The sequence below is a fragment of the Bidens hawaiensis genome, unplaced genomic scaffold (assembly GCF_021521415.1).
Source record: "Bidens hawaiensis isolate Kalapana, Puna unplaced genomic scaffold, B.hawaiensis_p1.1 tig00032463_1, whole genome shotgun sequence".
NCBI lineage: Eukaryota > Viridiplantae > Streptophyta > Magnoliopsida > Asterales > Asteraceae > Bidens > Bidens hawaiensis.
Genome location: NW_027495539.1, coordinates 8,151 through 80,239, shown reverse-complemented (window position 1 = coordinate 80,239; position 72,089 = coordinate 8,151). Strand labels below are relative to the sequence as shown.

At 34.9% G+C, this 72,089-nt stretch overlaps 3 pseudogenes; all 3 read left to right on the top strand.

Annotated features, from left to right (window-relative positions):
• The first annotated feature begins 13,068 nt into the window (after window positions 1-13,068).
• LOC143583602 (uncharacterized) lies at window positions 13,069-15,854 on the top strand (annotated as a pseudogene).
• A 25,310-nt stretch (window positions 15,855-41,164) lies between these two features.
• Window positions 41,165-43,155, top strand: LOC143583600 (uncharacterized; annotated as a pseudogene).
• A 16,351-nt stretch (window positions 43,156-59,506) lies between these two features.
• On the top strand, window positions 59,507-61,501 carry LOC143583604 (uncharacterized; annotated as a pseudogene).
• Window positions 61,502-72,089: the final 10,588 nt, after the last annotated feature.

Below are 72,089 nucleotides of genomic sequence, written 5' to 3'. Positions count from 1 at the left end.
TTAGAAAGTGAAATCTTCTAGCGTTCTTTATCTCATAATGTTTTCCGCTCATTATGTTACATGTAAATTGTAAAACTTGGTGTTTCGATCTGTACACGTTCAAGTACTTTTACATTATAGTTCTTAAACTTTAAAAAAAAATCACGCAACAAAAAATCATTACAAATTTTCTTAAAAACATAAGAAAACACGCCAATTATCATAACATATAAAAACTAAACTCATGGAAAATGGATGCCGGTCTTCAAGCTTGGATAATCATTCATTTCTCATGCATGGTAACCTAATGTGCACAAAAGTCAGACTTGTGCGCACCGAGTGAGTTTTTGCTTATCATTACATAAGAGTTATTATATACAAATGCAACAACAACATACGTGTCGAAGCACAAAACATAACCTTTCCTTTACCGGGTCTAAAGCAAGTCATTATAATTAGTCAATCCATTTAACTTAGATGGTCGTGTTATGACAGAAACCACTAACATATGTAATTGCCATTACCGAAACACGTCACAAAGGCGCTTTCCAACATACCCATATAATGGCCTAAAATACGCTCATACAAGGGCCTAACGTACACCCATAAAAGTGCCTAGTGTAACTCCCCACCATGGCGGAATCGCAAGGCGTTCAGTTGTTGGATCCATGAACACATGATTTACAAACAAAACACATAATATTGTCAAAATACAATAACCAAATTATTTCATAGTTTAACATGCGGAGATAGTAATTAATAAACAAAAATCTCATAGCAAATCCACATAATCTCCTTGGATTCCAAAATATCAAGTAAGCACATAGTCCTTAGGCATCACCTAAAAAGTATGCTTGAAAACATCAACAAAAATTACTTGGGGAGTCGGTGGGTTTTGACATGGTAAACAAATTTATTTCTTTTATAAAAATAGCTCATCATGATGTTATGTTATATGAATTAGTACATCTCATTCTAGCATAAGCCCGTAACCTAACTGATTCGTCTCAGCCCCCTCCAACGCATTTCCAGGCCCGTTAGTTCTAACGTTTTATCGCGAAACTTTAGTAAATACACACATAATGACAAATAGCATTCACATTTACATAGTTGGCAATTCTTTGGGTGCTTCCAACACGATTCCTACATAATAATGGTTCCCCATTAAGACTTCTAAAAGCTTTTGTATAACACTACTATAGTGTCATATATACTTCTCACAATCTAGACCATACTAGTTGTAAGTAACATACTTCACTTTATGTGACAATACATTCCTCATAATTTAACCACTTGTAACTTCATATGATGTTAGGTTTTCCCTTAGAAGTTGCCCTAACTTATTATTATGGTTGAAAGTCCATTTCAAGTTACACACTTTATTCTTTAAAAACACTTTAAGCTAGTAAGAGTCGGGGTCCAGATTTGGACAACCCTAACTCTTACTTAACCATTTGGCTTTCTTGCTTTCAAAGGTCATATTATATTACACTTCTTAACTCTTCTTGAAAACGGTTATAGATACACTTGTTGGTCCTTCTTTTGACAAAACATGATATTTTCTTACAAAAATATTCTAGCAACTATTAGGCATCTTTAGGGCACAAAATTCAGCATGTGTTATAGTTTCTAACAATTCAATATGAGGTTTATCTACTCATAGGTTTAGTTCATCTATGCAAGACTTAGGTTTTCCCATATTTTAGTTTAAACATTATCATGAATAGATGCTATTAACAACATATAATATATGTAGGTAAGATTAAAGTTATAGCAATACACAAGACTTCCATCTTTCTCTCTCTAGAAGTGGTTTGATTAACCATCAACCTTAGGGTTTTGATTAACCTTTTCTAGGGTTACATGGCCATTAATCAACAAATGTTGTCATGCACTAACCATAAGATCATTAGCATGTAACATTTAAGTTGTTCCTTCTCATCCTTAATCAATAACCGAACCAGAACCATCCCTTAATTCGGTTACAACACGCTGGCTATATAACACTTTCTAGGCAAGTTTCTTACTCTAAGTGTGAGATTAAACTTATCTATAGACAAGGAACTAATAAGGGTTGAATAACTTCAGAAAATCCACACTCCCCAAGCTCCTCTATTTCTTGTTCCTTAGAGATTTCACTGTCGTAAGTGTAACCCTTCTTTATTCGGTTTTAAGTGTCAAAATGGTGTTAAGTGTTGTGGGTTTGGAGTGACTAAGGGCTGGTATTTATAGAGAGTCTTGATCCATGTAAACACTTCTTATTGATGGACCTATAACATGATCTAAGGGTCCAGAACTCAGCAACACATTTGTGTTTTTCTGCCCTCACAAAACCGTGGGTGGTCATGTGCATAAGTTTGCTTTCTTGACTCCTTAATTGTATATGGTGACTTATTATGGACTTATGGGGTAATATGAAGGTTTTGGGATATCTAAATTGAGTGTGTAAGACACTAATACCTCACTTAGGTTTAGTTTGTTTCTCAAATAGCTGAGAATCCGATTCAGCTTTGTATATTACTCTCATGTCTTGTTTTAGAATAGATTAAATACTCATTTTCTGATTTAGAAGATGCTGGTTAAGAAGGGTGTATTTCCATCTATTTTTTATATTGGTACTGTGAAGTCTCTATCATTGCTTTATGTGTATACTAGGGAAGTGTTCCTGGCAACCATCAGGTTACACGAAAAGGGATGTATTTCAGCTTATATAGTGCAACAAAAAGGTGTGGGAGACTTGTCCTAGAATAGTTTTTTTTATGATTCTTGCACTTACTAATCAGTTCTTGGGGGTTTAGGGGAACCGAGTACAATGGTTACCAGGTAATGTATATGGATAATTTCTTGTCGATTAGGCATTGTGTCTAACTCTCTACTTTCACTCCATAATAAACGTAAATATATTGTGTGCAATTATTTGGTTAATCATCTAGACACCACACCTATAATTGTATTCTCTATAAGTTACATTATATCATACCCTTAAAACTTGGTCTTTGGCTGGGAATTACTAAGGGATTGTCACAATACAAGTCTTATTTATTCTATTCGGCATATGTTGAGTAAGCTATAACACACTAACACAAGAGGTTGCTGGTCCTATCTTGCTTTATTCTTTTGACATAAATTTTATATTTTGTTAACTATTATAATAAATATATTAGAATCAATATAATTTCTAAATCATGAGATACTAGGATTTCATTAGCTAGTAGCTCAGGTTATCACTCTTGTTATCATACGCATTGCGTCACACGATATTATCCTCTCTAAGGCATTTATTGAAGCTTTCACGTATTCAAGTACTTTCTGGCACAGGTTCATGTATTCACTTCTTAATCTTTCAAGATCACAGTCTATTCCTTTTCCACATGATCATTCGACCAATGTGCATTATTCTGATATCAATAATCATAATAAGCATGCACATTAAACACATAATTAACTCTTAATTTCAAAACATTTCATTACATAAGATCAAATCATCACACAAGAGTTAATCATTAACATACTTAGTAGTTTCAGTTAAATTATAAAGTGAGGGTTATCACACCTAGACTAACTCATAGACTAATTGCTTTAACATATAAACATTTACACCTTAGTTTTACAGCTAACGCATACCCCTATGCATGCCGGACCAAAACATATAAAGAAAAGGTCTAGAACTCACATGATCGTTGGGACAAATGTCACATGTTTTGTATAAAAATTAAGACGCGAAAACTTGTTACAAAATGCTAGTGTCGTTGACACTGTCGTCGAGTAGTGTCACAAGAATTGTCGCCTAACTTTCATTAGGTATTAATGTTGTTGTGCCACTAATAGGGACACAAGGTAATGTCTCTATAAGCCTGACATGGACATTAGGTAGTGTCTTTACATGTATGACGTGGATACTAGCTAGTGTCGCTGCAAGTCTGATAAGGACATTTGGTCGTGTCATTGAAAGACTAACATGGACACTGGGTAGTGTCTCTCTAGGTGTCTCACCAGCTTTCTTTGGGTGAAAGTGTAGAGTTTCTATTCGAAGATGTAGTGTCACTATTTAAAGGTCTAATGTTGTTGGAAGAACATGGGTCTCCAAACAACATGTTTTTTTTAAACCAAAATTCAAACTTTTTACATCTAAATTGTTTGTTTATCAACCAAATGACTAGATTCATTATTAATGTTCGTAAATACACATAAAGTTTTGATTTTTAGATGAAACCCTAACATTTTATAGAACCGAAAATGAAGAGTATAAAATAGAGGACCCGGGAACGATTCTTACCCGATTCATGTTGTGTAAGCAGTAATAGTGCTCCTATCTTTGATCTTCAGCCCGTAACCAAGCTCGTTTTTAATATGTTGATGACTCTTGCTTTCTCTTTAAGATGAAGAAGATGATGAAATGATGGCTGGCTAATTTTGGTGTAGATTTATATGCTTAATTAACTTTGATTAATTAAACAATGATCCCTTGATTTCCATAAGTAACACTTGGATCTGAAACCATAAAAATATCCACTTTTATTATTGAACACTATTTATTATAAAATTTGGGTCGTTAAAGTTCATGTGTTTTGTTTGCCAATGTTTTCCTCGCCTACGACCATATAAACAATGGATTTGTGTTCAATGCCTTGTATCTTTATTGGAAGCTATGCCAACATCATAGTTATAGATGTCTTGATTGAATATCATATCAAATTCACATTTTCAGAGTTCCACTCCTTTAGTTCCTCCTTCAAATCCTGAATTCAATCCTTACACGTCTTTTTCCATTTGATGATATTTCAACTGTACAATGCCTCCTCTTACTCCTCTTCTTACACAACCCAACACTCCTCATACATCAACAATCACATGTCAATCTTCCCCAAACACTACTCACTCTACATTATATTTCAAAAATATACTTCTCCACCACCCCTTCTCGTCCTCGTCTTCAAATACTCTTCAAAATCAATAACTTTGTATTTTGTATAGTCATTTTGCCAATCTTGTTTTTATTCCTTCAAAAATAACAACTGAGATGACTGGCTTCACTAATTCCAATTTACATCTGTAGTGGTGTAAAGCCATGGCTAAGGAATTTTCAGCACCTGCAAAAATGGTACTTGAACACATGTCTCGTGCTCATAAACTAATGTTATTGATTGTAAGTGGGTATATGGAAGCATCACTCACTACATGGCTCGAACTGTAGCTAAATGAATTCACCAACAACCTAGCATTCACATTACTGAAGCATTCAACCTTGTCGTCAAGTCCAAAACCATTCGAGTGGATCTCTCACTTGTTGTTATAAAGCAATGGCCACTTCGTCAACTTGATTTCTACAAGGGGATCTTGTAAGAACACATGAGTTGAAAACAGTTAGAAGGCTTCATCGATCCCGAACACCCAGATCATGTCTGTTTGTTACACAAGTCACTTGGTGGCCTCAAACAAGCTCCACGCTCTCACCTTCAAGCCTTCATTTATGCTCACTCGCAGGGATCTTCATGTCTTCATGTCTTCTTGAATACTAACTTGGTTGGTTGCCCACACGACCGGTTATTATTTTAGTATTAATTAATAATTAATATTCGTAAATTAAAGTAAGATTACATTACAATTACGGCAAGTATTTTTAGTTTGACAGTCAGTTTTTTGAATATTAAAATGATAACATATTCTAATAAATGCCAAATCACAAAAATTATAATCAAATCTGTTCTAATTTTACTAATATAACTTATTAATTTAGAAATAATTACAAAAATGAAAATCAAATCGGTTAATTTGAAAACTTCAAAAAATTATGGAAAGATTTTGAAATGAGTTTAAAATTATGGAGAGTATGAAAACCTTTAAAACTTTGTTGAAAATTGGTCAAATTCCGAATTTAAAAGGAGTTCAAATATGTTAATTAAATTGTATTAAAACCATTAATACAATTTATTGAGTTTGACTATCCTTATTAGTTATTTAAACAAATAAGGATAGTCAAACTTAATAAATTGTATTAATGAGATACTTAAATGTGTAATTTATGTATACTAAGGTACGCCGGAAAAAAAAATATACATTAAGGTATCTACGATATTCATCAATATATTATTTTATCTACAAATAATGAATATAATTGAATATTCAAAAAAGAAATATACATCAATATTAAAAAAATAAATCTTATAAAGTAATGCTCAATCCATGAAAATTAGCTTGTATCAGTCGGGGCATTAACCTGAAATTATAAAGTAGAATAATAATGTTTATATTATGGAAAATTTGATATTTAATTTATAATCGGGAAAATTGAATGTCTTACCGGAAAAAACAATATAATGATAATAACCATGGTATCTCAAATTTAGATTTAGAAGGTAAACTGAAATATTCCGTAAATCAATCGGGTAAATAATCTGAAATAATAAAGTTTTGTTATAACATTGATATTATAGAAGATTATAATTATAATTTATAACCGGATAATTTAAATGTGTTTTACCAGAAAAACGAAATAATGATATTGTCCATGGTTGAAGGTGATTTTTATTTAGAACCTAGAAGAACAACATGTAAAACAAAAAAAAAAAAACAGGAAAGAAAAATATAAAACTTCAGATAAATAAAACAACCATTGTTATAGGTATAACACATAACCGGAAAAACTTAACGGAAAAACTTACCTGAAACACGTAAATATATCCACATATTAGCTTCATTGCCGTTTATTATTTACAACCTAAACTGATTTTAATAAAATCAGATAACAATGAAAATAAAGATAAAAATGTTAGAGGAAACAATAACCGAAAGAAAATATAACGTTGTCGGAAATACATATATCAAAAATCAGAAATTTATTATTAAATATAAACTTACCGGAAAACAATTAATACAAATCTAGATCTATATTAGCCGGAATATATGAGAGGAAAGAAAATATAAAACTTCAAATAAATATAAAACAACCATTGTTATAGGTATAACACATAACCGGAAAAACTTAACGGAAAAACTAACCGGAAAAACTTATCGAAAAAACGTAAATACGTCCATATATTAGCTTCATTGCCGTTTTTGATTTACAACTTAAACTGATTTTAATAAAATCAGTTAACAATGAAAATAAAGATAAAAAGTTTAGAGGAAACAATAACCGGAATAAAATATAATGTTCCCGGAAATACATATATCAACAATCGGAAGTTTATTATAAAATATAAACTTACCGGAGAACGATTAATACAAATCTAGATCTAGAGTAGTCGGAATATATGAGAGGGTGAAAGGAGATCCGGCTAATAGAGAAAGAGAGAAAAATATGTTTAGGATAAAAAATATGAATTGTTAATGTTTAAATATAAGGTGATTGTATTAAGAGGACACGTGGCAGCATAATAGACAATCTGAAAATGGAAACTTAGTGACTGGGATGTATATGTGGACAGACTAGTAGAAGGACATGTGAACAATTGGTTTTGCTTTAATAGTATTTAAAGATTATTATTAGTTTTGCATATTATAATATAACTATTATTATATTAGAATTACTATTATATTTAAATTTTGAAAAGTTAACATTTCAAAACGTACCTGTGTAATTCAACGTTTTTAAGAGTATGTTTGTTTGGTTATATAATCTAGTTGTAAGGCGTGGGTCTTAAAAAACTAGTTATTGTGAATAATAATATTATTAATTATTATTATTCAACGTTTTTACGAGTATGTTTATTAGTATTATTTACTAATAATAATATTCACTAATGATAACAATTATTATCTTTGATGAATAATTATAATAATAATAAAAAAGTAAAGAATCATGTCATTTTTATATGGTAACCAAACATGACAATGAAATGGTATTATTTATTTTATTCATTTGTCCGTTCCATTATCACGTTCATTCCATTCCTTTATTTATTTTATTAACTCATACCAAACAGACTCTTAGTATTTCATATGCGAATTTAATAAAAACTTTTAAGTAAACCAACTTCTTTTATATTTCTTGGGTACCATGCAAATGTGTGTTAAAAATATTATATATATTTTTAGAGTTGCTCAAAACGCAGGAGTGTGACATGAGACATTCAACTTTAATACATATATTTGCTATCCCACCAGCTAATTTCCCACCAATTTAATTAATTTCTTTTCCAAGTCACCACACACCTTACTCCACAATTAAATATGCCAGTCAAATTATCGAAACATATATGTGATTCAAGCCACTATGTGTGATGACGGATTCAAACAACGGATATGATTGGCCTTAAATATACTTCTTGATTCAAACAACGGATTCAAACAACGGATTTGATTGGCCTTAAATATACTTCAGAAATTTATTATTAAATATAAACTTACCGGAAAACGATTAATACAAATCTAGATCTATATTAGCCGGAATATATGAGAGGAAAGAAAATATAAAACTTCAAATAAATATAAAACAACCATTGTTATAGGTATAACACATAACCGGAAAAACTTAACGGAAAAACTAACCGGAAAAACTTAACGGAAAAACTAACCGGAAAAACTTATCGAAAAAACGTAAATACGTCCACATATTAGCTTCATTGCCGTTTATTATTTACAACTTAAACTGATTTTAATAAAATCAGTTAACAATGAAAATAAAGATAAAAAGTTTAGAGGAAACAATAACCGGAAGAAAATATAATGTTGCCGGAAATACATATATCAACAATCGGAAGTTTATTATAAAATATAAACTTACCGGAAAACGATTAATACAAATCTAGATCTAGAGTAGTCGGAATATATGAGAGGGTGAAAGGAGATCCGGCTAATAGAGAAAGAGAGAAAAATATGTTTAGGGTAAAAAATATGAATTGTTAATGTTTAAATATAAGGTGATTGTATTAAGAGGACACGTGGCAGCATAATAGACAATCTGAAAATGGAAACTTAGTGACTGGGATGTATATGTGGACAGACTAGTAGAAGGACATGTGAACAATTGGTTTTGCTTTAATAGTATTTAAAGATTATTATTAGTTTGCATATTATAATATAACTATTATTATATTAGAATTACTATTATATTTAAATTTTGAAAAGTTAACATTTCACAACGTACATGTGTGATTCAACGTTTTTAAGAGTATGTTTGTTTGGTTATATAATCTAGTTGTAAGGCGTGGGTCTTAAAAAACTAGTTATTGTGAATAATAATATTATTAATTATTATTATTCAACGTTTTTACGAGTATGTTTATTAGTATTATTTACTAATAATAATATTCACTAATGATAATAATTATTATCATTGGTGGATATGTAACATCCCGAAATTTCAAAGGTAATATTAATTATATTACTTATTAATAGATGGGAAGTTTACTCGGGTTATCAGGAAATAAATAAAAGAATAGGAGTTGGTATGGGTCGGGCTAGTGTCGGGTAATGGAAGTGGGTTATGGACTTGGGTTAATTGAGATAGGTTAAATGAGAAAGGGATTTCAGGGATATAAATACCCCCAAAATCCCAAAATATCTCATTTCTCACCAAACTCCCTAACACACACTCCTTACACCCTCAAAACACACACATCCTAACCGATCAAGATTCGGAGCCGAGACCCGAGGTTTTGTTGATAGATCTGCGTTGGTAAGGTAAGAACATATCCAACAAAGCTAATATTACTGAAAATGGTTAGGATTGGATGGGTTAACCGGACCCGAAACCCAACTGCCCAAATCGGACCCCTAAAACGTCGATTTTAGGCCGATTTGATGGTTGGGGTTTGTAGGCGCCGATCATACGGTTCCGTGGGTACCAAAATCGAGTTATTTGGCTAAGAAACGAAGGAGTTATGGGCAAACAGATCTGCAGCGCGACAACTTCGCCTTCATCTGGGCAACTTCGCCTTCAAGCGATGAACTTCGCCTGCAAGCTAAGTTCGCCTGATGAACTTCGCCTGCAAGCCAAGTTCGCCTGATGATAAGTTCGCCTGAAGCCAAGTTCGCCTGATGGCAACTTCGCTGAAAAGCTAAGTTCGCCTAAATGGTAACTTCGCCTAAAAGCCAAGTTCGCCTGAGGTTTAACTTCGCCTAAAAGCCAAGTTCGCCTGAGGTTTAACTTCGCCTAAAAGCCAAGTTCGCCTGAGGTTTAACTTCGCCTAAAAGCCAAGTTCGCCTAAGGTTTAACTTCGTCTGAAGCCAAGTTCGCCTAAGGTTTAACTTCGCCTAAAGTGAAGTTCGCTTAGAAAATAAATTAAAAACCTAATGGAAAATGTGTTAAGGCAGTTATCGAAAATAAAATTTTTCCAAGCTGACCTGACAGCTTAACCCCAGCCAGGGGCTCTGCCCCTTGGACCCCGCTAGGGGCTGCCGCCCCTAGAACCCCGCTGCCAGGGGCGCTGCCCCCGGACCCCCGTTCGTTGTGGGTCATATAAAGATAGAAATACAAAACGAGTAGTAGTAGTTAATTGATATGTGTAAATATTATACAGTTAGCCGAGCCCAGTTAAAGAAAGGAATTACGATCAACGGCGAGCGTAACAGGATCCAGGTGAGTTTCTAGCCCCATTTATGTGTTATGTTTTCGGGGCTGTGTGCATACTCGATATGTTTGTCAATACGCTTATCCTAAGAGATAAGTGTATGCCTTATGTGAATGATATGATATGTATGAATGATTGCTTGATGGTACGTGAACGATCTTCGGATATTGCACGTACTGTCAGGTTGTAACGCTAAGTATAAGGTAAGTATGATATGTATGCTTATGTGTATGAATGTGATAAGTTAATTAAAGAAGGAAATGACGGTTGCATGATTGTATGGTTACGAAAAGGGTACCGAGCCCTAATAATACTCGAGGTATAATGTATGGTTGTATTGTAACAAAGAGGGAATCGAACCCTACTAATATTCGAGAACTAGGGAACCGAACCCTACTAATATTCGAGGAAAGAGGGAAACCGAGCCCTAATAATACTCGTGGAAAGAGGGAAACCGAGCCCTAATAATACTCGTGGAAGGAGGGTACCGAGCCCTAATAATACTCGAGGAAGGAGGGTACCGAGCCCTAATAATACTCGTGGAAGGAGGGTACCGAGCCCTAATAATACTCGAGGAAGGAGGGTACCGAGCCCTAATAATACTCGAGGAATGTAGGGTGTAATGCTCTTTATAACGTAAGATATGAAGGTAAGTTAATACAAAAGAAAGAATGAAAGTATGAAAGAATGAAAGTATGAAAGTAAGAAAGTATGAATGAAGGAATATAAGTTTATGTGTATGGTATAGTGTATGATTAACTAGAACTCACTCAGCGTAGCTGACTTTTAGTATGCACGCAGGTGAGCTGATTATAGAGTTAGCATGAGGATGACACACGGCATGGATTGAACGGCTGGCATCTGAAGAAAGAAGTAAAGATGTTTTAAATATAAAGTTTTGTGTTATGGTATCAAAGAAAAGATTTAATGTTTTGTAACAAATGATTGATGTTTTATATTCCGCGAAAAGTTTTAATAAACTCTGATTTGAAGAACTGTGTTTATGAGTAAATCCGACGCTAAAGTGGGGCTACCGGGTTCGGGGCCTTACAGGATAATTATAATAATAATAAAAAAGTAAAGAATCATGTCATTTTTATATGGTAACCAAACATGACAATGAAATGGTATTATTTATTTTATTCATTTGTCCGTTCCATTATCACGTTCATTCCATTCCTTTATTTATTTTATTAACTCATACCAAACAGACTCTTAGTATTTCATATGCGAATTTAATAAAAACTTTTTAGTAAACCAACTTCTTTTATATTTCTTGGGTACCATGCAAATGTGTGTTAAAAATATTATATATATTTTTAGAGTTGCTCAAAACGTAGGAGTGTGACATGAGACATTCAACTTTAATACATATATTTGCTATCCCACCAGCTAATTTCCCACCAATTTAATTAATTTCTTTTCCAAGTCACCACACACCTTACTCCACAATTAAATATGCCAGTCAAATTATCGAAACATATATGTGATTCAAGCCACTATGTATGATGACGGATTCAAACAACGGATTTGATTGGCCTTAAATATACTTCTTAGATACTTAATTTAATTTTATATTATGTTTATATTAATACTTTTATAACTCGGAGCAATTTTTCATTTTCCTTCTCTTTATTTAGTGACGCTTCCAAAGTTTTAAACTCTTACCTTTTTAGTTTCTCAACTCATCATAAGTTTTGTAATAAAATAAAAGGATTCAATTACAATAGAGAGATAGATAATTGAGCAACAAGTTGTGCCGTTATCTCTTTTTTAATACCAAAACCGATCATACTGAAAATAAAGTAATCATTCTTCGGCGTAGATGAGTTATTGTGAACGACTCGTTGAATTCTTTTCAGAAACGTAACATCATCGGGAGCAAGAGACCCAAATGTATTAAAAGCAAAATGAATGAAGGCTTGTTGATTCTTGATACAAGTCTTCTCGTGCTTAGCAATTTTCTTGATTATGTCTTTAACATGGTCTGCCTAGCAACAAATTCGGTGTCCCTAAGCCCAACAAGAAGGGTCTCTCCAGTAAGGTCCCCACAAACATGCTTTCTCCACCCATCCAAACTCAAGAATGTCCACTCGTCAGAAAGTAGATCGTTGGTAAAACCCAACCGTTATCGATCCCGGTCGTTGATGTGGTCAGTCCACGTGAATTCGGTTGGTTTTCAGAACGTTCGTTACTATACCGGAACTAATAAAATTCTGCATTTGGTTGGTTTTCGTTTACGTTTGCTATGGTACTAGAGCTTAAACAAAACGCAGTGAGTTTACGCGAATCTGATCGGTTTCTGTCATTTTGTTACGATACGATAACCAAAACAAAACATACACAAAATTAGTTTTTGATCGATTTTTGTTACGTATGTTACGGACTTGAACTAAAACAAGTAAAACAAAACAAATACCACCAATAAGGTGCCGCAAAATGGCACAATAGGAACTTTACGACACCAAAGTTCCAAATTATTATGTATCTACATTTCATGAATGTTAATTAGAAACTCTTTTACTTACCGCATGAGTTTTTATGAAAATTTTAGAATGTAAACACCTAAGACCAAAGCTGTGACATGCATGGCAAAAACAAAATGAAATTCAAATTTAAATATGTTGGCATTTAAATATACTTATGACCAAAGTAATAACATTCGAACGAACCAAAAATGAAGATGCCTTTTTAGTGCTTTTAAGAACAAGCAAACTGAAAAAAGTGTATTCTTGTTGATTAATAATCCCCATGAAAAGATAAACTTGCTTTGTAAGTAAGCTCAATTTTCTTATCACTATATATAAACATCACAATATCTCTAGCCTTTCATTAACCCTAGAAACACACCATGAATCAAAGAACTTCCCTGGAGAGCCAAGGAAGTGTTCATCTCCCAATACATGAACTTTCACCCCAAAGATTCACTAAATTCCACAGAAAAAACACTACCATTTTTGAACCACAAACTAGTACCCAAACAACACATAGCAGCAACACAATACCATTTTCAAGGCAAAAGCAACTAGCCACAAGAGCACCAGAAAAGAAACTAACCCTCTTCGCTCTAAGGCTCGCTATTCGTGAAAATACAGCAACCGGGCTAGGAACCCTAGGGTTTATCTGGGCCACGGTGGTTCTGTTAGGCGGGTTCGCTATAAGCATTGACAAAATAGACTTCTGGTTAGTAACTATTATTCTTTTGGTGGAAAGTACCCGGATTTTTAGCAGGAGTCATGAGCTGGAATGGCAACACCAGGCTACATGGTCACTCACCGACGTTGGAGTCAGTAGTTTTCACCCTATAACGTCGAGCTCATTGTTTCATCTTCCAACCGATGGTGGAGTTAACAGAAAGACACCATCACGAACATGGATAAGTTCCGATGTTCCTCTTCTGCCATACGGTATTATATATATATTATTAATCAATAATTAATATATATATATAGGTGTACATTCATAGCTAGAAATTATTTTTTGAAATAAAGTGTTGGTGTTTAATTAGAAAAGAGTTCAAATAAAAATAAATAGATTTCTAGTGTTGCTTTAACCGGCATTAGTAAAAAGCAAAACGCACATCGCGTCGCAGGAATCCCAGGAGCTATGGAATCAATATCATCATTATTACATGTCAATCCGAACTCCGGTGACAAAACTGAACTCATAAGAGATCATGGAGACTATGATTTTTGGGCGTTTAATCAACTAGCACTTCTAATCCTCAAGAAATTAGCTCGTGATCATGATAATTGTGGAAAGATTGGCAACACAAGAGGGTTGTTACGCAAAATCATCGATTTCATGCATGCAGATGAACGGTTGTTAAAAGATAAACGCGCCACGCAATCCCAAATCTCCACTGTTAAACGATCGTTACAAGTTGTGAAAATGCTAGTAAGCTCCACTGGCGTTACTGGCACACAACTTAGAACAGAAGTTTCGGAATTGGTGTTCACAATAAGTTACATTCGGGTGAGAATTATCCTAGGTTACAAAAACTTGGGATCGATATTTTAACGTGTTTAGCGTTGGAACATGACGCGACTGAACGAATTGGTGGGACTGGAGGTGTATTAAAAGAATTGTTTAATATTTTCTTTAGAGAAGAAGTTCTTGAAACTCAAAATGATGTGAGAATTGCAGCTGGTGAGGCACTTGGGATGCTGGCATTCGAAAGCAATCGAAACTGTGAACGTATGCTGAAACTGAATGTCGTGCATAGGCTTTGTTACGCGTTAGAAAGCACGTTGTTACGAGTAAATGCTGCTAGGATTTTGAGGAATTTGTGCATTTATTGTGGGAATGATTTTTTTGAAGAACTGAGATGTATAATAACATCTGCACAGTAAGTAATCTATGAAATATCACCAAGTAGTACCACCCATACATTTTTGTCAAGACACCATAACTAAACCGGACAAATTTAATCTTATTTAACCTTGCCAAAAATGATTCATGTAATCCATTTATCAAAACGAGCTAAAAATATATGTGGGTTATAAACTGTTCGTAAGCAAACTTGAAATCATATAAAAGACTATAACAAAATACTAGAATCCAACATTTACAATTGAAATTTTAAATTTCAATAATCATAACAATTATTGCTTAGATATATTTAGGTTACACTTCATATTTATAATGTTCTCTTTTTAAATGACCTCTAGAGTCAATAATTTTATTGTTATGTATCTGGGGCATTGTTTTCATCAAGTATATCATAAATCATATAAATATCTATTGTATAGATATATAGGCTAGTCATGTACTCATGTGTAATGGTTAATGCCCCTTAAGAGGTATTTTGCATCACATACTATCACTCATTTCTAGTCAAAAATATGTATAATAGATAATACAGCTCGTTAACTAGTTGTAGTAGTGGACTCATTAATATACACGCAGGTACTTGGAGAAATTATGATCTCCGACGAAATTAAGTTACAAGAAGTGATGGTGGGATTAGCAGCACGTATGTTCAACTTCATGACATATGAAGAAACCAATGCCATGTTCAAAGAAAGCCGAATACATGATGAGGAATTAGCAATTACACTAGTTCAGATTTTAAGGAAATACCCGAACCCGAATGCTAAAACTCCACGAATTCGAAGATATGTCATTGAACTCGCGATCTGGATGATGAAGGACAACGTTACAAATATTCGGACATTCAAGAATTTGGGGATGATGGCAGAACTTGAAGGTGTTACAGAAACAACATCTGAATTAGAAAGCTTCAATATTTTCTCTGGTGCAATTGGATTGAGTAGATGCAAGATTTCAATCCATTCATTAGTTGAAACAGCAACAAAGTTAATGATAGATCAAAGCTAACTAATTAGGTACTTAATGTAAATGGTTTGTGTAATATTGGAAAAATAAAAGCTTCCAAAGCTTGTAAATATTGTTATCATAAGTGCTTGTATTTTAAATTTATTATACTAAGAAAATGATAAGTTATTTGGAGGCCAATAGATCACAACATTGATGCCCTTTCTTGATACGATCGAGTAACCAAACAATTAATAGACATCAAAACTTCAAAGAACATTTAATTAAACAAACAATTTTGTATTATGATTCATCAAGAACTGATGTTTACAAATGATGGCTGGTGATGGTATTTATACCCATCGACGGTTAATTACTTACTAATTACAACGTTTGCCAAACTAATAATTATTATTTACAATTTTGGAGCTAACTTTACCAACAAAGTTTCTAACTAATATATACTAACTAAACTTTAACAAACTAACGAGATTTTTAATGAAATTGGGATTATAAAAAAAAACATTTATATAAGCCCACAATGTGTGACTCATTAGTTTACCATCTATAGGAGGATATGTAACGTTACAGAAATTCTTTTATTTATGAACACTTTAGATTTTACATGATCACTTATTAACAAAAGGCGTAACGGTATTTAATAGTGCAAATATTCATACACATTGTAAAGAGTTCGTGAGGGATCCATTTTGTCATTACCGAATATATAACTTGTAAATTTGTCCAGTTCTATCAATGAATATGATTCGTATTTTTAATTAGAAATAACAAAGTAATCTGATGTATAAATACATATTCTAATTAACCCTCATGGCCTAATAGTAGAAACTAGAGGTGGGCAAATAAAACGGTTAACCTAGCTAACTCGAAAGACGAACCGAAACCGAATCGATTTAAAACCGATTCTGTACAAACTGGTTTGGAACCGATTGAAACCGTAGGTTTGGAACTGGTTTGTAATTTTTTCCACCGAAACCGGTTAACCGAACCGAAACCAGTCAAAACCCGAACCGAAACCGATTGTAACATGATAAGAAACCGGTTTTAACCCGAACCAAAACCAATAATAAATTGGTTTTGACTTTTTTTGACCAAATCTAAACCGGTTTTAAGTTTTAAACCGGTTTATGCACCTCTTGTGTGAAAATGTGGACAATCCATAAACGCGTTTTGATGAAAAGGTTGTTTATAAGTCCATGCGTAGTGGGCGGCAATTAGGGGAGATTTCGCCATGGAACAACCCCCCCCCCCCGGACGATAATAAAGACAACAACCGGGGGGGGGGGGGGGGTTGTCGCCAGATGGTGTTTGTTTGTTTATTGTTATTACTATATTATATGTGTGTGTTTATTGTACGGTGTGTTTTATTATATCTAATCGTGAAAACATATTTTCTACACTTTATAGGAAAAATCTACTTTTTATTACAACATTGCTCTATATCTATATATCTATATATATACATATAAGAGCTACAACACCATTACACCATTAAACAAAAACCCATATTTTACCGATTAGACGCCACATATAAATCGTCCCATTTTATAATACTTCAGTACACCTTATCATTGTGAGAGATTATTAGAGATGGGGAGGATTGTGGGACCCATTGTTTGTGTATGGTCTGGATATTTTGCATTGACCATTTTCTATTATGGAATCTTCCGAAACATGCTTATTCTTAAAAGTGACAATATTGCCTGATTTAGTTAACGTATTAATATACACCTCATCATCACCTATGAACTACCATAAGTGCTGGGGTAGCTTTTACTTGACAGCAAAAAGTTTTTGGAGTGAGTAGTAACGAAGATAAGAATGAAGGGTATTTTGAGGACGAAGTAATCTACTACTAGTCTAGCTATTAGTCACATGGCTATATCTTAATGAACAAATTTCACTTCTTATTTATTCAAAATATATGGCTATTAGTGTAGCAAAAAATTTCCATATTTGTTTAAAGTTGAAGGTTTGAATATCTTCTTCTTTCCTATGAGCTTTATAACTTGCCGACCAATAAAGGAAAATTGTGTCGCAAGAGCTTATTTTGCAAATTACTAGTAGCCATTTGATCTTTTGAACGCTACCATACCACAATCGAAGTGCGACCTAAACTTGAAAACCCATCGAAAGAGGATAAACCGCCTCGATCGAAAGATAGCTCTTTTGAAGTGGTTTTCAAGTTAACTTCAAAAGAGGATTAGAGCGACCACAAACATCCACAAGCCGTCAAATCATTTTCACATAACTTAAAAAAAAACACAGTTTTCTTCTACAACAAACCTACACAAACTTAGTAAGATACCCGCGCAATGCAGGGGATTCTGGAAACAACTTGATATACAACAATATAAGGAAAACATAAAAACTATCCAATATGCATGTTTGAAAGTTTTGATATCTTTTTAAAATATAGAAATGAAGAAACACTAACCGGACCCCGGGCAGATTACTGGTAACCTGGGGGTTGGATAGCTGTTTCCCACGAGGGGTTAGACCCTTGGAAGATGGTTCTTCTGATAACCTGCAAAACAGACACCGTGAGCTCGTCACTGAGAAGGGGGGGGTTCCTCCTTGTGACCACCCTCCGGCGTGAGAATCAGACTAGATTGCTCTTTAAATATAAAAGTATATTAAGAGATTACTAGAGCAGATATCAGGTATAATATGATGATAATGTAATAAGATATGTTGTTGGATCATACCAGATGAGGTATTTATAGCCGAAGGTAGGTTTCCAAGGAGGTATGGCCGGCTGCAACAGTGTTCCTGTTCATCAACAGTAGCCTACACACGTGCCCTGCTGGTAGTTGGTGGGTAGGCAGCGGCTGATAGCGACCAAGCCTGCTGTATACTATTCCCTTTCCACCAACTGCCGGCTACGCACGTGGTATGACAGTAGTTGGTGAGTAGGCAGCGGCTTAATAGTGATACAGTACAGGAGCATGCTGCTCGCCATACTGTATCAGTGAGCTGTCGTATCCCTGATCAGATCTTTCGCCCATACCTCGTCAGGTACAGTGAAAGGTCCTTCAGTATGGACTGGCTTATTTGGGCGGGAGTATTCCCCCTCCCGCCTCTGTGCGGGATTGCTCCCGGCTTTGCTCATTCCTTCAGGTGACACTGAATGATCGAGAGCTAAGTACCTAGTGCGTGTAGCCATGCTGCGCGGGTGGCCTTCCCTCATGGCTTGTATCCGAGGCTGCGGGAACAGGCGGAGTCCTTCACCATGGGAGGCATTTCCTGCGGGACCAGCTTGCATACTGCGCGTAAGGACGTCACTTCTCTGAGCATGGTTGGTCCTGCGGATCCAGTTGGTCTCTGCGCAGACGTTCCTGTTTAAGGTGAGTCTTGCGGGTCCAACTGGGCTCTGCTGGGACCTACCTCTTCAAGTCCCCCCAGTCCAATGTTCTTCTCATGCGTGTTTAATAAAGTGAGGTGAACTTTTGGACTTAAGCAAAGGGTTTTGAAAAAGGGTTTTGTAAGGTTTTCCATGGGAAGTCCTTGTCACTTGCAGAAATGCCCGAGTTTCCTGCTTGGTCTTTGGGTATGATGCGGGTAGGTCTGTAACCTCCTCGCAAGTCAGGAGCATTGAGTCCCAGTTGTGTGGATTCTACATGAGGTTTTGGTAGTTTTGAACATAGTGATCAATTATGTTAAAACCACCAATTCCATTCTGGCGCTTCAAACAACGTAGTTCTCAACGTTCCCGCTATGCGGGGATGTTATTTCCATTTCCGCAAGCATTGCCCAGAAGATCCTTCCTGGTTTCAATTCCCAGCGGAGCGCTAGGTATGTGAAGGGTTTTGCCTTAACACTGTACCAGCGCTCGTCTTACGGTTACTTTACTTCCAAGGTTTACTTGGCTTCAATTCCCTGCGGGTGCTAGGTATGTGAAGGGTTTTGCCTTTACACTGTACCCGCATCTGTCTAACGGTTACTTGTTTGCCAAGGTTTACTTGGCTTCAATTCCCTGCGGGTGCTAGGTATGTGAAGGGTTTTGCCTTTACACTGTACCCGCATCCGTCTAACGGTTACTTGTTTGCCAAGGTTTACTTGGCTTCAATTCCCTGCGGGTGCTAGGTATGTGAAGGGTTTTGCCTTTACACTGTACCCGCATCCGTCTAACGGTTACTTGTTTGCCAAGGTTTACTTGGCTTCAATTCCCTGCGGGTGCTAGGTATGTGAAGGGTTTTGCCTTTACACTGTACCCGCATCCGTCTAACGGTTACTTGTTTGCCAAGGGGTAAGGGGTATTTTCCCGCTTACTTTTTAATATTTTTTAAATTTTGAATTTTGAAATTCGAAGAGTTGGTGGAAAGATAAGAACAGTCCAAACCTCTGAAACGTCGTGCGACGGTTTCTTCTGACTGTCAGGACGTGCAGGAAGTTATGGTGACGTGACAGAACATGGTCATTCCAGTCGCTTTTTCAGGCGCGTGGGCGTGATTTTTCGGGCGCGTGGCCGCGAAATTACTGGCACACGTCCTTTCAACAGCTGTTGCCAGCCTGCTTTTTGCCACGTGTCATAGTTTCATTGCACCTTTGATTTCTCTCTCCTCCGCATTAAATTCACCGCATTAATTGCGATTACTATATAAAGGGGAAGAGGGTTATTTGTAATTCACACTTTCACCTTTCTTCTTCTTCTTCTTAGTGATTTCCGGCAAATACTCCCCTTTTTCAGGCAAGCATTTTCCCGAAATCACTTCTCTTTCTGCAAAAATGTCTTCTCATGATGCCGACGATCAGAAGACTGCTGGCGAGTGCCAGTGTTCTCTTTCTGTCGATCTGTACCAGTATATCGTCAGGAAGTTCATGCTCGAGTCTCTCGAGCCTGAGTTTCCTGAACCCCACCATACTGTGTACGATGCCCCTAGTGGCAAGATCGGGGTTTATGCTGCATTCTTTATCTACGGGAACCTTAGGTTCCCGTTGACAAAGTTTGTGTACCGTGTTCTTGAGAGGCACAGCGTTCATTTGACCGAGCTGCACCCCATGGCGATCGCCAAGATTCGTCATTTTGAGTGGGTGTGCCGGATTCTGGGCATCGAGCCCCATGTGGACCGCCTGATGACCTTCTACACTTGGAGGTGCATCCAGGGGTGGTACAGTCTTACAACCCGGATTAAGGGTTTAAAGATTTGTACCACCGAGCGGAGTCTTCGCTCGTGGAGAAGAGAGTTCTTCTTCATATCCGCTCGCGCCATCCCCATTGCCATGAAGTTCAAGAACGGCCAGGCACTTCAGAGCCTTCACGCCCTCAACTACGAGGAGGCGGAATGGTTCTCGAAGATATCCCGGGTCCAATCCCCGGTTTTCCGTTTTCCGGAGTCAGCGATGGTAATGCTGGGGATGAGCCGAGTGTGGAAGGCGGCGAATGCGCAGAAGGTTCCAATTGTCCTTGAATATGGTTCGAACTCTGTCCCTTATGGTATGTCTTGTTTCTTTTTGTTGATTTTGACTTTTTTCTAACTTTCCTGTTTATTTCAGAGGGGAACGACCTACAGTCGCTCCTGAATCCGCGGGAGGAAGATGGTCCCGCACGGATGGGTACTCGTGCTCTGGACGAGAACGAGTTGCCCATCCTAGAGCAAACTGCGAGTCGGTTCGTGGAGGTTTACCCGCCGGGTCAAGAGATCCTGAGCCACCGACGGCCTGGTAAGCCTATCTTCTACCCTGAACCCCTCAATGCTGTGCCTGCTGCTGGAGTTCTTGACATTTCTTCTTCTGAGGAATCCGCAGAAGGTCCTCCGTTGGTGCGGAAGAAAAAGACTGCTGCCGGCGTGAAGGGGAAGGAGAAGGCCACAGCTGATCCAGTGGTTCTATCTGACACGGAGTCAGATAGTGAAGAGGTGGCGGGGAAGCCCGGTGGTGAGAAGACCACTGCTCCGGAGGCTACGACCGTTACCTCCGGAGAACCAACGAAGACGACGGTGACCGGTACCAAGAGGCCGGCTCCATCGGGTTCCTCCCCGCCCGTCCGTACGTTCAGGGTCAAGAAAACCCGTAAGTATAATCATAATGCCTTTGTAGATTTGTCAATAATTTTCTTTTTAACACTTTCTTCTTTGTGCAGGCGTGGATGTTGACGCAATCCTGGGTGAAACGCAGGGGAGTACTTCCTCGCCAATGATGGTAGGCTCGGTCAGCCTTCCTGAGGCGTCGACCCAGTCGCCTGCGCTTGCATCCGCTGGTCCAGTTGGTCGCTCCGTCGAACCAACTGTTCCGGCCGAGATGACTTCACCGCCGGCCGTGAGTGCGATTTTTACAGCATCCTTCACGGAACCGGCGGTTACTGCTGCTTTTAAGGAGGCGGCGACCGCGGCGGAGACAACGTCGGCGACCACGGCGGCTGCCACCATGCCCGCGCCACCGGCACCAATGGCCGGACCATCAGGTACGCGCAGGGCTTCACGCCGATCTTTGCCACCTTCCCGTCTGCCTGACCTGTTGGATGGATTTCCTTTAGGTTCAGGTGATGGGTTTGGCGGCTACCGGCCTGTCATTGACCCTACAGGTGCGTAGGGTTCCTTTCTTTTTCCCTTGTTTTTCATCATCTTTTCCTTACTGCTTTTGTTTCTTTTGCAGTGTCGGATTCCAATGAAGTGTATGTTCCTCGATGGAACATACGCCGAGGAACAACCCTTCGCACACCCGTGGAGTGCGTGGACTGGGCTCGCCACGCTGCTCCTCCGGGCGCGTTGGGGGAAGCCATGGTTAGCTACCAGGAGGGTAGGCTAACTAATGAGCTTCGGGTTCTCCAGGCCCGGATGCAGCCGCGCGTCGAGCTGCTTTGTCGTGAAAACGACAAGTTGAAAGCAGCTCACGCCAAGGACATATCTGAGGCGCGTGCTCTTCGGGAGGAGAACCAACAGCTGGCGGCAGCTGCCGCCGACAAGGAGAAGGCCTTCAAGGCCCTCGAGGTTGAAGTTCAGGCGCGACTCGAGGCCCGCTCCAAGGCTGCCCAAGCTGTGAATGAACAGCTTCGGTTGGCCAGGGAGACTGCGCGAAACGCAACCGAGAGGGCTGCCAAGGCTGAAGCCGTTGCTGAGCCTTTGCGTGTGGAGAATGAGCAGCTTAAATGCAAATTAAAGGCTCTTCAGCATGCTCATGACGCCTTGGCAATGGAAGATGCCAAGAAGCTGCAAGAGATTCTTGACCAGAGGGGGGTGCTTGACCAAATCGAGCGGAAGCTTAAGGGCGTCGAAGAGGCTGCCGCAAAGGAAGTATTACTTGCCAACCTTAACAAGAGCGAAGCCGAACGCGCCCATACCGAAGCTCAAGCTGCCCTCCGATGGCTTCTTCGAGAAGCGTTGCCTCAGGTATGTTTAGATTTATCTTTACGCATTTCTTTTGTAAGAAAAGGTTCTAATACTTGTGTTTTCTTTGTAGGTTGTGCGTCGGGTCTTTTCAGAGACCTCTTACGATGATGCTATGACCGCAGCCCTCAACGCTTCTCATGATGATGGGGAAAAGGCCGGCTTCATGCTTGGTCTAGGGTTTGTTGAGAAAGGCGTCCCGCCTTCCAACTTCCCTTTGTTCAATGTGGATACTGAAGCCATTTATGACCAAGCATTGAACCAATACGCCGCCTTCCCGCATCCAGTGGTGGAGAAAGTGGACGAAGTAGCTGCTGCTGATGATGGGTTAGCTGTCCTCAAAGCGTTCCTCGAACCACCCCGTTCTGACGGAGCGGGTCCAAGTGGTAGCGGCCCTGAGGCTTGATCCTGAAGATCCCTTCCCATTGCTAAGACTTGTATAGTTTTTTTTTTCTTTTAGGCGGGTAGTTACCCGGCCATTCTTGTAATATATTCTTGAAATATTAATCTTTTTGCGTATAAGATTGTTATTTCCTTCTTTGGGTTCCTTGCTTTATAAACTTATGACTTGCATACTTAGTTTAAATTAGCAATTTTCCAAGTGTTTAGAATAAGAACCTTTGAACGTGGTTGATAGTGGGTTAAAGTTTCGCTTCCTCCTTCGTGATTGTGCGGGTAGAACCGTCACTTGCACTTGGTAGGATGGCTAAACTTTAACTTTTATCTAACCTGCGTGCTGGTTTTTCTTACTTTTTGAGGATAAGTTAACCTTTGAACGTGGTTGATAATAGGTGTGAAGTTTTGCTTCCTCTTTCGTGATTGTGCGGGTAGAACCGTCACTTGCACTTAGTAGGATGGCAAAACTTTACCCTTATCTGACCTGCGTGTAGGTTTTTCTTACCTTTTGAGGACAAGTTAACCTTTGAACGTGGTTGATAATAGGTGTGAAGTTTTGCTTCCTCTTTCGTGATTGTGCGGGTAGAACCGTCACTTGCACTTAGTAGGATGGCAAAACTTTACCCTTATCTGACCTGCGTGTAGGTTTTTCTTTCCTTTATAAGAATTTTGTTCTGAACCGTTCGACGCGCGGTTGTCGATAGGTTAGTGTTCATTTTCCTTTCATGATTCATGCGGATAGACCGGCACTTTCATTTAATGGAATAATTGAACTTCAACTGACCTGCGTGAAGGTTTGTCACGTTATTGGGTTCGTGCGGGTAGGACCGCCTTCCCATGCAATGACTTATGCGGTGAAAACCAGCATATTAGTGTCCAGAAAAGTATTAAATGTAAAATCATCAGCTTCGATATTCTTAAGAGAATCATTTCCATTAGAAGTGGCTCTTGGCCTTTTCTTTACAGATTGGAATTGATTTACATGCAAAATGTGTAAATGAGCTCCCTTCCTTGTTGGGATGGGAGTGCCATCGAGCCGATACGCACCTGGTTCGGGATCTCGTTCTTTACGCAGCATGTAGTCTCGATTTTGAAGCTGGAATTGATTCGTGTTTTCCCCAGCTGGGGTTCTATACGCACCCGCCTGCTCAGCCTTTATTACGCCACGAGGTGCGCGAGCGTCCCATCTCTGACAAATGCTTCGACCATATCTTTTACATCTATGCATTCTTCAGTGTTGTGGCCCTTTGTCTTGTGAAAGTCACAGTATTTGCTCCGATCTGCATCGTGACGATGTCGGATTATTGGCGGTTTTGGCCATGGGAGCCCTTCAGTGGCGAATATCTCAGTGACGCTTTTGGTGAGTGGCGTCCATCTGGAGTTCCGGTGCGACTGTACGTTATCCCTTCCGCCCAACCGATTTTGCAAGCCGGATGAGGTGTCAAAGTTTACCCTTGACTGCCAGATGCCTAGCTTTCGTTTTTTATTTAATCGGGCGGTGAGGACGTTGTCTTCTCTCGTCCTCTGGGTGTAGAGGTTTGTGCTCTGTGGGAGATCTCTACCCAGTTGCTTCTCTGTTTCCGCATAGCGTTTTGCTGCTGTCATGATGCCATCCCATGTGGATGGCATGCCATCTTTACCCGTTAGGGTGCGGATGAGCTCCGGGTCATGTGCGCCCTGGATGAAGGCAGCGCGAACAAGATCTTCACTGATATTGCCCAAACTTAACTTCTTTGAGTTGAAGCGAGTGATGAAGTTTGGCAGAGATTCGTCTTCCTCTCGTATGCATTTGAGGATTGTCCATTGCTCCTCGGTATACTTCCGTTGCTGGCTGAAGTGTTGGCTAAACTTTTGTTGGAAGTCTGCCCAGTCGTAGATGTGGTTGACCGGTAGACGATCGAACCATGCTCTAGCAGCCCCAACCAGCGTCATTTGGAACATGTAACACCACGTGGGTTCCGTCCAATTGCTGACGGTTGCCCCTGCTATGAACCTGTTCAAATGATCGTCTGGATCAGATATACCGTCATATGTGCCTATGTTGGGCATTTGTTTGGCACTCTTTGGGGCGATTGCTTCAGCAATGTCCCTTGCAAATTTGGACGTTCCTGCATTTGCAACGTTTGGTCTGAACGTTTTAGAGAAGTCTCGTGGACTTCCTCCTGTGCTTTTTGGTTTGAAGGCTTGTCCAAAATGCCTTTTCGGTTGGGATTCCGTTTCCTTACGCTTCCCTTTTGCCCTATGGCGAGGGTTCGCGTCAGAGTCGGATTCCTCCGAGTCATCCTCCCAGTATTCGAATTCGTCGGCCTGTTGTACGGAACGCAAGCGTTCGTCCAACTCAGCCTGGAATTCCTTTTGTCGTGCCTCCGCCCATGCCTTAACTTCATCGAGAGTCTGGCGGGGGAGTCTTCGTTTCTCAACCTGGGTATCAGTGGATCCCAGTAGGCGCTCATTTACTGCACTTGCCCCAGCTTTGGTAAGTGGGGTAGTGTTCGTAAAATTTACTTCGCTTGTCCCGGCTTCGGTAGCCGGGGTAGTGTTCGTAAAAACTGTGTTGCCGGTATTCCCCCTAGTAGCAGGGGTTATGGTTACCGGAATTTCTCTAACCATCTTTGTAGAAGTTTGAAAAAACTGAGAAAAATAAAGTTCTAGCTTTTCCCACGGATGGCGCCAATGAAGAAACACTAACCGGACCCCGGGCAGATTACTGGTAACCTGGGGGTTGGATAGCTGTTTCCCACGAGGGGTTAGACCCTTGGAAGATGGTTCTTCTGATAACCTGCAAAACAGACACCGTGAGCTCGTCACTGAGAAGGGGGGGGTTCCTCCTTGTGACCACCCTCCGGCGTGAGAATCAGACTAGATTGCTCTTTAAATATAAAAGTATATTAAGAGATTACTAGAGCAGATATCAGGTATAATATGATGATAATGTAATAAGATATGTTGTTGGATCATACCAGATGAGGTATTTATAGCCGAAGGTAGGTTTCCAAGGAGGTATGGCCGGCTGCAACAGTGTTCATGTTCATCAACAGTAGCCTACACACGTGCCCTGCTGGTAGTTGGTGGGTAGGCAGCGGCTGATAGCGACCAAGCCTGCTGTATACTATTCCCTTTCCACCAACTGCCGGCTACGCACGAGGTATGACAGTAGTTGGTGAGTAGGCAGCGGCTTAATAGTGATACAGTACAGGAGCATGCTGCTCGCCATACTGTATCAGTGAGCTGTCGTATCCCTGATCAGATCTTTCGCCCATACCTCGTCAGGTACAGTGAAAGGTCCTTCAGTATGGACTGGCTTATTTGGGCGGGAGTATTCCCCCTCCCGCCTCTGTGCGGGATTGCTCCCGGCTTTGCTCATTCCTTCAGGTGACACTGAATGATCGAGAGCTAAGTACCTAGTGCGTGTAGCCATGCTGCGCGGGTGGCCTTCCCTCATGGCTTGTATCCGAGGCTGCGGGAACAGGCGGAGTCCTTCACCATGGGAGGCATTTCCTGCGGGACCAGCTTGCATACTGCGCGTAAGGACGTCACTTCTCTGAGCATGGTTGGTCCTGCGGATCCAGTTGGTCTCTGCGCAGACGTTCCTGTTTAAGGTGAGTCTTGCGGGTCCAACTGGGCTCTGCTGGGACCTACCTCTTCAAGAAAGAACACATCCATTTAATTAATTCTTCATCCTCAATGTCATAAACCTTAAAAAGAGAGTCAACCATCTCAAGTTTTGAAGACGGGGTACGAATAGCAAGCCAATCCCTTTTTGCACCATCACTCTTCAGGTCAAGTTTTAGACCATTTTCGGTTATTACATGGAGATTTTCAAGGCGAATCATTTTTAGTATTCCCAAAAGAAAAAACTTTTAAAGTAACCGAAGTATAATGGTTCTCGTTACAAAATTAAAAATATAATTCAACAAAATTATAAAAATTATGGCAACACATATATGCTTATGTATTTCTCTTTATAAAACATCAAAAAAATTATGATTTTTGAAAATATCAGATAAGTCAAATGACATAACATAATTTTTTAAAGATCATAGACTAAGAATCAACGCAACAACAGTCAACAAGACTGCAATACATCAATAAAGACTCAAAATCCAAAAGTTTACTCACAACAAACGTAAAACTCAATAGATCCCAATTAGCGTAAAACTTCCTACCATTTGGGCACCAAAATATGATGCAAAACTCTTAACAAATTAATGAACCATTGATTGTGGAACCTTTAGATTTGGTAGCGACTGTTGAAAAAGATGAGGAAGTTAAAGGTAAACTTGATTTGTCTGTTGGGGATGATTATGAGGATCTGGATGATGATGATGACACTGGTGGTGGAACTGGTTTGTTGATAAGTTCCAAAGGTAGCAAAACTCGTGGTGACGATGTTCGAGAAAGTCAAAAGTCTGGTGACCATATACCACATGATAGTACTGGTGTCAAGTGTGCTGAAAATACTGAGGTCTATGTTGTTGATCCGATTGGAACAACAATGTTTCAAATGAAAGGGGTGCGGTTTATGATGCTGAAGAGGGAGATATTATTCTGACTAGAGCTGATCTGGAAAAAATGTTTGATGTAACTAAGGATGAATTTAATTTTAATTTGAACGTGATATGGGTGGAGTTTATGATGATAAACATGATTTCATGCCTTCTGAAGATTATGTATTGGAAGAGGTGTTGGAAAAATAACTTGTTAGATATGTTACACCATATAATCGGGAGTTTGGAGAAATCAGTGAAGATTTTGATGAAGAGATTGAAATGATAAGTCAGGAATTTGACGAATCTAGTAAAACCAATTGAAGATGATGTTACAAGTAAGAGAAAGAATGATTGGTTCAAAGATCATCAAGTTGAACCAGAGAAGCAATGTCTCAGACCAGTCAAGTACTACAAAAACACAAAAAAAAACACTGCTTTGGGAAAGTGTATAAGTATTGCTTATTTGAAGAAGATCCGAAAGATTGCTGTGAAGAGGCAGTTTGGGATGCAGTACTTTGAAAGTTTGATCGAATTGAAGTCGTTACCATGGCATGATGTGTTCGACATATGTCAAAAGAATTTGTTATACACTCCGAAGAAAGGGTATATTACAGAGATATGGACTTTATAGTTCGTCAATCCAAGTGTGGATTCAAGAGTTGGACTCCATAGAAACCTAAGCTTCATCTTTCTCGAGTTAAGAAGGATACTGAAATAGGGGATTTTGTCTAAACTTTGAGATATTCGAGACCTGATTCTTTGAAGGTCAAACCGTTGTATCCAGTGGAGCAGAATTTTCATAAATACTTTTTATGATGGTACTACGATGAATCAACGGGGGATGCTGTGATCAACCTGGACAAAGGAAACAAGAGATACGATGTTATTGTTGTTCTAGATCCAATGTGGTTGATAAATTGTTGTGAGAAAGATATTGAAGTGCTTCAGACTCACAAAATTCAAGTGTATTATGATAAGGGTGAGGTGCAGGCTGAACAATTCCAGCGCGTTGTAAATGTTTGTTATGTTAACAAAGTTCATTGTGGAAGAGTCTGGGAAAAAAGTTTGGATTACTGTTGGGAAGGAATAAGATAGGAAGGAAGTTGAGCTCGAAGCAAAACGTAAAGATAATTTGACAAGAGCTTTGTGGAACAGGTTTAATTTTATGCATGTCGGTGTTTCAAGGCCTACACGTCAAGGAGGTTCTACAAAACCTTCATTTGAAGAAGCACGTAAAGAATACAGGGCAAGAGTTTTTGCAGTTTATGACTAAAGAAAATCAAGATCTAGCTATATTCAGGGGTGGGGTTGTTAATACATAATGTCTAGTGCTAGGATCTTATACTTTGTATATGAAATAGGCTGAAAATGTAAAGTGGACGTATATGTTATATCCTAGCTGATATGTACTTATACGGCGGATATGACATATCTGCCGGATAAGTCATTTACGCCCGGATAACTATGTCTATAAATATAGGACATATCCGTCCAATCTTAGTTAGTAGTTCATTCTTGTACTGATCTTGATCTGATATATCATTGTACTGATTTATTTGAAGTGAATATAAAGTATATTAGAAAGTGAAATCTTCTAGCGTTCTTTATCTCATAATGTTTTCCGCTCATTATGTTACATGTAAATTGTAAAACTTGGTGTTTCGATCTGTACACGTTCAAGTACTTTTACATTATAGTTCTTAAACTTTAAAAAAAATCACGCAACAAAAAATCATTACAAATTTTCTTAAAGACATAAGAAAACACGCCAATTATCATAACATATAAAAACTAAACTCATGGAAAATGGATGCCGGTCTTCAAGCTTGGATAATCATTCATTTCTCATGCATGGTAACCTAATGTGCACAAAAGTCAGACTTGTGCGCACCGAGTGAGTTTTTGCTTATCATTACATAAGAGTTATTATATACAAATGCAACAACAACATATGTGTCGAAGCACAAAACATAACCTTTCCTTTACCGGGTCTAAAGCAAGTCATTATAATTAGTCAATCCATTTAACTTAGATGGTCGTGTTATGACAGAAACCACTCACATATGTAATTGCCATTACCGAAACACGTCACAAAGGCGCTTTCCAACATACCCATATAATGGCCTAAAATACGCTCATACAAGGGCCTAACGTACACCCATAAAAGTGCCTAGTGTAACTCCCCACCATGGCGGAATCGCAAGGCGTTCAGTTGTTGGATCCATGAACACATGATTTACAAACAAAACACATAATATTGTCAAAATACAATAACCAAATTATTTCATAGTTTAACATGCGGAGATAGTAATTAATAAACAAAAATCTCATAGCAAATCCACATAATCTCCTTGGATTCCAAAATATCAAGTAAGCACATAGTCCTTAGGCATCACCTAAAAAGTATGCTTGAAAACATCAACAAAAATTACTTGGGGAGTCGGTGGGTTTTGACATGGTAAACAATATTTATTTCTTTTATAAAAATAGCTCATCATGATGTTATGTTATATGAATTAGTACATCTCATTCTAGCATAAGCCCGTAACCTAACTGATTCGTCTCAGCCCCCTCCAACGCATTTCCAGGCCCGTTAGTTCTAACGTTTTATCGCGAAACTTTAGTAAATACACACATAATGACAAATAGCATTCACATTTACATAGTTGGCAATTCTTTGGGTGCTTCCAACACGATTCCTACATAATAATGGTTCCCCATTAAGACTTCTAAAAGCTTTTGTATAACACTACTATAGTGTCATATATACTTCTCACAATCTAGACCATACTAGTTGTAAGTAACATACTTCACTTTATGTGACAATACATTCCTCATAATTTAACCACTTGTAACTTCATATGATGTTAGGTTTTCCCTTAGAAGTTGCCCTAACTTATTATTATGGTTGAAAGTCCATTTCAAGTTACACACTTTATTCTTTAAAAACACTTTAAGCTAGTAAGAGTCGGGGTCCAGATTTGGACAACCCTAACTCTTACTTAACCATTTGGCTTTCTTGCTTTCAAAGGTCATATTATATTACACTTCTTAACTCTTCTTGAAAACGGTTATAGATACACTTGTTGGTCCTTCTTTTGACAAAACATGATATTTTCTTACAAAAATATTCTAGCAACTATTAGGCATCTTTAGGGCACAAAATTCAGCATGTGTTATAGTTTCTAACAATTCAATATGAGGTTTATCTACTCATAGGTTTAGTTCATCTATGCAAGACTTAGGTTTTCCCATATTTTAGTTTAAACATTATCATGAATAGATGCTATTAACAACATATAATATATGTAGGTAAGATTAAAGTTATAGCAATACACAAGACTTCCATCTTTCTCTCTCTAGAAGTGGTTTGATTAACCATCAACCTTAGGGTTTTGATTAACCTTTTCTAGGGTTACATGGCCATTAATCAACAAATGTTGTCATGCACTAACCATAAGATCATTAGCATGTAACATTTAAGTTGTTCCTTCTCATCCTTAATCGATAACCGAACCAGAACCATCCCTTAATTCGGTTACAACACGCTGGCTATATAACACTTTCTAGGCAAGTTTCTTACTCTAAGTGTGAGATTAAACTTATCTATAGACAAGGAACTAATAAGGGTTGAATAACTTCAGAAAATCCACACTCCCCAAGCTCCTCTATTTCTTGTTCCTTAGAGATTTCACTGTCGTAAGTGTAACCCTTCTTTATTCGGTTTTAAGTGTCAAAATGGTGTTAAGTGTTGTGGGTTTGGAGTGACTAAGGGCTGGTATTTATAGAGAGTCTTGATCCATGTAAACACTTCTTATTGATGGACCTATAACATGATCTAAGGGTCCAGAACTCAGCAACACATTTGTGTTTTTCTGCCCTCACAAAACCGTGGGTGGTCATGTGCATAAGTTTGCTTTCTTGACTCCTTAATTGTATATGGTGACTTATTATGGACTTATGGGGTAATATGAAGGTTTTGGGATATCTAAATTGAGTGTGTAAGACACTAATACCTCACTTAGGTTTAGTTTGTTTCTCAAATAGCTGAGAATCCGATTCAGCTTTGTATATTACTCTCATGTCTTGTTTTAGAATAGATTAAATACTCATTTTCTGATTTAGAAGATGCTGGTTAAGAAGGGTGTATTTCCATCTATTTTTTATATTGGTACTGTGAAGTCTCTATCATTGCTTTATGTGTATACTAGGGAAGTGTTCCTGGCAACCATCAGGTTACACGAAAAGGGATGTATTTCAGCTTATATAGTGCAACAAAAAGGTGTGGGAGACTTGTCCTAGAATAGTTTTTTTTATGATTCTTGCACTTACTAATCAGTTCTTGGGGGTTTAGGGGAACCGAGTACAATGGTTACCAGGTAATGTATATGGATAATTTCTTGTCGATTAGGCATTGTGTCTAACTCTCTACTTTCACTCCATAATAAACGTAAATATATTGTGTGCAATTATTTGGTTAATCATCTAGACACCACACCTATAATTGTATTCTCTATAAGTTACATTATATCATACCCTTAAAACTTGGTCTTTGGCTGGCAATTACTAAGGGATTGTCACAATACAAGTCTTATTTATTCTATTCGGCATATGTTGAGTAAGCTATAACACACTAACACAAGAGGTTGCTGGTCCTATCTTGCTTTATTCTTTTGACATAAATTTTATATTTTGTTAACTATTATAATAAATATATTAGAATCAATATAATTTCTAAATCATGAGATACTAGGATTTCATTAGCTAGTAGCTCAGGTTATCACTCTTGTTATCATACGCATTGCGTCACACGATATTATCCTCTCTAAGGCATTTATTGAAGCTTTCACGTATTCAAGTACTTTCTGGCACAGGTTCATGTATTCACTTCTTAATCTTTCAAGATCACAGTCTATTCCTTTTCCACATGATCATTCGACCAATGTGCATTATTCTGATATCAATAATCATAATAAGCATGCACATTAAACACATAATTAACTCTTAATTTCAAAACATTTCATTCCATAAGATCAAATCATCACACAAGAGTTAATCATTAACATACTTAGTAGTTTCAGTTAAATTATAAAGTGAGGGTTATCACACCTAGACTAACTCATAGACTAATTGCTTTAACATATAAACATTTACTCCTTAGTTTTACAGCTAACGCATACCCCTATGCATGCCGGACCAAAACATATAAAGAAAAGGTCTAGAACTCACATGATCGTTGGGACAAATGTCACATGTTTTGTATAAAAATTAAGACGCGAAAACTTGTTACAAAATGCTAGTGTCGTTGACACTGTCGTCGAGTAGTGTCACAAGAATTGTCGCCTAACTTTCATTAGGTATTAATGTTGTTGTGCCACTAATAGGGACACAAGGTAATGTCTCTATAAGCCTGACATGGACATTAGGTAGTGTCTTTACATGTATGACGTGGATACTAGCTAGTGTCGCTGCAAGTCTGATAAGGACATTTGGTCGTGTCATTGAAAGACTAACATGGACACTGGGTAGTGTCTCTCTAGGTGTCTCACCAGCTTTCTTTGGGTGAAAGTGTAGAGTTTCTATTCGAAGATGTAGTGTCACTATTTAAAGGTCTAATGTTGTTGGAAGAACATGGGTCTCCAAACAACATGTTTTTTTTAAACCAAAATTCAAACTTTTTACATCTAAATTGTTTGTTTATCAACCAAATGACTAGATTCATTATTAATGTTCGTAAATACACATAAAGTTTTGATTTTTAGATGAAACCCTAACATTTTATAGAACCGAAAATGAAGAGTATAAAATAGAGGACCCGGGAACGATTCTTACCCGATTCATGTTGTGTAAGCAGTAATAGTGCTCCTATCTTTGATCTTCAGCCCGTAACCAAGCTCGTTTTTAATATGTTGATGACTCTTGCTTTCTCTTTAAGATGAAGAAGATGATGAAATGATGGCTGGCTAATTTTGGTGTAGATTTATATGCTTAATTAACTTTGATTAATTAAACAATGATCCCTTGATTTCCATAAGTAACACTTGGATCTGAAACCATAAAAATATCCACTTTTATTATTGAACACTATTTATTATAAAATTTGGGTCGTTAAAGTTCATGTGTTTTGTTTGCCAATGTTTTCCTCGCCTACGACCATATAAACAATGGATTTGTGTTCAATGCCTTGTATCTTTATTGGAAGCTATGCCAACATCATAGTTATAGATGTCTTGATTGAATATCATATCAAATTCACATTTTCAGAGTTCCACTCCTTTAGTTCCTCCTTCAAATCCTGAATTCAATCCTTACACGTCTTTTTCCATTTGATGATATTTCAACTGTACAATGCCTCCTCTTACTCCTCTTCTTACACAACCCAACACTCCTCATACATCAACAATCACATGTCAATCTTCCCCAAACACTACTCACTCTACATTATATTTCAAAAATATACTTCTCCACCACCCCTTCTCGTCCTCGTCTTCAAATACTCTTCAAAATCAATAACTTTGTATTTTGTATAGTCATTTTGCCAATCTTGTTTTTATTCCTTCAAAAATAACAACTGAGATGACTGGCTTCACTAATTCCAATTTACATCTGTAGTGGTGTAAAGCCATGGCTAAGGAATTTTCAGCACCTGCAAAAATGGTACTTGAACACATGTCTCGTGCTCATAAACTAATGTTATTGATTGTAAGTGGGTATATGGAAGCATCACTCACTACATGGCTCGAACTGTAGCTAAATGAATTCACCAACAACCTAGCATTCACATTACTGAAGCATTCAACCTTGTCGTCAAGTCCAAAACCATTCGAGTGGATCTCTCACTTGTTGTTATAAAGCAATGGCCACTTCGTCAACTTGATTTCTACAAGGGGATCTTGTAAGAACACATGAGTTGAAAACAGTTAGAAGGCTTCATCGATCCCGAACACCCAGATCATGTCTGTTTGTTACACAAGTCACTTGGTGGCCTCAAACAAGCTCCACGCTCTCACCTTCAAGCCTTCATTTATGCTCACTCGCAGGGATCTTCATGTCTTCATGTCTTCTTGAATACTAACTTGGTTGGTTGCCCACACGACCGGTTATTATTTTAGTATTAATTAATAATTAATATTCGTAAATTAAAGTAAGATTACATTACAATTACGGCAAGTATTTTTAGTTTGACAGTCAGTTTTTTTAATATTAAAATGATAACATATTCTAATAAATGCCAAATCACAAAAATTATAATCAAATCTGTTCTAATTTTACTAATATAACTTATTAATTTAGAAATAATTACAAAAATGAAAATCAAATCGGTTAATTTGAAAACTTCAAAAAATTATGGAAAGATTTTGAAATGAGTTTAAAATTATGGAGAGTATGAAAACCTTTAAAATTTTGTTGAAAGTTGGTCAAATTTCGAATTTAAAAGGAGTTCAAATATGTTAATTAAATTGTATTAAAACCATTAATACAATTTATTGAGTTTGACTATCCTTATTAGTTATTTAAACAAATAAGGATAGTCAAACTTAATAAATTGTATTAATGAGATACTTAAATGTGTAATTTATGTATACTAAGGTACGCCGGAAAAAAAAATATACATTAAGGTATCTACGATATTCATCAATATATTATTTTATCTACAAATAATGAATATAATTGAATATTCAAAAAAGAAATATACATCAATATTAAAAATATAAATCTTATAAAGTAATGCTCAATCCATGAAAATTAGCTTGTATCAGTTGGGGCATTAACCTGAAATTATAAAGTAGAATAATAATGTTTATATTATGGAAAATTTGATATTTAATTTATAATCGGGAAAATTGAATGTCTTACCGGAAAAAACAATATAATGATAATAACCATGGTATCTCAAATTTAGATTTAGAAGGTAAACTGAAATATTCCGTAAATCAATCGGGTAAATAATCTGAAATAATAAAGTTTTGTTATAACATTGATATTATAGAAGATTATAATTATAATTTATAACCGGATAATTTAAATGTGTTTTACCAGAAAAAGGAAATAATGATATTGTCCATGGTTGAAGGTGATTTTTATTTAGAACCTAGAAGAACAACATGTAAAACAAAAAAAAAACAGGAAAGAAAAATATAAAACTTCAAATAAATAAAACAACCATTGTTATAGGTATAACACATAACCGGAAAAACTTAACGGAAAAACTTACCGAAAACACGTAAATATGTCCACATATTAGCTTCATTGCCGTTTATTATTTACAACCTAAACTGATTTTAATAAAATCAGATAACAATGAAAATAAAGATAAAAATGTTAGAGGAAACAATAACCGAAAGAAAATATAACGTTGTCGGAAATACATATATCAAAAATCAGAAATTTATTATTAAATATAAACTTACCGGAAAACGATTAATACAAATCTAGATCTATATTAGCCGGAATATATGAGAGGAAAGAAAATATAAAACTTCAAATAAATATAAAACAACCATTGTTATAGGTATAACACATAACCGGAAAAACTTAACGGAAAAACTAACCGGAAAAACTTATCGAAAAAACGTAAATACGTCCATATATTAGCTTCATTGCCGTTTTTGATTTACAACTTAAACTGATTTTAATAAAATCAGTTAACAATGAAAATAAAGATAAAAAGTTTAGAGGAAACAATAACCGGAATAAAATATAATGTTGCCGGAAATACATATATCAACAATCGGAAGTTTATTATAAAATATAAACTTACCGGAGAACGATTAATACAAATCTAGATCTAGAGTAGTCGGAATATATGAGAGGGTGAAAGGAGATCCGGCTAATAGAGAAAGAGAGAAAAATATGTTTAGGATAAAAAATATGAATTGTTAATGTTTAAATATAAGGTGATTGTATTAAGAGGACACGTGACAGCATAATAGACAATCTGAAAATGGAAACTTAGTGACTGGGATGTATATGTGGACAGACTAGTAGAAGGACATGTGAACAATTGGTTTTGCTTTAATAGTATTTAAAGATTATTATTAGTTTTGCATATTATAATATAACTATTATTATATTAGAATTACTATTATATTTAAATTTTGAAAAGTTAACATTTCAAAACGTACGTGTGTGATTCAACGTTTTTAAGAGTATGTTTGTTTGGTTATATAATCTAGTTGTAAGGCTTGGGTCTTAAAAAACTAGTTATTGTGAATAATAATATTATTAATTATTATTATTCAACGTTTTTACGAGTATGTTTATTAGTATTATTTACTAATAATAATATTCACTAATGATAACAATTATTATCTTTGATGAATAATTATAATAATAATAATAAAAAAGTAAAGAATCATGTCATTTTTATATGGTAACCAAACATGACAATGAAATGGTATTATTTATTTTATTCATTTGTCCGTTCCATTATCACGTTCATTCCATTCCTTTATTTATTTTATTAACTCATACCAAACAGACTCTTAGTATTTCATATGCGAATTTAATAAAAACTTTTAAGTAAACCAACTTCTTTTATATTTCTTGGGTACCATGCAAATGTGTGTTAAAAATATTATATATATTTTTAGAGTTGCTCAAAACGCAGGAGTGTGACATGAGACATTCAACTTTAATACATATATTTGCTATCCCACCAGCTAATTTCCCACCAATTTAATTAATTTCTTTTCCGTGTCACCACACACCTTACTCCACAATTAAATATGCCAGTCAAATTATCGAAACATATATGTGATTCAAGCCACTATGTGTGATGACGGATTCAAACAACGGATATGATTGGCCTTAAATATACTTCTTGATTCAAACAACGGATTCAAACAACGGATTCAAACAACGGCCTTAAATATACTTCAGAAATTTATTATTAAATATAAACTTACCGGAAAACGATTAATACAAATCTAGATCTATATTAGCCGGAATATATGAGAGGAAAGAAAATATAAAACTTCAAATAAATATAAAACAACCATTGTTATAGGTATAACACATAACCGGAAAAACTTAACGGAAAAACTAACCGGAAAAACTTAACGGAAAAACTAACCGGAAAAACTTATCGAAAAAACGTAAATACGTCCACATATTAGCTTCATTGCCGTTTATTATTTACAACTTAAACTGATTTTAATAAAATCAGTTAACAATGAAAATAAAGATAAAAAGTTTAGAGGAAACAATAACCGGAAGAAAATATAATGTTGCCGGAAATACATATATCAACAATCGGAAGTTTATTATAAAATATAAACTTACCGGAAAACGATTAATACAAATCTAGATCTAGAGTAGTCGGAATATATGAGAGGGTGAAAGGAGATCCGGCTAATAGAGAAAGAGAGAAAAATATGTTTAGGGTAAAAAATATGAATTGTTAATGTTTAAGTATAAGGTGATTGTATTAAGAGGACACGTGGCAGCATAATAGACAATCTGAAAATGGAAACTTAGTGACTGGGATGTATATGTGGACAGACTAGTAGAAGGACATGTGAACAATTGGTTTTGCTTTAATAGTATTTAAAGATTATTATTAGTTTGCATATTATAATATAACTATTATTATATTAGAATTACTATTATATTTAAATTTTGAAAAGTTAACATTTCACAACGTACATGTGTGATTCAACGTTTTTAAGAGTATGTTTGTTTGGTTATATAATCTAGTTGTAAGGCGTGGGTCTTAAAAAACTAGTTATTGTGAATAATAATATTATTAATTATTATTATTCAACGTTTTTACGAGTATGTTTATTAGTATTATTTACTAATAATAATATTCACTAATGATAATAATTATTATCATTGGTGAATAATTATAATAATAATAAAAAAGTAAAGAATCATGTCATTTTTATATGGTAACCAAACATGACAATGAAATGGTATTATTTATTTTATTCATTTGTCCGTTCCATTATCACGTTCATTCCATTCCTTTATTTATTTTTTTAACTCATACCAAACAGACTCTTAGTATATCATATGCGAATTTAATAAAAACTTTTAAGTAAACCAACTTCTTTTATATTTCTTGGGTACCATGCAAATGTGTGTTAAAAATATTATATATATTTTTAGAGTTGCTCAAAACGTAGGAGTGTGACATGAGACATTCAACTTTAATACATATATTTGCTATCCCACCAGCTAATTTCCCACCAATTTAATTAATTTCTTTTCCAAGTCACCACACACCTTACTCCACAATTAAATATGCCAGTCAAATTATCGAAACATATATGTGATTCAAGCCACTATGTATGATGACGGATTCAAACAACGGATTTGATTGGCCTTAAATATACTTCTTAGATACTTAATTTAATTTTATATTATGTTTATATTAATACTTTTATAACTCGGAGCAATTTTTCATTTTCCTTCTCTTTATTTAGTGACGCTTCCAAAGTTTTAAACTCTTACCTTTTTAGTTTCTCAACTCATCATAAGTTTTGTAATAAAATAAAAGGATTCAATTACAATAGAGAGATAGATAATTGAGCAACAAGTTGTGCCGTTATCTCTTTTTTAATACCAAAACCGATCATACTGAAAATAAAGTAATCATTCTTCGGCGTAGATGAGTTATTGTGAACGACTCGTTGAATTCTTTTCAGAAACGTAACATCATCGGGAGCAAGAGACCCAAATGTATCAAAAGCAAAATGAATGAAGGCTTGTTGATTCTTGATACAAGTCTTCTAGTGCTTAGCAATTTTCTTGATTCTGTCTTTAACATGGTCTGCCTAGCAACAAATTCGGTGTCCCTAAGCCCAACAAGAGGGGTCTCTCCAGTAAGGTCCCCCACAAACATGCTTTCTCCACCCATCCAAACTCAAGAATGTCCACTAGTCAGAAAGTAGATCGTTGGTAAAACCCAACCGTTATCGATCCCGGTCGTTGATGTGGTCAGTCCACGTGAATTCGGTTGGTTTTCAGAACGTTCGTTACTATACCGGAACTAATAAAATTCTGCATTTGGTTGGTTTTCGTTTACGTTTGCTATGGTACTAGAGCTTAAACAAAACACAGTGAGTTTACGCGAATCTGATCGGTTTCTGTCATTTTGTTACGATACGATAACCAAAACAAAACATACACAAAATTAGTTTTTGATCGATTTTTGTTACGTATGTTACGGACTTGAACTAAAACAAGTAAAACAAAACAAATACCACCAATAAGGTGCCGCAAAATGGCACAATAGGAACTTTACGACACCAAAGTTCCAAATTATTATGTATCTACATTTCATGAATGTTAATTAGAAACTCTTTTACTTACCGCATGAGTTTTTATGAAAATTTTAGAAAGTAAACACCTAAGACCAAAGCTGTGACATGCATGGCAAAAACAAAATGAAATTCAAATTTAAATATGTTGGCATTTAAATATACTTATGACCAAAGTAATAACATTCGAACGAACCAAAAATGAAGATGCCTTTTTAGTGCTTTTAAGAACAAGCAAACTGAAAAAAGTGTATTCTTGTTGATTAATAATCCCCATGAAAAGATAAACTTGCTTTGTAAGTAAGCTCAATTTTCTTATCACTATATATAAACATCACAATATCTCTAGCCTTTCATTAACCCTAGAAACACACCATGAATCAAAGAACTTCCCTGGAGAGCCAAGGAAGTGTTCATCTCCCAATACATGAACTTTCACCCCAAAGATTCACTAAATTCCACAGAAAAAACACTACCATTTTTGAACCACAAACTAGTACCCAAACAACACATAGCAGCAACACAATACCATTTTCAAGGCAAAAGCAACTAGCCACAAGAGCACCAGAAAAGAAACTAACCCTCTTCGCTCTAAGGCTCGCTATTCGTGAAAATACAGCAACCGGGCTAGGAACCCTAGGGTTTATCTGGGCCACGGTGGTTCTGTTAGGCGGGTTCGCTATAAGCATTGACAAAATAGACTTCTGGTTAGTAACTATTATTCTTTTGGTAGAAAGTACCCGGATTTTTAGCAGGAGTCATGAGCTGGAATGGCAACACCAGGCTACATGGTCACTCACCGACGTTGGAGTCAGTAGTTTTCACCCTATAACGTCGAGCTCATTGTTTCATCTTCCAACCGATGGTGGAGTTAACAGAAAGACACCATCACGAACATGGATAAGTTCCGATGTTCCTCTTCTGCCATACGGTATTATATATATATTATTAATCAATAATTAATATATATATATATAGGTGTACATTCATAGCTAGAAATTATTTTTTGAAATAAAGTGTTGGTGTTTAATTAGAAAAGAGTTCAAATAAAAATAAATAGTTTTCTAGTGTTGCTTTAACCGGCATTAGTAAAAAGCAAAACGCACATCGCGTCGCAGGAATCCCAGGAGCTATGGAATCAATATCATCATTATTACATGTCAATCCGAACTCCGGTGACAAAACTGAACTCATAAGAGATCATGGAGACTATGATTTTTGGGCGTTTAATCAGCTAGCACTTCTAATCCTCAAGAAATTAGCTCGTGATCATGATAATTGTGGAAAGATTGGCAACACAAGAGGGTTGTTACGCAAAATCATCGATTTCATGCATGCAGATGAACGGTTGTTAAAAGATAAACGCGCCACGCAATCCCAAATCTCCACTGTTAAACGATCGTTACAAGTTGTGAAAATGCTAGTAAGCTCCACTGGCGTTACTGGCACACAACTTAGAACAGAAGTTTCGGAATTGGTGTTCACAATAAGTTACATTCGGGTGAGAATTATCCTAGGTTACAAAAACTTGGGATCGATATTTTAACGTGTTTAGCGTTGGAACATGACGCGACTGAACGAATTGGTGGGACTGGAGGTGTATTAAAAGAATTGTTTAATATTTTCTTTAGAGAAGAAGTTCTTGAAACTCAAAATGATGTGAGAATTGCAGCTGGTGAGGCACTTGGGATGCTGGCATTCGAAAGCAATCGAAACTGTGAACGTATGCTGAAACTGAATGTCGTGCATAGGCTTTGTTACGCGTTAGAAAGCACGTTGTTACGAGTAAATGCTCCTAGGATTTTGAGGAATTTGTGCATTTATTGTGGGAATGATTTTTTTGAAGAACTGAGATGTATAATAACATCTGCACAGTAAGTAATCTATGAAATATCACCAAGTAGTACCACCCATACATTTTTGTCAAGACACCATAACTAAACCGGACAAATTTAATCTTATTTAACCTTGCCAAAAATGATTCATGTAATCCATTTATCAAAACGAGCTAAAAATATATGTGGGTTATAAACTGTTCGTAAGCAAACTTGAAATCATATAAAAGACTATAACAAAATACTAGAATCCAACATTTACAATTGAAATTTTAAGTTTCAATAATCATAACAATTATTGCTTAGATATATTTAGGTTACACTTCATATTTATAATGTTCTCTTTTTAAATGACCTCTAGAGTCAATAATTTTATTGTTATGTATCTGGGGCATTGTTTTCATCAAGTATATCATAAATCATATAAATATCTATTGTATAGATATATAGGCTAGTCATGTACTCATGTGTAATGGTTAATGCCCCTTAAGAGGTATTTTGCATCACATACTATCACTCATTTCTAGTCAAAAATATGTATAATAGATAATACAGCTCGTTAACTAGTTGTAGTAGTGGACTCATTAATATACACGCAGGTACTTGGAGAAATTATGATCTCCGACGAAATTAAGTTACAAGAAGTGATGGTGGGATTAGCAGCACGTATGTTCAACTTCATGACATATGAAGAAACCAATGCCATGTTCAAAGAAAGCCGAATACATGATGAGGAATTAGCAATTACACTAGTTCAGATTTTAAGGAAATACCCGAACCCGAATGCTAAAACTCCACGAATTCGAAGATATGTCATTGAACTCGCGATCTGGATGATGAAGGACAACGTTACAAATATTCGGACATTCAAGAATTTGGGGATGATGGCAGAACTTGAAGGTGTTACAGAAACAACATCTGAATTAGAAAGCTTCAATATTTTCTCTGGTGCAATTGGATTGAGTAGATGCAAGATTTCAATCCATTCATTAGTTGAAACAGCAACAAAGTTAATGATAGATCAAAGCTAACTAATTAGGTACTTAATGTAAATGGTTTGTGTAATATTGGAAAAATAAAAGCTTCCAAAGCTTGTAAATATTGTTATCATAAGTGCTTGTATTTTAAATTTATTATACTAAGAAAATGATAAGTTATTTGGAGGCCAATAGATCACAACATTGATGCCCTTTCTTGATACGATCGAGTAACCAAACAATTAATAGACATCAAAACTTCAAAGAACATTTAATTAAACAAACAATTTTGTATTATGATTCATCAAGAACTGATGTTTACAAATGATGGCTGGTGATGGTATTTATACCCATCGACGGTTAATTACTTACTAATTACAACGTTTGCCAAACTAATAATTATTATTTACAATTTTGGAGCTAACTTTACCAACAAAGTTTCTAACTAATATATACTAACTAAACTTTAACAAACTAACGAGATTTTTAATGAAATTGGGATTATAAAAAAAAACATTTATATAAGCCCACAATGTGTGACTCATTAGTTTACCATCTATAGGAGGATATGTAACGTTACAGAAATTCTTTTATTTATGAACACTTTAGATTTTACATGATCACTTATTAACAAAAGGCGTAACGGTATTTAATAGTGCAAATATTCATACACATTGTAAAGAGTTCGTGAGGGATCCATTTTGTCATTACCGAATATATAACTTGTAAATTTGTCCAGTTCTATCAATGAATATGATTCGTATTTTTAATTAGAAATAACAAAGTAATCTGATGTATAAATACATATTCTAATTAACCCTCATGGCCTAATAGTAGAAACTAGAGGTGGGCAAATAAAACGGTTAACCTAGCTAACTCGAAAGACGAACCGAAACCGAATCGATTTAAAACCGATTCTGTACAAACTGGTTTGGAACCGATTGAAACCGTAGGTTTGGAACTGGTTTGTAATTTTTTCCACCGAAACCGGTTAACCGAACCGAAACCAGTCAAAACCCGAACCGAAACCGATTGTAACATGATAAGAAACCGGTTTTAACCCGAACCAAAACCAATAATAAATTGGTTTTGACTTTTTTTGACCAAATCTAAACCGGTTTTAAGTTTTAAACCGGTTTATGCACCTCTTGTGTGAAAATGTGGACAATCCATAAACGCGTTTTGATGAAAAGGTTGTTTATAAGTCCATGCGTAGTGGGCGGCAATTAGGGGAGATTTCGCCATGGAACAACCCCCCCCCCGGACGATAATAAAGACAACAACCGGGGGGGGGGGGGTTGTCGCCAGATGGTGTTTGTTTGTTTATTGTTATTACTATATTATATGTGTGTGTTTATTGTACGGTGTGTTTTATTATATCTAATCGTGAAAACATATTTTCTACACTTTATAGGAAAAATCTACTTTTTATTACAACATTGCTCTATATCTATATATCTATATATATACATATAAGAGCTACAACACCATTACACCATTAAACAAAAACCCATATTTTACCGATTAGACGCCACATATAAATCGTCCCATTTTATAATACTTCCAGTACACCTTATCATTGTGAGAGATTATTAGAGATGGGGAGGATTGTGGGACCCATTGTTTGTGTATGGTCTGGATATTTTGCATTGACCATTTTCTATTATGGAATCTTCCGAAACATGCTTATTCTTAAAAGTGACAATATTGCCTGATTTAGTTAACGTATTAATATACACCTCATCATCACCTATGAACTACCATAAGTGCTGGGGTAGCTTTTACTTGACAGCAAAAAGTTTTTGGAGTGAGTAGTAACGAAGATAAGAATGAAGGGTATTTTGAGGACGAAGTAATCTACTACTAGTCTAGCTATTAGTCACATGGCTATATCTTAATGAACAAATTTCACTTCTTATTTATTCAAAATATATGGCTATTAGTGTAGCAAAAAATTTCCATATTTGTTTAAAGTTGAAGGTTTGAATATCTTCTTCTTTCCTATGAGCTTTATAACTTGCCGACCAATAAAGGAAAATTGTGTCGCAAGAGCTTATTTTGCAAATTACTAGTAGCCATTTGATCTTTTGAACGCTACCATACCACAATCGAAGTGCGACCTAAACTTGAAAACCCATCGAAAGAGGATAAACCGCCTCGATCGAAAGATAGCTCTTTTGAAGTGGTTTTCAAGTTAACTTCAAAAGAGGATTAGAGCGACCACAAACATCCACAAGCCGTCAAATCATTTTCACATAACTTAAAAAAAAACACAGTTTTCTTCTACAACAAACCTACACAAACTTAGTAAGATACCCGCGCAATGCAGGGGATTCTGGAAACAACTTGATATACAACAATATAAGGAAAACATAAAAACTATCCAATATGCATGTTTGAAAGTTTTGATATCTTTTTAAAATATAGAAAGAACACATCCATTTAATTAATTCTTCATCCTCAATGTCATAAACCTTAAAAAGAGAGTCAACCATCTCAAGTTTTGAAGACGGGGTACGAATAGCAAGCCAATCCCTTTTTGCACCATCACTCTTCAGGTCAAGTTTTAGACCATTTTCGGTTATTACATGGAGATTTTCAAGGCGAATCATTTTTAGTATTCCCAAAAGAAAAAACTTTTAAAGTAACCGAAGTATAATGGTTCTCGTTACAAAATTAAAAATATAATTCAACAAAATTATAAAAATTATGGCAACACATATATGCTTATGTATTTCTCTTTATAAAACATCAAAAAAATTATGATTTTTGAAAATATCAGATAAGTCAAATGACATAACATAATTTTTTAAAGATCATAGACTAAGAATCAACGCAACAACAGTCAACAAGACTGCAATACATCAATAAAGACTCAAAATCCAAAAGTTTACTCACAACAAACGTAAAACTCAATAGATCCCAATTAGCGTAAAACTTCCTACCATTTGGGCACCAAAATATGATGCAAAACTCTTAACAAATTAATGAACCATTGATTGTGGAACCTTTAGATTTGGTAGCGACTGTTGAAAAAGATGAGGAAGTTAAAGGTAAACTTGATTTGTCTGTTGGGGATGATTATGAGGATCTGGATGATGATGATGACACTGGTGGTGGAACTGGTTTGTTGATAAGTTCCAAAGGTAGCAAAACTCGTGGTGACGATGTTCGAGAAAGTCAAAAGTCTGGTGACCATATACCACATGATAGTACTGGTGTCAAGTGTGCTGAAAATACTGAGGTCTATGTTGTTGATCCGATTGGAACAACAATGTTTCAAATGAAAGGGGTGCGGTTTATGATGCTGAAGAGGGAGATATTATTCTGACTAGAGCTGATCTGGAAAAAATGTTTGATGTAACTAAGGATGAATTTAATTTTAATTTTGAACGTGATATGGGTGGAGTTTATGATGATAAACATGATTTCATGCCTTCTGAAGATTATGTATTGGAAGAGGTGTTGGAAAAATAACTTGTTAGATATGTTACACCATATAATCGGGAGTTTGGAGAAATCAGTGAAGATTTTGATGAAGAGATTGAAATGATAAGTCAGGAATTTGACGAATCTAGTAAAACCAATTGAAGATGATGTTACAAGTAAGAGAAAGAATGATTGGTTCAAAGATCATCAAGTTGAACCAGAGAAGCAATGTCTCAGACCAGTCAAGTACTACAAAAACACAAAAAAAACACTGCTTTGGGAAAGTGTATAAGTATTGCTTATTTGAAGAAGATCCGAAAGATTGCTGTGAAGAGGCAGTTTGGGATGCAGTACTTTGAAAGTTTGATCGAATTGAAGTCGTTACCATGGCATGATGTGTTCGACATATGTCAAAAGAATTTGTTATACACTCCGAAGAAAGGGTATATTACAGAGATATGGACTTTATAGTTCGTCAATCCAAGTGTGGATTCAAGAGTTGGACTCCATAGAAACCTAAGCTTCATCTTTCTCGAGTTAAGAAGGATACTGAAATAGGGGATTTTGTCTAAACTTTGAGATATTCGAGACCTGATTCTTTGAAGGTCAAACCGTTGTATCCAGTGGAGCAGAATTTTCATAAATACTTTTTATGGTGGTACTACGATGAATCAACGGGGGATGCTGTGATCAACCTGGACAAAGGAAACAAGAGATACGATGTTATTGTTGTTCTAGATCCAATGTGGTTGATAAATTGTTGTGAGAAAGATATTGAAGTGCTTCAGACTCACAAAATTCAAGTGTATTATGATAAGGGTGAGGTGCAGGCTGAACAATTCCAGCGCGTTGTAAATGTTTGTTATGTTAACAAAGTTCATTGTGGAAGAGTCTGGGAAAAAAGTTTGGATTACTGTTGGGAAGGAATAAGATAGGAAGGAAGTTGAGCTCGAAGCAAAACGTAAAGATAATTTGACAAGAGCTTTGTGGAACAGGTTTAATTTTATGCATGTCGGTGTTTCAAGGCCTACACGTCAAGGAGGTTCTACAAAACCTTCATTTGAAGAAGCACGTAAAGAATACAGGGCAAGAGTTTTTGCAGTTTATGACTAAAGAAAATCAAGATCTAGCTATATTCAGGGGTGGGGTTGTTAATACATAATGTCTAGTGCTAGGATCTTATACTTTGTATATGAAATAGGCTGAAAATGTAAAGTGGACGTATATGTTATATCCTAGCTGATATGTACTTATACGGCGGATATGACATATCTGCCGGATAAGTCATTTACGCCCGGATAACTATGTCTATAAATATAGGACATATCCGTCCAATCTTAGTTAGTAGTTCATTCTTGTACTGATCTTGATCTGATATATCATTGTACTGATTTATTTGAAGTGAATATAAAGTATATTAGAAAGTGAAATCTTCTAGCGTTCTTTATCTCATAATGTTTTCCGCTCATTATGTTACATGTAAATTGTAAAACTTGGTGTTTCGATCTGTACACGTTCAAGTACTTTTACATTATAGTTCTTAAACTTTAAAAAAAATCACGCAACAAAAAATCATTACAAATTTTCTTAAAGACATAAGAAAACACGCCAATTATCATAACATATAAAAACTAAACTCATGGAAAATGGATGCCGGTCTTCAAGCTTGGATAATCATTCATTTCTCATGCATGGTAACCTAATGTGCACAAAAGTCAGACTTGTGCGCACCGAGTGAGTTTTTGCTTATCATTACATAAGAGTTATTATATACAAATGCAACAACAACATACGTGTCGAAGCACAAAACATAACCTTTCCTTTACCGGGTCTAAAGCAAGTCATTATAATTAGTCAATCCATTTAACTTAGATGGTCGTGTTATGACAGAAACCACTCACATATGTAATTGCCATTACCGAAACACGTCACAAAGGCGCTTTCCAACATACCCATATAATGGCCTAAAATACGCTCATACAAGGGCCTAACGTACACCCATAAAAGTGCCTAGTGTAACTCCCCACCATGGCGGAATCGCAAGGCGTTCAGTTGTTGGATCCATGAACACATGATTTACAAACAAAACACATAATATTGTCAAAATACAATAACCAAATTATTTCATAGTTTAACATGCGGAGATAGTAATTAATAAACAAAAATCTCATAGCAAATCCACATAATCTCCTTGGATTCCAAAATATCAAGTAAGCACATAGTCCTTAGGCATCACCTAAAAAGTATGCTTGAAAACATCAACAAAAATTACTTGGGGAGTCGGTGGGTTTTGACATGGTAAACAATATTTATTTCTTTTATAAAAATAGCTCATCATGATGTTATGTTATATGAATTAGTACATCTCATTCTAGCATAAGCCCGTAACCTAACTGATTCGTCTCAGCCCCCTCCAACGCATTTCCAGGCCCGTTAGTTCTAACGTTTTATCGCGAAACTTTAGTAAATACACACATAATGACAAATAGCATTCACATTTACATAGTTGGCAATTCTTTGGGTGCTTCCAACACGATTCCTACATAATAATGGTTCCCCATTAAGACTTCTAAAAGCTTTTGTATAACACTACTATAGTGTCATATATACTTCTCACAATCTAGACCATACTAGTTGTAAGTAACATACTTCACTTTATGTGACAATACATTCCTCATAATTTAACCACTTGTAACTTCATATGATGTTAGGTTTTCCCTTAGAAGTTGCCCTAACTTATTATTATGGTTGAAAGTCCATTTCAAGTTACACACTTTATTCTTTAAAAACACTTTAAGCTAGTAAGAGTCGGGGTCCAGATTTGGACAACCCTAACTCTTACTTAACCATTTGGCTTTCTTGCTTTCAAAGGTCATATTATATTACACTTCTTAACTCTTCTTGAAAACGGTTATAGATACACTTGTTGGTCCTTCTTTTGACAAAACATGATATTTTCTTACAAAAATATTCTAGCAACTATTAGGCATCTTTAGGGCACAAAATTCAGCATGTGTTATAGTTTCTAACAATTCAATATGAGGTTTATCTACTCATAGGTTTAGTTCATCTATGCAAGACTTAGGTTTTCCCATATTTTAGTTTAAACATTATCATGAATAGATGCTATTAACAACATATAATATATGTAGGTAAGATTAAAGTTATAGCAATACACAAGACTTCCATCTTTCTCTCTCTAGAAGTGGTTTGATTAACCATCAACCTTAGGGTTTTGATTAACCTTTTCTAGGGTTACATGGCCATTAATCAACAAATGTTGTCATGCACTAACCATAAGATCATTAGCATGTAACATTTAAGTTGTTCCTTCTCATCCTTAATCGATAACCGAACCAGAACCATCCCTTAATTCGGTTACAACACGCTGGCTATATAACACTTTCTAGGCAAGTTTCTTACTCTAAGTGTGAGATTAAACTTATCTATAGACAAGGAACTAATAAGGGTTGAATAACTTCAGAAAATCCACACTCCCCAAGCTCCTCTATTTCTTGTTCCTTAGAGATTTCACTGTCGTAAGTGTAACCCTTCTTTATTCGGTTTTAAGTGTCAAAATGGTGTTAAGTGTTGTGGGTTTGGAGTGACTAAGGGCTGGTATTTATAGAGAGTCTTGATCCATGTAAACACTTCTTATTGATGGACCTATAACATGATCTAAGGGTCCAGAACTCAGCAACACATTTGTGTTTTTCTGCCCTCACAAAACCGTGGGTGGTCATGTGCATAAGTTTGCTTTCTTGACTCCTTAATTGTATATGGTGACTTATTATGGACTTATGGGGTAATATGAAGGTTTTGGGATATCTAAATTGAGTGTGTAAGACACTAATACCTCACTTAGGTTTAGTTTGTTTCTCAAATAGCTGAGAATCCGATTCAGCTTTGTATATTACTCTCATGTCTTGTTTTAGAATAGATTAAATACTCATTTTCTGATTTAGAAGATGCTGGTTAAGAAGGGTGTATTTCCATCTATTTTTTATATTGGTACTGTGAAGTCTCTATCATTGCTTTATGTGTATACTAGGGAAGTGTTCCTGGCAACCATCAGGTTACACGAAAAGGGATGTATTTCAGCTTATATAGTGCAACAAAAAGGTGTGGGAGACTTGTCCTAGAATAGTTTTTTTTATGATTCTTGCACTTACTAATCAGTTCTTGGGGGTTTAGGGGAACCGAGTACAATGGTTACCAGGTAATGTATATGGATAATTTCTTGTCGATTAGGCATTGTGTCTAACTCTCTACTTTCACTCCATAATAAACGTAAATATATTGTGTGCAATTATTTGGTTAATCATCTAGACACCACACCTATAATTGTATTCTCTATAAGTTACATTATATCATACCCTTAAAACTTGGTCTTTGGCTGGCAATTACTAAGGGATTGTCACAATACAAGTCTTATTTATTCTATTCGGCATATGTTGAGTAAGCTATAACACACTAACACAAGAGGTTGCTGGTCCTATCTTGCTTTATTCTTTTGACATAAATTTTATATTTTGTTAACTATTATAATAAATATATTAGAATCAATATAATTTCTAAATCATGAGATACTAGGATTTCATTAGCTAGTAGCTCAGGTTATCACTCTTGTTATCATACGCATTGCGTCACACGATATTATCCTCTCTAAGGCATTTATTGAAGCTTTCACGTATTCAAGTACTTTCTGGCACAGGTTCATGTATTCACTTCTTAATCTTTCAAGATCACAGTCTATTCCTTTTCCACATGATCATTCGACCAATGTGCATTATTCTGATATCAATAATCATAATAAGCATGCACATTAAACACATAATTAACTCTTAATTTCAAAACATTTCATTCCATAAGATCAAATCATCACACAAGAGTTAATCATTAACATACTTAGTAGTTTCAGTTAAATTATAAAGTGAGGGTTATCACACCTAGACTAACTCATAGACTAATTGCTTTAACATATAAACATTTACTCCTTAGTTTTACAGCTAACGCATACCCCTATGCATGCCGGACCAAAACATATAAAGAAAAGGTCTAGAACTCACATGATCGTTGGGACAAATGTCACATGTTTTGTATAAAAATTAAGACGCGAAAACTTGTTACAAAATGCTAGTGTCGTTGACACTGTCGTCGAGTAGTGTCACAAGAATTGTCGCCTAACTTTCATTAGGTATTAATGTTGTTGTGCCACTAATAGGGACACAAGGTAATGTCTCTATAAGCCTGACATGGACATTAGGTAGTGTCTTTACATGTATGACGTGGATACTAGCTAGTGTCGCTGCAAGTCTGATAAGGACATTTGGTCGTGTCATTGAAAGACTAACATGGACACTGGGTAGTGTCTCTCTAGGTGTCTCACCAGCTTTCTTTGGGTGAAAGTGTAGAGTTTCTATTCGAAGATGTAGTGTCACTATTTAAAGGTCTAATGTTGTTGGAAGAACATGGGTCTCCAAACAACATGTTTTTTTTAAACCAAAATTCAAACTTTTTACATCTAAATTGTTTGTTTATCAACCAAATGACTAGATTCATTATTAATGTTCGTAAATACACATAAAGTTTTGATTTTTAGATGAAACCCTAACATTTTATAGAACCGAAAATGAAGAGTATAAAATAGAGGACCCGGGAACGATTCTTACCCGATTCATGTTGTGTAAGCAGTAATAGTGCTCCTATCTTTGATCTTCAGCCCGTAACCAAGCTCGTTTTTAATATGTTGATGACTCTTGCTTTCTCTTTAAGATGAAGAAGATGATGAAATGATGGCTGGCTAATTTTGGTGTAGATTTATATGCTTAATTAACTTTGATTAATTAAACAATGATCCCTTGATTTCCATAAGTAACACTTGGATCTGAAACCATAAAAATATCCACTTTTATTATTGAACACTATTTATTATAAAATTTGGGTCGTTAAAGTTCATGTGTTTTGTTTGCCAATGTTTTCCTCGCCTACGACCATATAAACAATGGATTTGTGTTCAATGCCTTGTATCTTTATTGGAAGCTATGCCAACATCATAGTTATAGATGTCTTGATTGAATATCATATCAAATTCACATTTTCAGAGTTCCACTCCTTTAGTTCCTCCTTCAAATCCTGAATTCAATCCTTACACGTCTTTTTCCATTTGATGATATTTCAACTGTACAATGCCTCCTCTTACTCCTCTTCTTACACAACCCAACACTCCTCATACATCAACAATCACATGTCAATCTTCCCCAAACACTACTCACTCTACATTATATTTCAAAAATATACTTCTCCACCACCCCTTCTCGTCCTCGTCTTCAAATACTCTTCAAAATCAATAACTTTGTATTTTGTATAGTCATTTTGCCAATCTTGTTTTTATTCCTTCAAAAATAACAACTGAGATGACTGGCTTCACTAATTCCAATTTACATCTGTAGTGGTGTAAAGCCATGGCTAAGGAATTTTCAGCACCTGCAAAAATGGTACTTGAACACATGTCTCGTGCTCATAAACTAATGTTATTGATTGTAAGTGGGTATATGGAAGCATCACTCACTACATGGCTCGAACTGTAGCTAAATGAATTCACCAACAACCTAGCATTCACATTACTGAAGCATTCAACCTTGTCGTCAAGTCCAAAACCATTCGAGTGGATCTCTCACTTGTTGTTATAAAGCAATGGCCACTTCGTCAACTTGATTTCTACAAGGGGATCTTGTAAGAACACATGAGTTGAAAACAGTTAGAAGGCTTCATCGATCCCGAACACCCAGATCATGTCTGTTTGTTACACAAGTCACTTGGTGGCCTCAAACAAGCTCCACGCTCTCACCTTCAAGCCTTCATTTATGCTCACTCGCAGGGATCTTCATGTCTTCATGTCTTCTTGAATACTAACTTGGTTGGTTGCCCACACGACCGGTTATTATTTTAGTATTAATTAATAATTAATATTCGTAAATTAAAGTAAGATTACATTACAATTACGGCAAGTATTTTTAGTTTGACAGTCAGTTTTTTGAATATTAAAATGATAACTTATTCTAATAAATGCCAAATCACAAAAATTATAATCAAATCTGTTCTAATTTTACTAATATAACTTATTAATTTAGAAATAATTACAAAAATGAAAATCAAATCGGTTAATTTGAAAACTTCAAAAAATTATGGAAAGATTTTGAAATGAGTTTAAAATTATGGAGAGTATGAAAACCTTTAAAACTTTGTTGAAAGTTGGTCAAATTTCGAATTTAAAAGGAGTTCAAATATGTTAATTAAATTGTATTAAAACCATTAATACAATTTATTGAGTTTGACTATCCTTATTAGTTATTTAAACAAATAAGGATAGTCAAACTTAATAAATTGTATTAATGAGATACTTAAATGTGTAATTTATGTATACTAAGGTACGCCGGAAAAAAAAATATACATTAAGGTATCTACGATATTCATCAATATATTATTTTATCTACTAATAATGAATATAATTGAATATTCAAAAAAGAAATATACATCAATATTAAAAAAATAAATCTTATAAAGTAATGCTCAATCCATGAAAATTAGCTTGTATCAGTCGGGGCATTAACCTGAAATTATAAAGTAGAATAATAATGTTTATATTATGGAAAATTTGATATTTAATTTATAATCGGGAAAATTGAATGTCTTACCGGAAAAAACAATATAATGATAATAACCATGGTATCTCAAATTTAGATTTAGAAGGTAAACTGAAATATTCCGTAAATCGGTAAATAATCTGAAATAATAAAGTTTTGTTATAACATTGATATTATAGAAGATTATAATTATAATTTATAACCGGATAATTTAAATGTGTTTTACCAGAAAAAGGAAATAATGATATTGTCCATGGTTGAAGGTGATTTTTATTTAGAACCTAAAAGAACAACATGTAAAACAAAAAAAAAACAGGAAAGAAAAATATAAAACTTCAAATAAATAAAACAACCATTGTTATAGGTATAACACATAACCGGAAAAACTTAACGGAAAAACTTACCGAAAACACGTAAATATGTCCACATATTAGCTTCATTGCCGTTTATTATTTACAACCTAAACTGATTTTAATAAAATCAGATAACAATGAAAATAAAGATAAAAATGTTAGAGGAAACAATAACCGAAAGAAAATATAACGTTGTCGGAAATACATATATCAAAAATCAGAAATTTATTATTAAATATAAACTTACCGGAAAACGATTAATACAAATCTAGATCTATATTAGCCGGAATATATGAGAGGAAAGAAAATATAAAACTTCAAATAAATATAAAACAACCATTGTTATAGGTATAACACATAACCGGAAAAACTTAACGGAAAAACTAACCGGAAAAACTTATCGAAAAAACGTAAATACGTCCATATATTAGCTTCATTGCCGTTTTTGATTTACAACTTAAACTGATTTTAATAAAATCAGTTAACAATGAAAATAAAGATAAAAAGTTTAGAGGAAACAATAACCGGAATAAAATATAATGTTGCCGGAAATACATATATCAACAATCGGAAGTTTATTATAAAATATAAACTTACCGGAGAACGATTAATACAAATCTAGATCTAGAGTCGTCGGAATATATGAGAGGGTGAAAGGAGATCCGGCTAATAGAGAAAGAGAGAAAAATATGTTTAGGATAAAAAATATGAATTGTTAATGTTTAAATATAAGGTGATTGTATTAAGAGGACACGTGGCAGCATAATAGACAATCTGAAAATGGAAACTTAGTGACTGGGATGTATATGTGGACAGACTAGTAGAAGGACATGTGAACAATTGGTTTTGCTTTAATAGTATTTAAAGATTATTATTAGTTTTGCATATTATAATATAACTATTATTATATTAGAATTACTATTATATTTAAATTTTGAAAAGTTAACATTTCAAAACGTACGTGTGTGATTCAACGTTTTTAAGAGTATGTTTGTTTGGTTATATAATCTAGTTGTAAGGCTTGGGTCTTAAAAAACTAGTTATTGTGAATAATAATATTATTAATTATTATTATTCAACGTTTTTACGAGTATGTTTATTAGTATTATTTACTAATAATAATATTCACTAATGATAACAATTATTATCTTTGATGAATAATTATAATAATAATAATAAAAAAGTAAAGAATCATGTCATTTTTATATGGTAACCAAACATGACAATGAAATGGTATTATTTATTTTATTCATTTGTCCGTTCCATTATCACGTTCATTCCATTCCTTTATTTATTTTATTAACTCATACCAAACAGACTCTTAGTATTTCATATGCGAATTTAATAAAAACTTTTAAGTAAACCAACTTCTTTTATATTTCTTGGGTACCATGCAAATGTGTGTTAAAAATATTATATATATTTTTAGAGTTGCTCAAAACGCAGGAGTGTGACATGAGACATTCAACTTTAATACATATATTTGCTATCCCACCAGCTAATTTCCCACCAATTTAATTAATTTCTTTTCCGTGTCACCACACACCTTACTCCACAATTAAATATGCCAGTCAAATTATCGAAACATATATGTGATTCAAGCCACTATGTGTGATGACGGATTCAAACAACGGATATGATTGGCCTTAAATATACTTCTTGATTCAAACAACGGATTCAAACAACGGATTCAAACAACGGCCTTAAATATACTTCAGAAATTTATTATTAAATATAAACTTACCGGAAAACGATTAATACAAATCTAGATCTATATTAGCCGGAATATATGAGAGGAAAGAAAATATAAAACTTCAAATAAATATAAAACAACCATTGTTATAGGTATAACACATAACCGGAAAAACTTAACGGAAAAACTAACCGGAAAAACTTAACGGAAAAACTAACCGGAAAAACTTATCGAAAAAACGTAAATACGTCCACATATTAGCTTCATTGCCGTTTATTATTTACAACTTAAACTGATTTTAATAAAATCAGTTAACAATGAAAATAAAGATAAAAAGTTTAGAGGAAACAATAACCGGAAGAAAATATAATGTTGCCGGAAATACATATATCAACAATCGGAAGTTTATTATAAAATATAAACTTACCGGAAAACGATTAATACAAATCTAGATCTAGAGTAGTCGGAATATATGAGAGGGTGAAAGGAGATCCGGCTAATAGAGAAAGAGAGAAAAATATGTTTAGGGTAAAAAATATGAATTGTTAATGTTTAAGTATAAGGTGATTGTATTAAGAGGACACGTGGCAGCATAATAGACAATCTGAAAATGGAAACTTAGTGACTGGGATGTATATGTGGACAGACTAGTAGAAGGACATGTGAACAATTGGTTTTGCTTTAATAGTATTTAAAGATTATTATTAGTTTGCATATTATAATATAACTATTATTATATTAGAATTACTATTATATTTAAATTTTGAAAAGTTAACATTTCACAACGTACATGTGTGATTCAACGTTTTTAAGAGTATGTTTGTTTGGTTATATAATCTAGTTGTAAGGCGTGGGTCTTAAAAAACTAGTTATTGTGAATAATAATATTATTAATTATTATTATTCAACGTTTTTACGAGTATGTTTATTAGTATTATTTACTAATAATAATATTCACTAATGATAATAATTATTATCATTGGTGAATAATTATAATAATAATAAAAAAGTAAAGAATCATGTCATTTTTATATGGTAACCAAACATGACAATGAAATGGTATTATTTATTTTATTCATTTGTCCGTTCCATTATCACGTTCATTCCATTCCTTTATTTATTTTTTTAACTCATACCAAACAGACTCTTAGTATATCATATGCGAATTTAATAAAAACTTTTAAGTAAACCAACTTCTTTTATATTTCTTGGGTACCATGCAAATGTGTGTTAAAAATATTATATATATTTTTAGAGTTGCTCAAAACGTAGGAGTGTGACATGAGACATTCAACTTTAATACATATATTTGCTATCCCACCAGCTAATTTCCCACCAATTTAATTAATTTCTTTTCCAAGTCACCACACACCTTACTCCACAATTAAATATGCCAGTCAAATTATCGAAACATATATGTGATTCAAGCCACTATGTATGATGACGGATTCAAACAACGGATTTGATTGGCCTTAAATATACTTCTTAGATACTTAATTTAATTTTATATTATGTTTATATTAATACTTTTATAACTCGGAGCAATTTTTCATTTTCCTTCTCTTTATTTAGTGACGCTTCCAAAGTTTTAAACTCTTACCTTTTTAGTTTCTCAACTCATCATAAGTTTTGTAATAAAATAAAAGGATTCAATTACAATAGAGAGATAGATAATTGAGCAACAAGTTGTGCCGTTATCTCTTTTTTAATACCAAAACCGATCATACTGAAAATAAAGTAATCATTCTTCGGCGTAGATGAGTTATTGTGAACGACTCGTTGAATTCTTTTCAGAAACGTAACATCATCGGGAGCAAGAGACCCAAATGTATCAAAAGCAAAATGAATGAAGGCTTGTTGATTCTTGATACAAGTCTTCTTGTGCTTAGCAATTTTCTTGATTCTGTCTTTAACATGGTCTGCCTAGCAACAAATTCGGTGTCCCTAAGCCCAACAAGAGGGGTCTCTCCAGTAAGGTCCCCCACAAACATGCTTTCTCCACCCATCCAAACTCAAGAATGTCCACTCGTCAGAAAGTAGATCGTTGGTAAAACCCAACCGTTATCGATCCCGGTCGTTGATGTGGTCAGTCCACGTGAATTCGGTTGGTTTTCAGAACGTTCGTTACTATACCGGAACTAATAAAATTCTGCATTTGGTTGGTTTTCGTTTACGTTTGCTATGGTACTAGAGCTTAAACAAAACACAGTGAGTTTACGCGAATCTGATCGGTTTCTGTCATTTTGTTACGATACGATAACCAAAACAAAACATACACAAAATTAGTTTTTGATCGATTTTTGTTACGTATGTTACGGACTTGAACTAAAACAAGTAAAACAAAACAAATACCACCAATAAGGTGCCGCAAAATGGCACAATAGGAACTTTACGACACCAAAGTTCCAAATTATTATGTATCTACATTTCATGAATGTTAATTAGAAACTCTTTTACTTACCGCATGAGTTTTTATGAAAATTTTAGAAAGTAAACACCTAAGACCAAAGCTGTGACATGCATGGCAAAAACAAAATGAAATTCAAATTTAAATATGTTGGCATTTAAATATACTTATGACCAAAGTAATAACATTCGAACGAACCAAAAATGAAGATGCCTTTTTAGTGCTTTTAAGAACAAGCAAACTGAAAAAAGTGTATTCTTGTTGATTAATAATCCCCATGAAAAGATAAACTTGCTTTGTAAGTAAGCTCAATTTTCTTATCACTATATATAAACATCACAATATCTCTAGCCTTTCATTAACCCTAGAAACACACCATGAATCAAAGAACTTCCCTGGAGAGCCAAGGAAGTGTTCATCTCCCAATACATGAACTTTCACCCCAAAGATTCACTAAATTCCACAGAAAAAACACTACCATTTTTGAACCACAAACTAGTACCCAAACAACACATAGCAGCAACACAATACCATTTTCAAGGCAAAAGCAACTAGCCACAAGAGCACCAGAAAAGAAACTAACCCTCTTCGCTCTAAGGCTCGCTATTCGTGAAAATACAGCAACCGGGCTAGGAACCCTAGGGTTTATCTGGGCCACGGTGGTTCTGTTAGGCGGGTTCGCTATAAGCATTGACAAAATAGACTTCTGGTTAGTAACTATTATTCTTTTGGTAGAAAGTACCCGGATTTTTAGCAGGAGTCATGAGCTGGAATGGCAACACCAGGCTACATGGTCACTCACCGACGTTGGAGTCAGTAGTTTTCACCCTATAACGTCGAGCTCATTGTTTCATCTTCCAACCGATGGTGGAGTTAACAGAAAGACACCATCACGAACATGGATAAGTTCCGATGTTCCTCTTCTGCCATACGGTATTATATATATATTATTAATCAATAATTAATATATATATATATATATAGGTGTACATTCATAGCTAGAAATTATTTTTTGAAATAAAGTGTTGGTGTTTAATTAGAAAAGAGTTCAAATAAAAATAAATAGTTTTCTAGTGTTGCTTTAACCGGCATTAGTAAAAAGCAAAACGCACATCGCGTCGCAGGAATCCCAGGAGCTATGGAATCAATATCATCATTATTACATGTCAATCCGAACTCCGGTGACAAAACTGAACTCATAAGAGATCATGGAGACTATGATTTTTGGGCGTTTAATCAGCTAGCACTTCTAATCCTCAAGAAATTAGCTCGTGATCATGATAATTGTGGAAAGATTGGCAACACAAGAGGGTTGTTACGCAAAATCATCGATTTCATGCATGCAGATGAACGGTTGTTAAAAGATAAACGCGCCACGCAATCCCAAATCTCCACTGTTAAACGATCGTTACAAGTTGTGAAAATGCTAGTAAGCTCCACTGGCGTTACTGGCACACAACTTAGAACAGAAGTTTCGGAATTGGTGTTCACAATAAGTTACATTCGGGTGAGAATTATCCTAGGTTACAAAAACTTGGGATCGATATTTTAACGTGTTTAGCGTTGGAACATGACGCGACTGAACGAATTGGTGGGACTGGAGGTGTATTAAAAGAATTGTTTAATATTTTCTTTAGAGAAGAAGTTCTTGAAACTCAAAATGATGTGAGAATTGCAGCTGGTGAGGCACTTGGGATGCTGGCATTCGAAAGCAATCGAAACTGTGAACGTATGCTGAAACTGAATGTCGTGCATAGGCTTTGTTACGCGTTAGAAAGCACGTTGTTACGAGTAAATGCTCCTAGGATTTTGAGGAATTTGTGCATTTATTGTGGGAATGATTTTTTTGAAGAACTGAGATGTATAATAACATCTGCACAGTAAGTAATCTATGAAATATCACCAAGTAGTACCACCCATACATTTTTGTCAAGACACCATAACTAAACCGGACAAATTTAATCTTATTTAACCTTGCCAAAAATGATTCATGTAATCCATTTATCAAAACGAGCTAAAAATATATGTGGGTTATAAACTGTTCGTAAGCAAACTTGAAATCATATAAAAGACTATAACAAAATACTAGAATCCAACATTTACAATTGAAATTTTAAGTTTCAATAATCATAACAATTATTGCTTAGATATATTTAGGTTACACTTCATATTTATAATGTTCTCTTTTTAAATGACCTCTAGAGTCAATAATTTTATTGTTATGTATCTGGGGCATTGTTTTCATCAAGTATATCATAAATCATATAAATATCTATTGTATAGATATATAGGCTAGTCATGTACTCATGTGTAATGGTTAATGCCCCTTAAGAGGTATTTTGCATCACATACTATCACTCATTTCTAGTCAAAAATATGTATAATAGATAATACAGCTCGTTAACTAGTTGTAGTAGTGGACTCATTAATATACACGCAGGTACTTGGAGAAATTATGATCTCCGACGAAATTAAGTTACAAGAAGTGATGGTGGGATTAGCAGCACGTATGTTCAACTTCATGACATATGAAGAAACCAATGCCATGTTCAAAGAAAGCCGAATACATGATGAGGAATTAGCAATTACACTAGTTCAGATTTTAAGGAAATACCCGAACCCGAATGCTAAAACTCCACGAATTCGAAGATATGTCATTGAACTCGCGATCTGGATGATGAAGGACAACGTTACAAATATTCGGACATTCAAGAATTTGGGGATGATGGCAGAACTTGAAGGTGTTACAGAAACAACATCTGAATTAGAAAGCTTCAATATTTTCTCTGGTGCAATTGGATTGAGTAGATGCAAGATTTCAATCCATTCATTAGTTGAAACAGCAACAAAGTTAATGATAGATCAAAGCTAACTAATTAGGTACTTAATGTAAATGGTTTGTGTAATATTGGAAAAATAAAAGCTTCCAAAGCTTGTAAATATTGTTATCATAAGTGCTTGTATTTTAAATTTATTATACTAAGAAAATGATAAGTTATTTGGAGGCCAATAGATCACAACATTGATGCCCTTTCTTGATACGATCGAGTAACCAAACAATTAATAGACATCAAAACTTCAAAGAACATTTAATTAAACAAACAATTTTGTATTATGATTCATCAAGAACTGATGTTTACAAATGATGGCTGGTGATGGTATTTATACCCATCGACGGTTAATTACTTACTAATTACAACGTTTGCCAAACTAATAATTATTATTTACAATTTTGGAGCTAACTTTACCAACAAAGTTTCTAACTAATATATACTAACTAAACTTTAACAAACTAACGAGATTTTTAATGAAATTGGGATTATAAAAAAAAACATTTATATAAGCCCACAATGTGTGACTCATTAGTTTACCATCTATAGGAGGATATGTAACGTTACAGAAATTCTTTTATTTATGAACACTTTAGATTTTACATGATCACTTATTAACAAAAGGCGTAACGGTATTTAATAGTGCAAATATTCATACACATTGTAAAGAGTTCGTGAGGGATCCATTTTGTCATTACCGAATATATAACTTGTAAATTTGTCCAGTTCTATCAATGAATATGATTCGTATTTTTAATTAGAAATAACAAAGTAATCTGATGTATAAATACATATTCTAATTAACCCTCATGGCCTAATAGTAGAAACTAGAGGTGGGCAAATAAAACGGTTAACCTAGCTAACTCGAAAGACGAACCGAAACCGAATCGATTTAAAACCGATTCTGTACAAACTGGTTTGGAACCGATTGAAACCGTAGGTTTGGAACTGGTTTGTAATTTTTTCCACCGAAACCGGTTAACCGAACCGAAACCAGTCAAAACCCGAACCGAAACCGATTGTAACATGATAAGAAACCGGTTTTAACCCGAACCAAAACCAATAATAAATTGGTTTTGACTTTTTTTGACCAAATCTAAACCGGTTTTAAGTTTTAAACCGGTTTATGCACCTCTTGTGTGAAAATGTGGACAATCCATAAACGCGTTTTGATGAAAAGGTTGTTTATAAGTCCATGCGTAGTGGGCGGCAATTAGGGGAGATTTCGCCATGGAACAACCCCCCCCCCCGGACGATAATAAAGACAACAACCGGGGGGGGGGGGTTGTCGCCAGATGGTGTTTGTTTGTTTATTGTTATTACTATATTATATGTGTGTGTTTATTGTACGGTGTGTTTTATTATATCTAATCGTGAAAACATATTTTCTACACTTTATAGGAAAAATCTACTTTTTATTACAACATTGCTCTATATCTATATATCTATATATATACATATAAGAGCTACAACACCATTACACCATTAAACAAAAACCCATATTTTACCGATTAGACGCCACATATAAATCGTCCCATTTTATAATACTTCCAGTACACCTTATCATTGTGAGAGATTATTAGAGATGGGGAGGATTGTGGGACCCATTGTTTGTGTATGGTCTGGATATTTTGCATTGACCATTTTCTATTATGGAATCTTCCGAAACATGCTTATTCTTAAAAGTGACAATATTGCCTGATTTAGTTAACGTATTAATATACACCTCATCATCACCTATGAACTACCATAAGTGCTGGGGTAGCTTTTACTTGACAGCAAAAAGTTTTTGGAGTGAGTAGTAACGAAGATAAGAATGAAGGGTATTTTGAGGACGAAGTAATCTACTACTAGTCTAGCTATTAGTCACATGGCTATATCTTAATGAACAAATTTCACTTCTTATTTATTCAAAATATATGGCTATTAGTGTAGCAAAAAATTTCCATATTTGTTTAAAGTTGAAGGTTTGAATATCTTCTTCTTTCCTATGAGCTTTATAACTTGCCGACCAATAAAGGAAAATTGTGTCGCAAGAGCTTATTTTGCAAATTACTAGTAGCCATTTGATCTTTTGAACGCTACCATACCACAATCGAAGTGCGACCTAAACTTGAAAACCCATCGAAAGAGGATAAACCGCCTCGATCGAAAGATAGCTCTTTTGAAGTGGTTTTCAAGTTAACTTCAAAAGAGGATTAGAGCGACCACAAACATCCACAAGCCGTCAAATCATTTTCACATAACTTAAAAAAAAACACAGTTTTCTTCTACAACAAACCTACACAAACCTAGTAAGATACCCGCGCAATGCAGGGGATTCTGGAAACAACTTGATATACAACAATATAAGGAAAACATAAAAACTATCCAATATGCATGTTTGAAAGTTTTGATATCTTTTTAAAATATAGAAAGAACACATCCATTTAATTAATTCTTCATCCTCAATGTCATAAACCTTAAAAAGAGAGTCAACCATCTCAAGTTTTGAAGACGGGGTACGAATAGCAAGCCAATCCCTTTTTGCACCATCACTCTTCAGGTCAAGTTTTAGACCATTTTCGGTTATTACATGGAGATTTTCAAGGCGAATCATTTTTAGTATTCCCAAAAGAAAAAACTTTTAAAGTAACCGAAGTATAATGGTTCTCGTTACAAAATTAAAAATATAATTCAACAAAATTATAAAAATTATGGCAACACATATATGCTTATGTATTTCTCTTTATAAAACATCAAAAAAATTATGATTTTTGAAAATATCAGATAAGTCAAATGACATAACATAATTTTTTAAAGATCATAGACTAAGAATCAACGCAACAACAGTCAACAAGACTGCAATACATCAATAAAGACTCAAAATCCAAAAGTTTACTCACAACAAACGTAAAACTCAATAGATCCCAATTAGCGTAAAACTTCCTACCATTTGGGCACCAAAATATGATGCAAAACTCTTAACAAATTGGTTTTGACTTTTTTTGACCAAATCTAAACCGGTTTTAAGTTTTAAACCGGTTTATGCACCTCTTGTGTGAAAATGTGGACAATCCATAAACACGTTTTGATGAAAAGGTTGTTTATAAGTCCATGCGTAGTGGGCGGCAATTAGGGGAGATTTCGCCATGGAACAACCCCCCCCCCGGACGATAATAAAGACAACAACCGGGGGGGGGGGGGGGGTTGTCGCCAGATGGTGTTTGTTTGTTTATTGTTATTACTATATTATATGTGTGTGTTTATTGTACGGTGTGTTTTATTATATCTAATCGTGAAAACATATTTTCTACACTTTATAGGAAAAATCTACTTTTTATTACAACATTGCTCTATATCTATATATCTATATATATACATATAAGAGCTACAACACCATTACACCATTAAACAAAAACCCATATTTTACCGATTAGACGCCACATATAAATCGTCCCATTTTATAATACTTCCACTACACCTTATCATTGTGAGAGATTATTAGAGATGGGGAGGATTGTGGAACCCATTGTTGGTGTATGGTCTGGATATTTTGAATATTTGATTTTGTTCATTCACTTATTGCATTGACCATTTTCTATTATGGAATCTTCCGAAACATGCTTATTCTTAAAAGTGACAATATTGCCTGATTTAGTTAACGTATTAATATACAACACCTCATCATCACCTATGAACTACCATAAGTGCTGGGGTAGCTTTTACTTGACAGCAAAAAGTTTTTGGAGTGAGTAGTAACGAAGATAAGAATGAAGGGTATTTTGAGGACGAAGTAATCTACTACTAGTCTAGCTATTAGTCACATGGCTATATCTTAATGAACAAATTTCACTTCTTATTTATTCAAAATATATGGCTATTAATGTAGCAAAAAATTTCCATATTTGTTTAAAGTTGAAGGTTTGAATATCTTCTTCTTTCCTATGAGCTTTATAACTTGCCGACCAATAAAGGAAAATTGTGTCGCAAGAGCTTATTTTGCAAATTACTAGTAGCCATTTGATCTTTTGAACGCTACCATACCACAATCGAAGTGCGACCTAAACTTGAAAACCCATCGAAAGAGGATAAACCGCCTCGATCGAAAGATAGCTCTTTTGAAGTGGTTTTCAAGTTAACTTCAAAAGAGGATTAGAGCGACCACAAACATCCACAAGCCGTCAAATCATTTTCACATAACTTAAAAAAAAACAGTTTTCTTCTACAACAAACCTACACAAACCTAGTAAGATACCCGCGCAATGCAGGGGATTCTGGAAACAACTTGATATACAACAATATAAGGAAAACATAAAAACTATCCAATATGCATGTTTGAAAGTTTTGATATCTTTTTAAAATATAGAAAGAACACATCCATTTAATTAATTCTTCATCCTCAATGTCATAAACCTTAAAAAGAGAGTCAACCATCTCAAGTTTTGAAGACGGGGTACGAATAGCAAGCCAATCCCTTTTTGCACCATCACTCTTCAGGTCAAGTTTTAGACAATTTTCGGTTATTACATGGAGATTTTCAAGGCGAATCATTTTTAGTATTCCCAAAAGAAAAAACTTTTAAAGTAACCGAAGTATAATGGTTCTCGTTACAAAATTAAAAATATAATTCAACAAAATTATAAAAATTATGGCAACACATATATGCTTATGTATTTCTCTTTATAAAACATCAAAAAATTATGATTTTTGAAAATATCAGATAAGTCAAATGACATAACATAATTTTTTAAAGATCATAGACTAAGAATCAACGCAACAACAGTCAACAAGACTGCAATACATCAATAAAGACTCAAAATCCAAAAGTTTACTCACAACAAATGTAAAACTCAATAGATCACAATTAGCGTAAAACTTCCTGCCATTTGGGCACCAAAATATGATGCAAAACTCTTAACAAATTACAGATTTGCATGTGCACATATTTTAACAACTCAAGAAGTTTTACATTAAATGAAGGTACTTACAACTTCCATAATCGTCATCCTTTGGATACCAAAGACATACCCCTAAACACCCCTTTAGATACCGAAGTATTCTCCTGACGATCATCAGGTGTGAGACATTCTGAATGGATTAATATCGGGCACACAAGCAAGTAGCATACATAATGTATGGTAATGTGTGCTGATCGTGTCGTAAAATATGATGGATTTAGTTTTCGCACAAGATTGTGTTTTAAATTTATAAAAGTGATTTTTACTAAGACTAATCACACACAAAATAGGCAAGTGTACCTATCGTATATGTAGAATAGTATATGCAAGAACCAAGTATCGATCCGGGGACACAAATATTTCTAATAAGAAATATTCATTTAATTTAGTCAGAGAAGATAATCATTTTATGGTGATTTTTAAACTTTATATATATATATATGTATGTATATATATAATTGCCTATCATAAAATCCTAGGTGTCTGTAACACCCCGGCTAAAGCGGATTACGCCCGAGTGTGACATACAGATTGCTCAAAACACATGTGACACTATTAAGTGACAATAATATCATTAATTAATTTAAACATCAAGTACACAAGTTTGTAACAAGAAATACAAGGAAAATACAAGAATAATTAACAGCTTATCCATTTATTAATATAACCTAAGTTCTAGTATCCTTATGACGGCAGCAGTCTCTAAATAAGGTACCTGTAGCATATATATAAAATAATGTCAACTAAATGAATAGTTGGTGAGTTTACACAAGTTTTGATATAAGTACATAAAAATTATACAATTCCATGAACAAGTGTAAATGAGCAAGTAAGGTCCTTTCCAGTTGGGATTTGTGCACCAACGTACTCAGATAAGCGCAAATAATGCCTTTTCCAATTGGTAACAACCAATGTACTGTAGCATCCCGAAATTTCTAAGAACAAATAATTAATATATTATTTATTTAAGGTAGAAAAGTCTACTTGAGTTAATAGAGAAATAGTAAAATAATTAAGATGTAAGGATAAGTAGGCTAATTACATGGAATTAATTATGGATCAAAAAGGAAAAATGGGCCTAAGATCCATGGGCTTAAGGGAGTATAAATACCCCTTAAAACCCTAATCCTTTCTATTTTCATACATCTTCACATCATAGCCTACACCATCAAAACACACACTTAAACCCAATTCCCGTTTTTGAGAAAACCACCCAAAAAGACACAAAGATTCCCGGAGATCTAGCCGTCGGATCGGTCTCAAATTTTAAATGAGTGTTCATGATATATAAATGAAGATTTCCACCGATTACATCTTCGATTAGAGGTTGGGAAGTATGATTTTTATCAGCAAAACCATAGCAGCTCAAAAATGAAGATTCCGGCAACTGTTCAGCTGTTCCGAAGACTGTAGCGGCGGTTTCCGGCGAAGGTGAGCTGATGGTTTTGTAGATCGAGGCGATACGGTTCCGTGGCCGCTTGAATCACTCAAATCGGAGTTGGTTTGATATGGTTTTGAGTATCTCGAGTGATTTCATACAAAAACCTCAAAGGTACGTTTTTGTTAAAAAGGCTTACTTTTCATGAACGGATTCACATGAAAATTGGTAGGATGATAGATCAGATCATGATTATTGATAAAATAATGAACTTGATAATAAACGGGTTAGTTGGTTTGTTTCGGGTAAAACGAGTAGTGTTCGGTTTGTGAAAAGGACGGGTTAACGAAGTCAGTTTTGCATGAAACTTAGTAGGATAGTAAATCGAGTATAGCTATACCATAAAGTTGCAAAATTGAGGATTAAAATGGACTTAACGAACTTATGATTATGTACGGTTCATAAAGGAAACCCTAGATCTAGCTAGAACGTTTTAACACTATAAAGTTTAAACTTTATGACTAGAACGGGTTAAATCTTGAAGCCGTGGGGTTAATAGGTTGATAAAAATTGAAAAACGGTTAAGGAGAATGGGTTATAGATGGTTAAAAGTGTAATCATGGACCGATTAACCGGTATGGGGTCTAAAATGAAATTAGAGATGGGAAAAATCTGTGCTGAAAGCATCAGACAAAGGTTCTCGGACCTGAGCCTCTATATGGGTTCTTGGTCAACGTGAGAACTCGGTCATCATGAGTCTTCAGTCAGATGAGTGTTCTCAGTCAAGTAGAGATTTCGGTGACCTAGAGTTCCCGGTCAAGTAGAGATTTCGGTGGCCAAGTTTTCTCGGTCAAGAACCTGGGTTCTCGGCCAGGAACAGTGTTCTCGGTCAACCCAAGTGTTCTCGGTCAACACATGGGTTCTCTGCTGAGAGTTCTCGGCCACTTGGGAAATGTTGTGGTCTGTGGGTCTGGCGCAACTAGGCCCAAAAGCTAAAGTGATCAGTAGCCTGATCTAACTATATAGCCCATCTGTGTTAATTAGAAAAACAAGCCCAACTTAGAAAATACGTTGGTTAACTAAAATACCAACTTAAGTAATTATACGGTTAATTAACAAATATATATTTAACAGTTAGCCGAGCTCAGTTAAAGAAGAGAATAACGATTAACGGCGAACGCAACAGGATCCAGGTGAGTTTCTAGCACCCATTCCTTGTTATGTTTTTCGGTGCTGTGTGCATACTCGATGTGATTAGTTAATACACTTACCTTAAGTGGTAAGTGTATGCCTATTATGATATATGTGAAAGTTATGAATGTTTGCTTGACGGTATATGAACGATCTTCGGATATTGCATGTACTGTCAGGAGATAGTTTAAAGATGTGATTGACTATATATGTGTGATGTATGTTATAGATTAATGAGTATGTAAGAAAGTATATTTATATATAAATGATTCATAAAAGAAAGTAAAGTATGAAACGAAGGAATTGACGGTAAAGGGTGGCAGACCCTAATAATATCTGTGAAGGAGGGTGGCAGACCCTAATAATATCTGTGAGGTTATAGGGCGAGAGTCTCTTTAAGGGTGGCAAACCCTAATAATATCTGTGAGGTTATAGGGCGAAAGACTCTTTAAAACTTATAAGTATGTATGTAAAGAATGATAAAATATGAAGTATGGAAGTAAGAATGAAAGTATACAATTACGTATGTATGAAAGAAAGAAAGTATGAAAGTAAGAATGGAAGTGTATACCTATGTGTGTATGAAAGAAAGTAAAGAATGTTAAGTATGTAATATAAGAACATATTGTATGTTACCTGTATTAACTAGAACTCACTCAGCGTAGCTGACTTTTAGTATGCACGCAGGTGAATAGATTGAGATAGTTAGCTTGAGGCGGACACATGGCAGGATTGGACGAGGCTGGCATCTGAAGATTTGTCACGATGTTTATTTACTATAATTTAAGTTATGTTTTTAAAAGACAAATTATGGATGTTTGTAATGAATGTTTTAAGCTTTATTACTTCCGCGAAATGTTTTAATTAACTATGATATTTAGAACTGTGTTTATGAGTAAATCCAACACCAAATATAGGGCACCGGTAACGGGGCCTTACATGTACTCGGATCGGGGGTCCCTATTCCACTCATAACATCGAGGTCCTGAGTGCATAGGGGAGCGTATGATCATACTTAATGAGGAAACAATGAGCACGTAATCTTTGAGCAAGTAAGCAAATAAACACACAAGTCCATGTGGCGAATTGTAATTTGTAAATAATGAATAAACGAAATTGTAATTTGGATATGATATATATGCTACCCCCAAAAGTAGTAAAAGAGTAAAAATGATGTGTGAGAAACTCACCTTTGAGATTGAAGACAACTTGAAATAATAACAAAAAGCGCGTTTAAGGAAATTTAAACGATCGAACCTCACAAACTATAATTAAAAAGGAAATACAAAATTTAAAGACTAACTATCGGGATTATAAAAGTTAAATAATATTAGTTTTAGAAATTATGCATTATTTTAATATCTATATCATTAACTTATGGCAAATGGGGACTTGAGGATTTTTAATGAGTTTAACAAAAATGAATAAAGTTTATATAAATCTTTTAATGTTTATTAGTTAAAGAATTATTTGTAGATGAACAATTATAACTTTATTAATAAAAGATTAAATAACATTATTAATAACAATTATTGATTAATCGTTTTATTTTATTCTAGTAACATAATTAATTAATTTACTAATTAATTAACTTAAATGTTTTGCATGAATTCTTTTAAAGAAATAATAAATATTAGTTATGCTGAAATAAAATAAACAATAATTAATTTACTCAATGATTAATTTAATGATATGAAGTATGTTATATCTGTTGAAAAATGTTTTAAATAAAAGAAATGTTTCTAAATCATCTTACTTATAAGTTATGATGATCAACGGATCATAAGATTTAGATAAATATATATTCATGCTTATTCTTGCAAAATAACTAGGTTTGATTCAAGATTTAGAAAAATCAAAGTGTTTATCTTGGATATCCATGATCATAATAATTCTTAAAACCAAAATATAATATTTTTACGATAAAAGTAACATGATCATGAAGAACAACTTATGGACAAGTATGACCATTCAAGGTAAAATCAAAATAAAATCTATAAAATGCATGAAATAGTAAAAACTTACTTGTTGGTGCTCTTAAACTTAAGAAAAGAATGTATTGAGTTATGAAAAAGATAGAGGATTAGTCCTCATTTTATAGTGAATTTTTAGAGTGGTTATGGATTATAGAATTTAATAAATTAAATCATGTTTAATATAATTAAAACACAAATTAAAAATAGTTTAATGGGGTATTCTGTAACAACTCAGATTTTTCAAGTTATATTATCCGACTCGCTTTTATGTTCGGGTAATTTTAAATGATAAATTTTATCACGTTTATCAAGTAACTAATATTTTATTTAATTGTTTATTTCATTTAATTATTATATACAAATAACTTTGAAAGATATTCAATTTTAACCCAAAACTAAACTTTAACCCATATATGTTTCCACCGACATTCTTAAGGGACTAAAATGCAAACTTTCATATATTATTAGTATTATATACCTGTGACTCGTTTACCTAGGTCCAAAACCCAAACCCGAACCCGATTTGAATCCAATCCCGTAACCAATATTATATCTTGTACCACAATCTTCGCGTTTTATTTGGAATTGATTTGTGATCCTTATATATATGACCATTACCGGCTTCACCGACGCTACAGTTAGGAAAGAACGATCCTCGTTGATTTGTATTAACATATTATCAACACCGCCATTGCTATATTATCATAATACTAATTACAGATCATTATAACACAATTCAACTCGTAATCACTACATGTTGCTCGTCACCAATCGAACTCCAAAGCCTAATTAGATTGTCATAACCTCGGGATAGCTGTTTGTGATCACGTGTGGCCGGCATCTGTTTGCGTCAATTAACCCTCGCTTTATCATCGATATAGGTATTATTATACATACAACTGATCGTCATCTAACACCTTTCATTAACCCCATGATTAATTGAGAAAAGAAAAACGAGTTTAAGCAATTGGTGATTCTAGGGTTCTTGAGTAAGAGTTAGGGTTTCTATATGTGGGTTTTAAAGAATTCGTTTTGGGTTATAACCATCCAGCACCCTAGCCCAGATGGCTAGGGTGGTTTGTGTAACGTTTATGTGTGGCTGGGGTCGCTGGTTTAAATCACCCCAACACCGGTTTTGTATTTTTCCTATATAATCCATTTTGAC